This window comes from Melanostigma gelatinosum, assembly GCF_949748355.1.
Source record: "Melanostigma gelatinosum genome assembly, chromosome: 11".
Classification (NCBI taxonomy): domain Eukaryota; kingdom Metazoa; phylum Chordata; class Actinopteri; order Perciformes; family Zoarcidae; genus Melanostigma; species Melanostigma gelatinosum.
Window position 1 is genome coordinate 4,185,268 of NC_136644.1, and position 55,671 is coordinate 4,240,938.

The following is a 55,671-nucleotide window of genomic DNA, read 5'->3' on the forward strand; positions in this document are numbered from 1 at the left end:
AAGATGAACTGCGCCTCGCCTGGAAAGTAGAGGAGAGCAGGCGCAGCAACAGGGGGCGTTGACAAAAAACTGTGGTCAAGTCGGACAGTTTTCAGCCTCCATCAAAGAATGAACAGGAAGTCAAAGAAAAAGGTACTTCCTGTTAGATCCGATCTGTAGGCTACTTGTAGTTTACAGACCTCGTTTGGATTTAGTCACTGTTTGTTTGTCTGTCTTACCAGGATTTCTCAAAAAATAATTCGACTTCAATGACATTTGTCAGGCCGTGAACAAGTGATCTTTGATGGGATAGCACCACCATGTGGACATTTATAAAACACATTCGATTTTGGGTTTATAACTCCTTTGTTTTTCCATGAATGAGGTCTCGTTGTTAAAAAATCCCATTGCACACAGAGTCAATTTCATGAATTTAGAAACAATGTGACTTTAATTGTTTTCGTAGTGTCGAGTGATAACCACAATCAATTCATTGCAAAAAAGTACAGCGCTAAACTAAAACGGCTACCAGGGAAGGATCTATCTAAACTGCACATTAAAGTAGTTAAGATTAGCACAGACTGAAGCATCTACAGCAGTAGAATGCAAGATGTACATGAATGCAGCATTAATAATAATCCAAAAAACATCATCTGAAAGTAAAACACATATATCGGCAAAGCTTGCAGCTGCAAGGGAGCATGACGAATCCTGGAAATCCTCCATCATCAAATCTGCCTCGTATTTTTTAGCAATGTCTTCAACAGAAAGATGAATGTTTGACCACTTGCCATCTATAAAAAGGGTTGCAGGGTATCGATAATAAAATCAATTTATTCATCATAACTTCGACAACAACAAAAAACATTTACAACTGGAAAATGAATGTTACGGTAACATTCTAATTGCGCTAAAGGTAATTCGTTGTCGGCAGGATTCGAACCTGCGCGGGGAGACCCCAATGGATTTCTAGTCCATCGCCTTAACCACTCGGCCACGACAACTAACTATAAAACCTAAGTTATCAAAACTGCTCTACTAAAACGATGACCCACTACTTAAAGATCTTTAGAGAGATCATCTTGTATCCAAATGGATCATGAAACTGTTTGTTTTTATTTTCGTCTTTGTAAAAGCTATTACATGACACAAAAAGCACGTATATAAGTGTGAATATCCAGTATAAATCTTCTCTGTGACGTTATTACCAAATGCCCCATTCTACATGTAATGTAGATCAGTCTCTGTTCACACCTGAATCACGAACAGTGTTTGAAATAAATGTGCTTCATTACTTACCTTGAAATAGTTATTTTAAGATGCAACACTAATATTTCTGTTTGTAGAACATTCGGACAACCTCACTTTTACCAAGACTTTGACTTTATTTGACTTTTTTTCCCCCTCTACACATTAACACCGTTACAGACCAAAGTACTCAGAGTACTCTTAACACATTACTGCCAACAGTCACTTAGCAGTCAGGCCTGCAAATATGTATCTGTACTTTCCAACCACAAGCTTCATTAAGTAATGAATTAGCTCGTTATTCATGGTTGACGACTGCTAACATATCTCAGCCAAAGTTTACACTGGCGACAGTCTTCTGCATAATCTTATTCTTCACCGAGAACAGATCCTTCTCATTATAACAAGTTATACTGTATTTTTAGGATGATTCACTGTTGACTATTATTGTCCCAATCTGTACAATTTAAACAAACTATCATTTTTAAGTTCCAAACACCTTCTCGAAAGCCTGTTTGTCCACCACACACGTCCAAAATGAGTGGCGAAATAGAGCGTCTGTGGACTGCTGAATCTCTTAAATTTCACTATTGTCTCGTTTACGGAGTCGCCTGTGTCCCCAATGGTCATAACATCCGACACAGGCAGGTAGATATCATGGCGCCTGCCCCAGAAGGTGAGGTGGGACACTTTGAGGGTGGTCTGGGACGGGTCCAGGTACATCATCCCCACAATCCTCCTGAAGAAGTGACTGGCAGTGTACAGCATGACAGCAGCAAACAGAGCTAAACCCGTTGCATAGCTGACAAGAGAGAGGGGGACGTCTCCCTGGAGGTAGAGGATGTACACTGGGGGCAAGATGACCCCAGTGATTGCAGTTTGGAGCAGTTTCAGCCTGGACACAGCTCTGAGGAGCTTAATGTGCGGCAGGGTGTAAATCATCGTGTACTTGTTTGCGGAAGAGTCTGAGTATCCGACCAGGGCTGTGATTTTAGGTATAAGTGGTCCGCGGAAGCTCTGCTGGATGGGTGTCTGACCTGGTGAATGAAGCTGCACACCATGCGTTATCCGACCTGTAAGTCGACATGATCCTCTGGAACAGGACAGGATGTTTGAAGTAAACCTGCGCAGCAGCACTGACCTCATCTGTTGAAAAATAACAGATGCATTTGACACTTAAGAGCCAAAACGAGTCGTACATTAATTGATTCAAAAAATTGTATACATCTATATCATTTTTTAAGCAAAAATGCAACACATCACTGGTTTCAGAATGACAAATGTGAACAAAAACAATGCAAGCAATGATTGGCATTGTTTGTTTTTTTCATATATTCTGGCATATTTTATTGATCAAACAATTAATATTCAGCAGATTAATTGATAGTGAAAATAAGTTGCAACCTTGCACATAATTGTACAAAGTAATGCAACACAAATATAACTCACCAGCTAACAGTTGAGAGAACAAAATACAAACATTAGTAACAGGGCTATTTGATTGCATTTCATTATACAGGTGTTCCTGTTACTTTGGCCACCCTAATGAGCGTCATCATTGTGCTGCGGTTGCAGTTTTGTGCCGGTGTATCGCGACTTTCCAAATCCGGTATGCGAGTTTAACTTAATTTACAGTCATCTGTACGCGGTGTTTGAGCTCATATGTTGAACTCACAGGCTGTATGGATGCACAGACAGGTCTCAAATCGACTTGACATGAGATTAATAACGATATATGATGCAAATATAAGACGGACAACAGAGCGTTTATTAAAGGATTTATTGACGTAAGTATTTTTGAACAAGCATCGACACCTACCACCAACTTTGTCATTCATTTTCCTGATCTCTTGCAAAACAATGAAAGTAATATAAGACGTTATGAGAGAAAGAGGCTCACCATGACCGACGATGGGCTTAATGGAAGAGAAGGAAACATAGAAACGCGATTCTTCTTTTAAGACATTGGAGATATACCAAATGCAAACTGTAAGCTAACGTTACGGAAACACTCTGACCCGGATGTACTCAATAGGCGTTTTTGTGTTTTGTGTGCCCTCTTACGGGTAAATTGTAAACTATCACTTCAGAGTAAAATACATTTAATAGAGATCTTAAGAATCCGAAAACTGTCAATTCTGCTTTAATAGTAACGCAGTTTGCGGAAGAGACACGTAACTTGCGGCAGAGTTGTCATATCCGCTTTAACGTGAACGCGGTGTTCCCGTTTCTCGCGTATCGTTACTGACAGACCAGTTGCAGGGTTTCTCCCGGTGCTATCGTTACGTGTTTTATTCATCCGTTTGAGTAACCGACGTGTTCACTCTAGCAAGGCGGAGCATGACCTTATCTCACTGTGGTCAACTCAGCAGACACTTCAATTGTAGTGCACCTATGGAGTGGTCTCACCTACGTCACGATCTCCTTAGTTACGAGGTCGGTCGGCCATGTTGGAGTACATACAGATCCTACATGGCGGCGAGTAAACAAGGAAGTGCGGCGAAAATACAATACTTTGAATCACTGGATAGTGCATCAAAGGTTCGCTACCTGGCCAAATTGAAGGTTATTGGTAACTTGGATCCCTATACGATGAGTGCAGATCGTTTCAGTGCCGATCCTACTTATCTTCCATCGGTAAACTACGCCAACATCTACACGTATCTCGTGAACACCCCCAGTCCTTACACAAAAGACGAGTTGGAGTGCTATAAAGGGCTCGACGCTTATAATCAGTTTGTCAGTGGATGGGTCCGAGACGTCAAAGCAACGGTCGTCGACAATTCTCATCTCGTCATTGGGAGGGTAAATATATACAGATCTGGTCAGATATTTAGCAATATTCAATGTTTACTCAGCGCAAACAGACACGTGTGTTTGTTTACATTGTACATGCACGTAATTGTGTGCGTGTGTGTAGGAATTCACTTTAAACTAACCCCTAACTTCATCCCCCCCACACACATATATATATATATTTATATATATATGATCTGACGTTAAACTCATATCAAGCAATGCTGAGGCTGCATCTCTGTGTTTCGCCTGTTGTACACGCTCGACGCGTCTCTGGCACCGACTGCTGTCACGGGCCGATGAAGCTTCGGTAACCTTCTCATGCCCAAGTTTAATTTATATTTCCTTTATTAAATACTGTTCACAAACGAATTTGTAAATAAAATCACTGACCACTTATAAAGTGATCCGCACATACTCTAGTGTACGCCAAATTCCATTCCTTTATATCTCGAGATGCGTGACAGCCATTTCTCGCGACGTCGCTTGGATAGCTCCTTCGTGTCATTTCCTTGATGTGTAATGCCCGCTGGCAAACGAAAGAATGATTTCTTGTCTATCAGCTCTGCTGCCACAACCAAAGACAGCACAAAAGTTCACCATGATCGATAGGTTATGCGACTCAGCCGTGCATGCCAGTGGCTTTGTGTGTACTCCAACATGGCCGACAGCTAAACTGTGACGTCACACGAGACCACTGCTGAAATACACGGTAAACTCATTCAAAAGGCACAGATCGGGAGCGAGCGAAGGACTTTGCAAAGTTAGCGGAAAGATTAACGTGAGACAACTTCCGGTTTTCTACAGACTAACATCCGGTTTTCAGAATGAGATGCCAACAAAGTAGACCTATTGCATAATGAAATGAGATGAAATTAATGATATTCACATCAAGTATAAAACATGCTGCATCCTGCATTTCCTGAGTTAAAGGGAAAATACACCTAAATTGTGCGTAAAGTGTCTTTATTCTTTGATTTGAGGGTTGCTGGAAGTTAATAATACCTGACTGATGGGTCAATTAAGATATTTTACGATGCAACTGTGAACTGAATTTGTATCTTCAAATGGCACATTTTGTAAATGTTTAAGGTGCTACGCCAAACCCGTGAACCATTTCATGAATCAGTCACGTGGTATGGCTTCGAACGAGGCTTCGAACGAGGCTTCGAACGAGACTTCGAACGAGACTTCGAACCGCGCGTGGCAACAGTCGTCCTGGACTACTCAACACAAGCTACGAAGCCTCGACACGAAAGGTCGCATTACTACACTCGAGTCAGAAAGACGAAAGAGAACAACAATGCTGCAGCTAGGAAAATACGTAACCCTATACTTGGTCGCCTTCGTGCTGGTCCTGCTGGGGACCCTCAGCCCGGTGTGGGCAACTGCCCTCACCGCCTCGCTCTACCTCTTTATGACCATGTTCAGCTTCGCCCAGGTACCAACCAGCCGAGCCCTGCAGATGCTGCACCCGCTGGGCTCCGGCAATGTGTCGGTGGTCGCTCACCGGTGCGGTGGGCACGACGCCCCGGAGAACACAATCGTAGCCATCCAGGAGGTAAGAGAAGTGTGGAAGAGATTTGGGTGTCCTACCGTGTGTTTATTAGTGGTGACTAAAACATTTAAAAAGGAATAACTTGAATCGAATCATTCTATACACTGTAGCTTATTTACATTGTATAGAGAATGTAAATAAGTTACATTCTAATAGAATGTAAAGACGTCACATTCTAATATAATGTAAAGACGTCACATTCTAATATAATGTAAATAAGTTACATTCTAACAGAATTGTCTTTTGAACAGTTTCAAGTAATGACTGTTAATTAAATATCACTTTACATATCAACATGTTGAATTTGTGTTTACCCAGTTGTCCCCATTAAATTAGGAAAAGTCATTCAATATTAAACCAAAAATATGATTTCTCATTTATTTCGAGACCTTAAACGTCCTCTGGGGTCAAAAATGACCCCAGGACAACACCAGGGTTAAAAGAATAAACTTCATAATTCTCAAAATTCTGACCCCTTTGCTTTTACGTGTTCTTCTCTAGTCCAGTAAGAATGGGGCGACAGGCGTGGAGATGGACCTGGAGTTCTCGGCAGACGGTGTCCCAATGCTAATGCATGATGATACTGTGGACCGGACCACCAACGGGTCGGGAGCAATCAGCCAGATGAGACTGGCCGATTTGGTTAAACTGGACGCAGCGGCTAAACATCGACTCAGGTAAGACAGTTATCAGAAAAATATAGCTTGGGATTCACAGAACAAGCATGCAGACATTTAACTTTTCATGTCATTTTTGCAGCTGATGCTTTTAGATTTAAGATTATACCGTCACCGGTTTTTGCAGGCAGTCATGTTGTTTCGATAAGAAGCTGCATGCAATCTATTAATCATTGTTTTGTCGGGTGCATTGCATCATAATCCACGTCCAGAAAAGTTAAGTGTCGTGTTTCCCATGTAAACGGTGCATCTGTTTGAAAAGCACTGGCACATTTGGCGACTGTGGCTAAGTGGTTAGCAGGGCCGCCTTTCAATCAGCGGTTCAAACCCCGGCTCCGGCTCTGCTAGTCGCATGTCGATGTGTCCTTGAGCAAGACACTTAACCCCAAAATCGCTCCCGTAGCTGTGCCTACGGTGTAGAAATGTGATAGACTCTGAATTGTAAGTCGCTTTGGATAAAAGCGTCTGCTAAATGACTGTAATGTAATGTAATGTGTCCTCGTTCACCAGGGACAAGTTTGCTGGAGAGAAGATACCAACTCTGGAGCAGGCGGTGGAGGAGTGCATCAAACTGCAGCACACCATCTACTTTGATGTCAAAGGTCATCCAGATGAGGTACAGCCAACAAAACAAACAAACAAGAGTTTGTTTGTTTGTTTGCATTCCGTCTGTCGTACGAGTTGATGCAATTGATTTGTGCCTAGTCAGCATTGCATAATGACGAGAACAAGATTATCGTGTTCCAAAGATAGTTTTTAGCTCTAATACACAGTGATCTTTAAGCAAATATTGAATAAATGGGCTTTCATTACTCAGCACATTTTAGGGGATTAAGGAAGGCAGAGCTGCATTTGTCGAGGTCCACAGCTGCTAGTTACCACCAACACACACACACACACACACACACACACACACAATGTGCACAGGAACACACACACACACACACACACAATGATCTAAAGCCTCAGACACAACTCTAAACAGTCGACTGTCCTACAATAACCGTGTGTTTCTCTTCACCTCCCAGGCCGCTGCAGCCCTAAAAGAACTGTATAAAAAGTATCCAGTCCTCTACAACACCAGCATCGTCTGCTCCTTTGAGCCAAAAGTCATCTACAGGGTAAGAGAGCGAGTGTCTGCTCAGCAGTAAACTGTAGCTGTCATGTATTGCACTGCTGTTGTGTTTATCATATTGCTGACATTCGCCGTCTTCTTATCTCTTGCTCTGTTGCACTTCCGGCCCAGATGAGGCAGAGCGACCCAGACGTGGTCACGGCATTGACCCACCGGCCGTGGAGCCTGAGTCGGTTCGGAGACGGTGCCGCTCGTTTCTCATCCCCATGGAAGCACCTTTGGATGACGCTCCTGGACGTGGCGTTGGACTGGGCGCACCATCACGTGCTGTGGAAGCTCTGTGGCATCTCAGCCTTCCTGATAGAGAAAACCTTTGTCTCGCCGTAAGTTTCCGCAGCCGAGACCAACCGTCACATTAACATTGCATTCTGTCATCGTAACTAGAAGACTGAGACTTACTAGAATGAGAGTAACTGTGTGTGTCTGTGTGTCTGTTTCCTGTCTGCAGGGACTATGCTCTGTACTGGGCACAGAGGGGGGTGGAGGTGGTTGCCTGGACCGTCAATACAAAAGTGGAGAAAGACTATATCCACTACGTGCTCCACGGCAACTATATCACAGACAGCCTGGTTGAGGACTGTGGCCCCAGCACTTGATGTGATATCAAGTGCCGTACTTTTCGGACTATAAGCCGCACCGGTATATAGGCCGCACCCGCAAATTTTTAGAAGAAAACTGAATTTTTCCGTAATAGGGCTGATGACGCTCCAATAACAGCTGATTCCTCCGCAGACTTTTACAGTGCAGTAAAAGTCTGCATTTCTGTGGAGGAATCAGCTGTTATTCTCCACGGCAACTATATCACAGACAGCCTGGTTGAGGACTGTGGCCCCAGCACTTGATGTGATATCAAGTGCCGTACTTTTCGGACTATAAGCCGCACCGGTATATAGGCCGCACCCGCAAATTTTTAGAAGAAAACTGAATTTTTCCGTAATAGGGCTGATGACGCTCCAATAACAGCTGATTCCTCCGCAGACTTTTACAGTGCAGTAAAAGTCTGCATTTCTGTGGAGGAATCAGCTGTTATTCTCCACGGCAACTATATCACAGACAGCCTGGTTGAGGACTGTGGCCCCAGCACTTGATGTGATATCAAGTGCCGTACTTTTCGGACTATAAGCCGCACCGGTATATAGGCCGCACCCGGAAATTTTTAGAAGAAAACTGAATTTTTCCGTAATAGGGCTGATGACGCTCCAATAACAGCTGATTCCTCCGCAGACTTTTACAGTGCAGTAAAAGTCTGCATTTCTGTGGAGGAATCAGCTGTTATTGGAGTGCTAGCGCTGTGACCAGGTCTGTCAAGGCTACATGATGTGGCGTGTTCAAGGACCCAAATACAGACTCAGGACAGCAGATTTATATTGACTAGCAGAGTGTGTTGACTCACTAGCTTCTAAGCTAATTTTAACATGACCGCCAATGGGGAAATGCTAACCGCAATTAGCATGCGCGATCTTTTCATGCTACATACAGACATACAGTATGACATACAGACATTCTTACATTACAGACTACGGTCTCTCAAGGCTACCAAACGGAAGAAGTAAAACGAAGCAGCATGTATAGAATCTAAAAGCAACGAGGCAGTACCGGTAACTGTTGTTGCTCATAGCATTAGCATTCACGGCTACGGTACATTTACGGCGCATAGCATTTACGGCTCATAGCATTAGCATTTACGGCTACCGTAACTGGCTTGGCCGCTTACCGTAATAGGGCTGGTGACACTCCAATAACAGCTGATTCCTCCGCAGACTTTTACAGTGCAGTAAAAGTCTGCATTTCTGTGGAGGAATCAGCTGTTATTGGAGTGCTAGCGCTGTGACCAGGTCTGTCAAGGCTACATGATGTGGCGTGTTCAAGGACCCAAATACAGACTCAGGACAGCAGATTTATATTGACTAGCAGAGTGTGTTGACTCGCTAGCTTCTAAGCTAATTTTAACATGACCGCCAATGGGGAAATGCTAACCGCAATTAGCATGCGCGATCTTTTCATGCTACATACAGACATACAGTATGACATACAGACATTCTTACATTACAGACTACGGTCTCTCAAGGCTACCAAACGGAAGAAGTAAAACGAAGCAGCATGTATAGAATCTAAAAGCAACGAGGCAGTACCGGTAACTGTTGTTGCTCATAGCATTAGCATTCACGGCTACGGTACATTTACGGCTCTATAGCATTTACGGCTCATAGCATTAGCATTTACGGCTACCGTAACTGGCTTGGCCGCTTACCGTAATAGGGCTGATGACACTCCAATAACAGCTGATTCCTCCGCAGACTTTTACAGTGCAGTAAAAGTCTGCATTTCTGTGGAGGAATCAGCTGTTATTGGAGTGCTAGCGCTGTGACCAGGTCTGTCAAGGCTACATGATGTGGCGTGTTCAAGGACCCAAATACAGACTCGGGACAACAGAGTTATATTGACTAGCAGAGTGTGTTGACTCGCTAGCTTCTAAGCTAATTTTAACATTACCGCCAATGGGGAAATGCTAACCGCAATTAGCATTAGCGATCTTTTCATGCTTCATACAGACATACAGTATGATATACAGACATACTGCATGACATACAGACATTCTTACATTACAGACTAAGGTCTCTCAAGGCTACCAAACGGAAGAAGTAAAACGAAGCAGTTGCTGGCCAGTTGCTGCTAGCACGACTAGCTGTTAGCCAAGCCAGTTAGAAGCATGTTAAAATGTTAAAAGCATCTTGCCGTTCAACCTTTTTTGTTAACAGTCTTAGTGAGAGGTAGGTCAAACGTCAAAGGTACTTCATCCATATTTATGTTAAATGTGTTGGCGGCGCAAAGCTACGAAAAAATCCGCATATAAGCCGCACCGGCGTATAAGCCGCAGTCTCAAAGCGCGGGGGGGAAAGTAGCGGCTTATAGTCCGAAAAGTACAGCAGAATCGCACCATAACATCCCCTTGCTCTCCTCCACCTTGGCTGCCACTGTCTCTGCCTCTGCCCCGATCTCGACTGCCTCCCCCACTGCCCTGGTCAAGTACTATAATACCCTGGTACACTGACCGACTTCGCCTCCTCAAAGCACAGGGCCGTCAACTGGAACGTCGTGCCACTTACTGTTCACCTGGATGCCTTCAAACTCCAACAACAACAATATAAAGATGCCCTGAACACAGCTCGCTCCTCTCACTACTCCATCATCCAATCTGGCTCCAACAACCCCAAAATTCTTTTGGGGTTGTTCCTCAAGCCCATGGACACCATCTCCACCTCCTTCAGTTCAATCACGGAAATGGATCACCTCCGCGGGATCAGGGTGGATGATACTAAATACTATCATGTGGTGGCGGCGTTGGATTCCTCCACTACTCGCCGGATGATGGGATTGCTGAGAGATCCACCTGCATTGGGGAAAACGCTCTCAAAACACAGCTGTTGCGCTTGTTTCAGCTATCTGACGAGGAGCGCGCAGATCGCCTGCTGTCACTCAACGGATTGGGGGACAGCGAACCTACTGAACTAATGGAGAATATGTTGGCACTGCTCGGTTCAGGTGACACCGCCTTTCTTTTTGTCCAACTGTTCCTACGGCAGCTCCCGACGCCGGTGCGCACGGCGTTGGCCACCTCGCCGTTTGTGCGCACCAAGGATTACCGTGGGCTGGCAGAGGAGGCAGACAGGATACTGCTGGCCTCTCGTCAATATGTGGCTGCGGTGTCAGACCCCGAGCAAACTGTTGCTGCTGTGTCGGGCCGGTCGTCCGAGCGCAGGGATCAGGCGCAAAGAGAGGACAGCGGGCTGTGTTATTATCATCGCCGTTTTGGCTCCAAAGCAAAGCGCTGTATTCCACCCTGTTGTTATGGCAACCAGGGAAACGCCAGAGCCGGCGCTCGTTAGCGGCTATGAGCGCTGGCGTCATCAATGAGCTGCTGTTTATTGAGGACACGTCTTCTGGTCGGCGTCTGCTGGTGGATTCGGGGGCACAGAGGAGCATCCTACCTGCATCGGCCGTGGACGCTTTGGGAAATGCACATGGACCACCGCTGGATGCGGCTAATGGGACTTCCATTCGTACATTTTGCACCAGGTATGTCAAGGTGTGTTTCAATGGACATCAGTTTGAGTGGGAATTTATTATTGCTTCAGTGTCGGTGCCTATACTGGGCGCGGATTTTCTGTGTGCCCACAGACTGTTAGTGGACGTTGCGAATCGTCGGCTGATTGACTCTGTGTCCTTTGACACATATCCGTGCACACTGGGGGGTCCAGGGCCGCCTGCCCTGGCCAATATGCTTGCCACCGGGGATGCGTACCAGCGTCTCCTCTCTGATTTCCCTGCCCTGACTGTCCCCGCCTTCTCTGCCGCTGTCGCCAAGCATGGTGTGGAACACTACATCACAACTGTTGGGCCGCCAGTTTTTGCACGAGCACGCCGCCTGGACGCTGTTAAACTGGCAATAGCCAAGGAGGAGTTCTCCACAATAGAGCGGCTTGGCATTGTGCGCCGTTCTAATAGTCCCTGGGCATCTCCTCTCCACATGGTCCCCAAGGCGGACGGTAAGTGGCGCCCGTGTGGTGATTTCCGGCGCTTAAATAATATTACCACGCCTGACCGGTACCCGGTTCCACACATCCAGGATTTTTCTGTCCACCTGGCGGGAGCCACTATCTATTCTAAAAATAGATTTGGTGCGTGGCTACCACCAGGTGCCGGTCCACCCACTCGATATTCCCAAGACCGCCGTTATCACCCCGTTTGGGCTGTTTGAATTCCTGCGGATGCCATTTGGCCTTAAAGGGGCAGCACAGACTTTTCAGCGGCTTATGGATTCCGTTCTGCGGGGTATGTCGTTTTTGTTCGTTTATCTGGATGACATCCTCGTAGCCAGCACATCGGCAGAGGAGCATCGGAGACATCTCCAGCAATTATTCGAGCGGCTCAACGAGCATGGATTAATTGTGAACCCGGCCAAATGTCAGTTTGGCCTGCCGGCAATGGATTTCCTGGGACATCGTGTCTCCCCCCAGGGGGCTGTTCCTCTACCCGCCAAGGTGGAGGCTATTGTTGTTTTCCCCCGCCCCCTCACCGCTAAGCCTCTTCAGGAGTATCTAGGAATGGTTAACTTTTACAATCGTTTTCTACCCCATGCGGCTCACCTGATGGGTCCCCTGTACGAGGCGTTAAAGGGGAAGAAAGACAGCGAGGACGTGGACTGGTCCCCGGAGCGGGTCCTGGCATTCGAGAACTCCAAGGTGGCTCTGGCCAACGCTGCCATGCTGGCACACCCATCGCCGGCTGCTCCTATAGCTCTCACAACGGATGCCTCCGATTACGCAGTCGGGCGGTGTGTGAGCAGTGGGTGGCTGGCGCCTGGCAGCCCCTGGCCTTTTTCAGCAAGAAGTTGCGGGACAACGAGAGGAAGTATAGCACGTTTGACAGGGAGCTCCTGGCCCTCTTCCTCGCCATACGTCATTTCAGGTTCCTGCTGGAGGGCCGGGGGTTCACAGTGTTCGTTGATCACAAGCCCCTGACTTTTGCCATGGCCAAGATCACAGAGCCGTGGTCGGGGCGTCAACAGCGCCAACTTTCCGCCATATCGGAGTACACTACGGACATTCAACACGTGGCTGGTAAATACAACCAGGTGGCGGACTGCCTCTCCCGGGCACATGTCAGCCCTGTGCACCTGGGCATTGATTATGCAGCCATGGCCGCTGACCAGCTCACGGACATGGACCTTCAGGCTTTCAGGACAGCTGTGACGGGACTGCGACTGGAGGATGTGGCGTTTCAGGACAGCGGCGCCATGCTCCTCTGCGACGTTTCCACTGGCCGGCCTCGCCCCATGGTTCCGACTGACTGGCGACGACGGGTGTTCGACACCATGCATGGCCTTTCACACCCGGGGGTGAGGGCGTCGGTGAAGCTGGTGGGGGCCAAGTTCGTCTGGCCAGGCCTAAGAAGGGACATTAGGCAATGGGCAGCCTCCTGTGTGGCGTGTCAGCGGGCCAAGATACACCGTCACACTAAGGCCCCCCTGGAGCCGTTTCTCATTCCGGAGAGGCGGTTTGACCATGTCCACGTGGACCTGGTGGGCCCACTTCCCCCGTCTCAGGGTTTCACTCACCTCCTCACTATGGTGGACAGGACCACCAGGTGGCCGGAGGTTGTTCCTCTGTCATCCACAATGGCTGCAGAAGTGGCTCGGGCGTTCATCTCTGCTTGGGTGACCCGCTTTGGCACCCCATTAGACCTGACTTCTGACCGGGGTTCTCAGTTCACCTCTGAGCTGTGGAATGCAGTGGCAGAGAGACTGGGTGTGAAACTCCACCGCACCACGGCATATAACCCGAAGGCCAACGGAATGTGTGAACGTTTCCATCGCTCCATGAAGGCTGCTCTCCGGGCCACTCTCACAGACAGCAATTGGATCGACCGTCTGCCATGGGTGCCATGAGTTTTTCCTGTTCCGATGTGAGGGTCTCGGGACAAGAGGATGTCAAATGTGTACATGTTGTAAAGCCCTCTTTGTGATTTTGGGCTATACAAAAATAAATTGTATTGAATTGAATTTGTCTCTGCCTTGTAAAGAGTCTTTGAGTGTCATGAAAAGCGCTATATAAATAAAATGTATTATTATTATTATTGGTATATTATTATATTTGATTCTGTTCAGTGCCTACAAACATTCATAATAGATAAGTGTTGAACATAGTGATTGTCAAATAAATACTGTAAAAAAAAATGTGTGCATATGATTCAGACTTCACAGTAGCTCTGTCTGTGGGGATTTGGCTTGGAAACCAAAGGGTTGCTGGTCCAAATCCCCATTTGGATTAGGAAAGCACGAGACGACAAATTCTGAGGGTGACGTGAATGTTTCTACAGAAATTCATCCGATAGTTGAGAGATTTCACTGGAAACCACAAACTTCATGGTGTCATGTGATGATAAAAGTAACAAAGTGTTTTTGATGACAAGTTCCTAGACATTAAGTTGAATATTACAGGTAATGTATATTCCACACAGAGAGTGACCCATACCACACAGGCAGTAAAACATGCATGTACATATACAGAGACAGCTACTTGTTGAACTTTCACCTACTTTCCACCTCAAGCTATAATTCAGAGGAACACCTTAGACTCCACCGCGACACAGGATATATGCAATGCACAGAGATGAGGCCAAAATGTTCTTTTATCAGTTTTAATGCCCTAAAAGGCTTTAAGACTTATCTCATTCAGAACCTTCTTATCAATGCAGTTCAGTGTGACATGCACAAGGGGTTAAAGAGCAGTGGGTTCATATGCGGTTTACCTCATAGCTGTGGATTATTCTGACCTCATCAGTTATATATTAATGAGGCATGTACCTGTACCTGTAGATCCAGCGCCAATTGTGATTACAGAATTATTTAAAGATACATACCGTTGTGTATTTATGTCAAAGAGCAATTTAAGTTTGGAAAACAAAAGTGCTCTATTTAAAAAATGTTTCTTGTTCTTACTTTTAATTGAGAGCAGTCAATGTATTTCCACTGCAGACTTTATTTCGGTTCAGTCAATTTGTTACCAATTCATTTAAATCGAATTACTTTTACTTCACTTGATTCCTTTATTCATATAGAAATTAAGACTTTTCACTGAAATGTCCTGCTGAATAAACCCTTCAGTTTAAGCCTTTGTTACACAACCTTGCAGTGCAGGAAATGAGCGCATGCATGTGGAAAAAGTTCATTTTCTCATTTTGTGATGCATTCAGGAATAACTTCTTCCAGCAAGGGCACGATACGAAGAAACCCTAGTTAGAAACAATATAACAGGGCTGTAAAGGCAGCGAGAGACATGCATATCTCAAAGGAACCTCTTGTTGCCAGGACACACTTTAACTCGAGCTTTGGCCCTGGCACTCATTCTGCTATTTATTTGGCAGCTGTTTTCCTCCGCTATGCTGACATCTACTGGTCTCACTTTGTGCTAACAGTTATACATGCTAGGAAACAGATGCACATGTACATTCCTAGGGGTACTGTACATGTGCATTAAATGTCACTGTAAATGTCAAATGAAGGAATTTATATTGGAATTAGTTTAAATATAAATAATTACTCAACAACTTGAAAACTGACAAAACTGGAGGAGGGGAGTGTTTTTTCTTTATTTCCTTTCTTTAGCCACCTTTATCTGACACTATAAGGTCTCAAATTGGGTTGGATTGGGTGCTCTCCGTGGCGCAGATGAGAAACTGAGAGACGGAAACGCTGCGGGATGACAACAATACACAGACGCACATGCAAACAAACACACACAAGAGTAGGAGTTTTACGTGTCAGAGAAGTTATTTCACATGGCATTCTCCAAGAAGAGAAAAGTGATCAGTGAGACCACAGCCTTTATCCATGAATGGACAGACTCTTGCTTTGGGAGCATGTTACACCGTACTACTGTACTAAAGTTACAAATGAGTTCATCATAACTTTTGTTCTCTGTTGACCTTTAGAAGCAAATCACTTTGAGATGCCTTGCATCATAAAACACTTTGAATTTTTCCTAAATTCTCAATTACAATAACTAATCATAAATCACTATAAATATATATATATATTTTTCTTTTTTATTAGGCCACATCACTATTTTCTTAAAGCTGACACAGACAACTTTGGACTGTGGGACGAAACCAGAAAACGCCCAAAAGTGTATGTATTTTTATGAAAGAATGTAAATTAGTCTTAACATCTGAAGAAGGAATTCACTTCCCCTTTCAGTGATAGACCAATCAACATAACCTATTTATTTTTTGAGGGAAACTGGAGAACCCGGAGAAAACCTAAGGCTAAACTAATTCAGGGGATCAACAGAAAGTCATGGAAAAGAATGTCATGGCTCACCTGGTAGATCACATGTACACCAAGTACATGTGATCTACCAGGTGAGCCACGGCATTAAATTCAGATACAAAAGAATGTGATGGCTCAACTGGTAGATCACATGTACATCAAGTACATGTGATCCACCAGGTGAGCCATGTAAATTAGTCTTAACATCTGAAGAAGGAATTCACTTCCCCTTTCAGTGATAGACCAATCAACATAACCTATTTATTTTTTGAGGGAAACCGGAGAACCCGGAGAAAACCTAAGGCTAAACTAATTCAGGGGATCAACAGAAAGTCATGGAAAAGAATGTCATGGCTCACCTGGTAGATCACATGTACACCAAGTACATGTGATCTACCAGGTGAGCCACGGCATTAAATTCAGATACAAAAGAATGTGATGGCTCAACTGGTAGATCACATGTACATCAAGTACATGTGATCCACCAGGTGAGCCATGTAAATTAGTCTTAACATCTGAAGAAGGAATTCACTTCCCCTTTCAGTGATAGACCAATCAACATAACCTATTTATTTTTTGAGGGAAACCGGAGAACCCGGAGAAAACCTCAGGCTAAACTAATTCAGGGGATCAACTCATGGAAAATAATATCATGGCTCACCTGGTAGATCACATGTACACCAAGTACATGTGATCTACCAGGTAAGCCATGATGTGATACACTTGGCTCACAACAACAGTAAATATTAGAAAAATATTGGTCAATGAACAAATAATAGATAAAATGCAAAAAAACACACACACACACAAGTAAACAGAGTTTTTTCTGTCCCATAGAAGTGCTTTTCCACAGGCAGCACAGTAGATGGCACTGGAGTCCATCTTTTCCGCTGCTGCTGTCCAAGGAGGAGAGGATGAGTCACTCCAAAGGTTCAGACCGGCTGGTGACTTTGGAGAAAACGTGATTATGTGACAAACACTGGCAAACTCACTGGTTCACATGGAAAAACACACACGAAAACACATGAAAGATATTATGCACTCTTGCACTGTGACATTGTCCCATTATGGGCATCCAGAGGACAAAATGGCCCTGTGAGGCTGAAATGGCTCAGACGAACCAGACCAGACGAAGATACTGGGGCCACATTAGAGAGAGAGAGAGTGTTTTGCTATTTGTATATTATTAAATAAAAGCTGTGGGCATACAGCAAGGCTGTTCACACTGCAGGGTAGGGGGATGTTGTTGTTTTAGTTTAGGTTTGTAAAACAGATGGTGGTCCCTGCTAATGATGGCAGGCTTTATACGTGAGTTAGAGGCTTCTTTTCTTTCAGCAAAGATATCCAGACAGAGAAACGTGCCGAGCTATGGCCCTCTCACGCATGCAGGGACAAGCAGCTGAGAATAACATTCCTTCGAAGAAGTATCCGTGATTACCCGACACTTGCTGATTCACGTCGGGGCTCACAGCCAAACTAAGCCTGTGAATTACTCCGAATTTTCAGCCTCATTTCCTGTGAGGCTGGTTTCAAAATGACACATTGACCACTTCCTTAAAGCAAAGGCCCGCACAAAATAAGAGCTTGTAACTCGCTTTATTGCCAGAGAAACATGAGACGTTATAAGCAAATGTTTAATTTTCCCATCAACCTCTTTGCAAAATAATCTAGAAATGATCTTCATGATTATCAACCACACAAGATATGTTTTTAGATTAAACCTTTGTTGCAGAACATGAGACTAATAGCCAACAATCTATCTTTAAATATTACAATTACACAGAAAATAGGATAACCACTCTGCCCATATTCCTCACCTCTTAACTCCACAAGGAAGTAAAGAACGGTCATCAATGGCAGAAAGCGTGTGAACTGAATCACTGCTCTGTGCCCGCTTGGCGCTCAGTGGGAAATATCACATCTCATCATCGTGGTTAGCGAGACCAAACAATCTAGAAACACATTTCTCAAGTCAAAAACTATAGAAATGATCCCTGAAAGTATAGTCTTAACAATGTTACGGGTGAAAACAGTAAGTCATTCACAGGACGATAATTCCCTCTCGGGGTTCCTCTCTGCCATCAACAAGCTCCTCCTCATCTTGCATCTCATCCAGTCATGTGTGTTTGTGTAACTCGGCTCGTTCAAGATGAACTGCGCCTCGCCTGGAAAGTAGAGGAGAGCAGGCGGCAGCAACAGGGGGCGTTGACAAAAAACTGCGGTCAAGTCGGACATTTTTCAGCCGCCATCAAAGAATGAACAGGAAGTCAAAGAAAAAGGTACTTCCTGTTAGATCCGATCTGTAGGCTATTTGTAGTTTACAGACCTCGTTTGGATTTAGTCACGTGTTTGTAAATATATATTTATGTGGAAACTTGCATAATGTGTGTGTCAAACACTTTGATGCTTGTTTTGATATTTTCTCGATAAATAATCTTCATGATTATCAACCACACAATATATGTTTTTAGATTAAACCTTTGTTGCACAACATGAGACTCACGGCCGTTAAATATTACAATTACACAGAAAACAGGATAACCACTCTGCCCATATTCCTCACCTCTTAACTCCACAAGGAAGTAAAGAACGGTCATCAATGGCAGAAAGCGTGTGAACTGAATCACTGCTCTGTGCCCGCTTGGCGCTCCGTGGGAAATATCACATCTCATCATCGTGGTTAGCGAGACCAAATAATCTAGAAACACATTTCTCAAGTCAAAAACTATAGAAATGATCCCTGAAAGTACAGTCTTAACAATGTTACAGGTGAAAACAGTAAGTCATTCACAGGACGATAATTCCCTCTCGGGGTTCCTCTCTGCCATCAACAAGCTCCTCCTCATCTTGCATCTCATCCAGTCATGTGTGTTTGTGTAACTCGGCTCTTCAAGATGAACTGCGCCTCGCCTGGAAAGTAGAGGAGAGCAGGCGCAGCAACAGGGGGCGTTGACAAAAAACTGCGATCAAGTAGGACATTTTTCAGCCGCCATCAAAGAATGAACAGGAAGTCAAAGAAAAAGGTACTTCCTGTTAGATCCGATCTGTAGGCTACTTGTAGTTTACAGACCTCGTTTGGATTTAGTCATGTGTTTGTAAATATATATTTATGTGGAAACTTGCATAATGTGTGTGTCAAACACTTCGATGCTTGTTTTGATATTTTCTCGATAAATAATCTTCATGATCATCAACTACACAAGACATGTTTTTAGATTAAACCTTTGTTGCACAACATGAGACTAACAGCCAAGAATCTATCGTTAAATATTACAATTACACAGAAAATAGGATAACCACTCTGTCCATATTCCTCACCTCTTAACTCCACAAGGAAGTAAAGAACGGTCATCAACGGCAGAAAGCGTGTGAACTGAATCACTGCTCTGTGCCCGCTTGGTGCTCAGTGGGAAATATCACATCTCATCATCGTGGTTAGCGAGACCAAACGATCTAGAAACACATTTCTCAAGTCTAAAACTATAGAAATAATCCCTGAAAGTATAGTCTTAACAATGTTACGGGTGAAAACAGTAAGTCATTCACAGGACGATAATTCTCTCTCGGGGTTCCTCTCTGCCATCAACAAGCTCCTCCTCATCTTGCATCTCATCCAGTCATGTGTGTTTGTGTAACTCGGCTCGTTCAAGATGAACTGCGCCTCGCCTGGAAAGTAGAGGAGAGCAGGCGGCAGCAACAGGGGGCGTTAACCAAAAACTGCGATCAAGTTGGACATTTTTCAGCCGCCATCAAAGAATGAACAGGAAGTCAAAGAAAAAGGTACTTCCTGTTAGATCCGATCTGTAGGCTACTTGTAGTTTACAGACCTTGTTTGGATTTAGTCACTTGTTTGTAAATATATATTAATGTGGAAACTTGCATATTGTGTGTGTGTCAAACACTTTGATGCTTGTTTTGATATTTTATCGACAAATAATCTTCATGATTATCAACCACACAAGATATGTTTTTAGATTAAACCTTTGTTGCACAACATGAGACTAACAGCCAACAATCTAGAATTAAATATTACAATTACACAGAAAATACCATAGCCACTCTGCCCATATTCCCCACCTCTTAACTCCACAAGGAAGTAAAGAACGGTCATCAATGGCAGAAAGCGTGTGAACTGAATCACTGCTCTGTGCCCGCTTGGCGCCCAGTGGGAAATATCACATCTCATCATCGTGGTTAGCGAGACCAAACAATCTAGAAACACATTTCTCAAGTCTAAAACTATAGAAATGATCCCTGAAAGTATAGTCTTAACAATGTTACAGGTGAAAACAGTAAGTCATTCACAGGACGATAATTCCCTCTCGGGGTTCCTCTCTGCCATCAACAAGCTCCTCCTCATCTTGCATCTCATCCAGTCATGTGTGTTTGTGTAACTCGGCTCGTTCAAGATGAACTGCGCCTCGCCTGGAAAGTAGAGGAGAGCAGGCGCAGCAACAGGGGGCGTTGACAAAAAATGCGGTCAAGTCGGACATTTTCAGCCTCCATCAAAGAATGAACAGGAAGTCAAAGAAAAAGGTACTTCCTGTTAGATCCGATCTGTAGGCTACTTGTAGTTTACAGACCTCGTTTGGATTTAGTCACTGTTTGTTTGTCTGTCTTACCAGGATTTCTCAAAAAATAATTAGACTTCAATGACATTTGTCAGACCGTGAACAAGTGATCTTTGATGGGATAGCACCACCATGTGGACATTTATAAAACACATTCGATTTTGGGTTTATAACTCCTTTGTTTTTCCATGAATGTGGTCTGGTTGTTAAAAAACCCATTGCACACAGAGTCAATTTCATGAATTTAGAAACAATGTGACTTTAATTGTTTTCGTAGTGTCGAGTGATAACCACAATCAATTCATTGCAAAAAAGGACAGCGCTAAACTAAAACGGCTACCAGGGAAGGATCTATCTAAACTGCATATTAAAGTAGTTAAGATTAGCACAGACTGAAGCATCTACAGCAGTAGAATGCAAGATGTACATGAATGCAGCATTAATAATAATCCAAAAAACATCATCTGAAAGTAAAACACGTATATCGGCAAAGCTTGCAGCTGCATGACGAATCCTGGAAATCCTCCATCATCAAATCTGCCTCGTATTTTTTAGCAATGTCTTCAACAGAAAGATGAATGTTTGACCACTTGCCATCTATAAAAAGGGTTGCAGGGTATCGATAATAAAATCAATTTATTCATCATAACTTCGACAACAACAAAAAACATTTACAACTGGAAAATGAATGTTACGGTAACCTTCTAATTGCGCTAAAGGTAATTCGTTGTCGGCAGGATTCGAACCTGCGCGCGCGCGGCACCCGGGGATTCTTTAGCTAAAACTCCCTAAACCGTTTCCCATTCATTTTCAATGGTAGTCCTAAACCAGTACGGATGTAATATATCTTTGGCCACCAGCACCAGCAGCGCTGTGGTGCCGTTTTGCGAGAGAAAGATTTTCTCCGGTGTTTGTCAGTCACTCGGAGCCTGGAAAGAGCATCGACAGCCCGCATTTTCCGGATCTATTCGCTGGGTGGACACTACGTTGAACGGTAAGTCATTAAGATGAATAACAATGAATTAAAATGTCATGACAATTAGTCTGGGCTGTCTGACATTCACTTGAAAGCTTCAAAGATAAAGTTAGTTGTGTTTTTTTTGGTGTTATATTGTGTCGAAGTCGGACTTCTGACTGTATGAGTTCGTTACCTTACAACGTAACGTAATCTGGAGCCGTTAACGGTTCATATCGGTTAATTCATGTCCGACTTTGATGCGTTTTTGTGACCAAAAGTATCACAAGTTAACACGAACGTGCATTCAAATAAAATGAGTTTGCGTTTACTACGCATGTCAGTGAACACAGAGGCTGAGCAGCGGCCGGTTGAGGTTGTGGTGAACGTAAGATATACTCTGTTACTTTACGGACACGTAACAAAAGAACAACAAGCTGTGACCGGACCCGGTGGTTCATGTGAATCACGTTAACGTTAAATAAACATGCACGTCTCCGTTGTATCACGTCACGTATCGTCATTAATGCATGTAGTTCATAGTTATGTACATTAACTGCTCCACGTGTGTTTGACAGCATTAGTTACTAACGTTAGTTACTTGGCAGATTCAGGATATCAGACGAAATATACTCAACTAATAAATGATGTGTTATTACAGATTAAACTACCAGCAGTATATAAAGTCATTAAAGTGATGAACACATGCTTTTTTGTACTTTTACTGAAGTCAGACTTTGAGTAAGTAAGATTTGAATGCAGGACTTTCACTTAAAGAGTATTTACACCATGTGGTGGTATTAATACATATTTTTTTACTGAAGTACAAGATGTGTAGACTTTCTCCATCACTGTTAAAATAATGTTTATGTACAAGAAGTGCAAGAAGATATTAATTTAATGAAGTTCTAATTCTCGTCTGTTTGCATCTCAGTGATGGATGAAGATGAAGAGCTGGAGAGAGGGATGCTGAGTATCTCCTTCAAAGCCACACGTGCAGAGCTGAGAGTAAACATTTGATGTCTTTCATTTCTACCACCTGAAGATTTAAAATCAGTTACAGTTCAGCCGCTTTGCTATTAATCGTGTATTCTATTCAGTGTATATGATATGTTTTTTGTTTGTTTACCAGCTGTTTCTGCATCATCAAACAGCCAGACAACAACAGGCTCCGGGAACAGAAAGAGGTTTTTCACCAAAAACGTTCTGCCATCAACAGACAAGCATGGGACCATGACTTCTTATCCCACATGAAGCATTGAACCGTTCTGTCTCATGTTTATGTGTTCTGCTTGTTGTCCTTGTGACTATGAATTGATACCAGTCATGATGAGGGTACGTATCACTCTTTGTTTTCTTATATGGATAAAAGGAAACAATATGTATGTATGAAACTGCTGTGTTACTAACACCTGAATGCATGTGTTTGAAGTGTGCCATGTTGCTTCACCTGCCTAGGTTACATCACAATGACTGGCCACTGAATATTAACCCATTGAAAGACAAACACACGTGTATGAATGAAGTATATTCTTTATATATTAATGTGAGAAACAGTCTGTCATTGGATACGGCTGAGAAAGGTGAAGTAACGATACTAACAGTTGTGTTTGTATATTGTCAAAATATAAATTACTGACAAGGTGTTTTCCATTGTAGAACCATCTGCTACACTGGCTGCACCAACTCATCTGAAGGGTTCACAAGTAGATGGTAAATACATCCAACATTTAAACACATCTGTCATATTCACTGTGCTCATATCTGTTATAAACCGTCGATTATGTTTTGTGATCCTTCTCACCTTGCAGCCGCCGCTGTAACTGTAAGGAGACCAGTGCCTGTTCCTCAGGAGCTCACGTGTCTGCTGCCAGAAGGAGCGGGTCGTCCAGCAACAGAGGCGACTGTCACAGTCCCTGGTGTGTGTTATTTGACCTGTATTTGCATCTTAAAAATATACTACATGTAGTGTTCATCAAAACTGTTGTTAATTCTATACAGTTGCTGCTGCACTGTATTCAGACAATAGGTAGGCAGCACTCCAGTGTCCAGCTTGCTGAGTTTCACAGACTACAGTGTAGATGTCATGTTACATCCTTGCTTCATCTTACTGTCAATAATAATGACAACATGTTTAATATTCTCTGTAGTGTCAGAGGCCCCCCTGATTTCTCCTGAGACGCTCAACTGTCACCAGCACAGAGAGATAAAAGTTAGTGTGAGAATGTTTTTCATGTCAAAAGATTAAATCAAGACGCAACCAGAATCGTACTCATTTGCTCCGTTTATTCTTGTCTGACTAGGTGAGCCATCACCCAGGCCGTTAGCTGTCCCCACCGTCCTCCTCCACAGCTCCCTGGCTACGAGCATGAAGTCAGCCAGTGGACCTGTTCACAGCAGCAGAGGATCTGGATGAAGACAGAGCTGGAATCCACGGGTCTCTGGCCAGGCTCCTTTCCTGTGCGCAACCTCATGAAGATGGTGTCATTGTGGCGTCTCCCTCCCCAGCCAGAATGAATCCACAGCATCTCTGATCTTCCTCCTCCAACGTTCTTTCAGCTGGAACTGGATGCTACAAGGAAAAGGGTGGAGGGCAGAAGACAGCCGAAGAGGAAGAGGACTGAATCCCAGCCCACAGGTCGCAAGTGTCGATTCTGTCAGATGGATCTGAAGCAGGATCCAAACAGTCCTCACATTCACACGGTGTTCCCTGGACTAACAGGGAAATACATTTACTGCCCTGGTAAAGTATTTTCCTTTTACAAAGACCAGGGCATGAGAAGCAGACAACCTGCTTTTTATGAGACAGAAAAAAAGAGATGGGAGGTTGAAAAGGGAAAGTAAGAGAAAAGGGGAGTGTTTTGTCATTATTATATTTGTTTAACATATTTGTGTTGTGTATTTGTGACCTTGCATTATTGGCTCTGTGTTCAATATTCACTGTCCCTGTTGTGTTTAATAAATATATTTCATTCACTAATGTTCACATGTCTCATTAATACGTGAATCATTATAGTCAACAGTAAAAACTACAATATAATAGGTTTATAGCCAAAAATAAGTCAAGTACTTGATAATCTATCTGCCACTACAATCTAGTGACAATCAGTAAAAGGTAAAGCTGGATAAACATTTCTTGATTTATGAATAGCTCTTTGTCATTGATGAGTGGCTTTGCCCCAGTTAGACTCGAACCTGCGTCCAGGAGCTGAAACCAGCGATATGAAATGCTGCAATTTCATTGGCTGTCAGCGTATGCCAACTATACACGGCTTGCCGCGGGGAGACCCCAATGGATTTCTAGTCCATCGCCTTAACCACTCGGCCACGACAACTAACTATAAAACCTATGTCATCAAAACTACTCTACTAAAACGATGACCCACTACTTAAAGATCTTTAGAGAGATCATCTTGTATCCAAATGGATCATGAAACTGTTTGTTTTTATTTTCGTCTTTGTAAAAGCTATTACATGACACAAAAAGCACGTATATAAGTATATAAGTGTGAATATCCAGTATAAATCTTCTCTGTGACGTTATTACCAAATGCCCCATTCTACATGTAATGTAGATCAGTCTCTGTTCACACCTGAATCACGAACAGTGTTTGAAATAAATGTGCTTCATTACTTACCTTGAAATAGTTATTTTAAGATGCAACACTAATATTTCTGTTTGTAGAACATTCGGACAACCTCACTTTTACCAAGACTTTGACTTTATTTGACTTTTTTTCCCCCTCTACACATTAACACCGTTACAGACCAAAGTACTCAGAGTACTCTTAACACATTACTGCCAACAGTCACTTAGCAGTCAGGCCTGCAAATATGTATCTGTACTTTCCAACCACAAGCTTCATTAAGTAATGAATTAGCTCGTTATTCATGGTTGACGACTGCTAACATATCTCAGCCAAAGTTTACACTGGCGACAGTCTTCTGCATAATCTTATTCTTCACCGAGAACAGATCCTTCTCATTATAACAAGTTATACTGTATTTTTAGGATGATTCACTGTTGACTATTATTGTCCCAATCTGTACAATTTAAACAAACTATCATTTTTAAGTTCCAAACACCTTCTCGAAAGCCTGTTTGTCCACCACACACGTCCAAAATGAGTGGCGAAATAGAGCGTCTGTGGACTGCTGAATCTCTTAAATTTCACTATTGTCTCGTTTACGGAGTCGCCTGTGTCCCCAATGGTCATAACATCCGACACAGGCAGGTAGATATCATGGCGCCTGCCCCAGAAGGTGAGGTGGGACACTTTGAGGGTGGTCTGGGACGGGTCCAGGTACATCATCCCCACAATCCTCCTGAAGAAGTGACTGGCAGTGTACAGCATGACAGCAGCAAACAGAGCTAAACCCGTTGCGTAGCTGACAAGAGAGAGGGGGACGTCTCCCTGGAGGTAGAGGATGTACACTGGGGGCAAGATGACCCCGGTGATTGCAGTTTGGAGCAGTTTCAGCCTGGACACAGCTCTGAGGAGCTTAATGTGCGGCAGGGTGTAAATCATCGTGTACTTGTTTGCGGAAGAGTCTGAGTATCCGACCAGGGCTGTGATTTTAGGTATAAGTGGTCCGCGGAAGCTCTGCTGGATGGGTGTCTGACCTGGTGAATGAGGCTGCACACCATGCGTTATCCGACCTGTAAGTCGACATGATCCTCTGGAACAGGACAGGATGTTTGAAGTAAACCTGCGCAGCAGCACTGACCTCATCTGTTGAAAAATAACAGATGCATTTGACACTTAAGAGCCAAAACGAGTCGTACATTAATTGATTCAAAAAATTGTATACATCTATATCATTTTTTAAGCAAAAATGCAACACATCACTGGTTTCAGAATGACAAATGTGAACAAAAACAATGCAAGCAATGATTGGCATTGTTTTTTTTTTTCATATATTCTGGCATATTTTATTGATCAAACAATTAATATTCAGCAGATTAATTGATAGTGAAAATAAGTTGCAACCTTGCACATAATTGTACAAAGTAATGCAACACAAATATAACTCACCAGCTAACAGTTGAGAGAACAAAATACAAACATTAGTAACAGGGCTATTTGATTGCATTTCATTATACAGGTGTTCCTGTTACTTTGGCCACCCTAATGAGCGTCATCATTGTGCTGCGGTTGCAGTTTTGTGCCGGTGTATCGCGACTTTCCAATTCCGGTATGCGAGTTTAACTTAATTTACAGTCATCTGTACGCGGTGTTTGAGCTCATATGTTGAACTCACAGGCTGTATGGATGCACAGACAGGTCTCAAATCGACTTGACATGAGATTAATAACGATATATGATGCAAATATAAGACGGACAACAGAGCGTTTATTAAAGGATTTATTGACGTAAGTATTTTTTAACAAGCATCGACACCTACCACCAACTTTGTCATTCATTTTCCTGATCTCTTGCAAAACAATGAAAGTAATATAAGACGTTATGAGAGAAAGAGGCTCACCATGACCGACGATGGGCTTAATGGAAGAGAAGGAAACATAGAAACGCGATTCTTCTTTTAAGACATTGGAGATATACCAAATGCAAACTGTAAGCTAACGTTACGGAAACACTCTGACCCGGATGTACTCAATGGAGTGGTCTCGTGTGACGTCACAGTTTAGCTGTCGGCCATGTTGGAGTACACACAAAGCCACTGGCATGCACGGCTGAGTCGCATAACCTATCGGTGGTGAACTTTTGTGCTGTCTTTGGTTGTGGCAGCAGAGCTGATAGACAATAAATCATTCGTTCGTTTGCCAGCGGTCATTACACATCAAGGAAATGACACGAAGGAGCTATCCAAGCGACGTCGCCAGAAATGGCTGTCACGCATCTCTCGAGATATAAAGGAATGGAATTTGGCGTACACTAGAGTATGTGCGGATCACTTTATAAGTGGTACGTGATTTTATATACAAATTCGTTTGTGAACAGTATTTAATAAAGGAAATATAAATTAAACTTTGACATGAGAAGGTTACCGAAGCTTCATCGGCCCGTGACAGCAGTCGGTACCAGAGACGTGTGGAGCGTGTACAACAGGCGAAACACAGAGATGCAGCCTCAGCATTGCTTGATACGAGTTTAACGTCAGATCATATATATATATATATATATGTATATATATATATATATGTGTGGGGGGGGATGAAGTTAGGAGTTAGTTGAAAGTGAATTCCTACACACACGCACACAATGACGTGCACGTACAATGTAAACAAACACACGTGTCTGTTTGCGCTGAGTAAACATTGAATATTGCTAAATATCGGACCAGATCTGTATATATTTACTCTTCCAATGACGAGATGAGAATTGTCGACGACTGTTGCTTTGACGTCTCGGACCCATCCACTGACAAACTGATTATAAGCGTCGAGCCCTTTGTAGCACTCCAGCTCGTCTTTTGTGTAAGGACTGGGGGTGTTCACGAGATACGTGTAGATGTTGGCGTAGTTTACCGATGGAAGATAAGTAGGATCGGCACTGAAACGATCTGCACTCATCGTATAGGGATCCAAGTTACCAATAACCTTCAATTTGGCCAGGTAGCGAACCTTTGATGCACTATCCAGTGATTCAAAGTATTGTATTTTCGCCGCACTTCCTTGTTTACGCGCCGCCATGTAGGATCTGTATGTACTCCAACATGGCCGACCGACCTCGTAACTAAGGAGATCGTGACGTCGGTGAGACCACTCCATAGGCGTTTTTGTGTTTTGTGTGCCCTCTTACGGGTAAATTGTAAACTATCACTTCAGAGTAAAATACATTTAATAGAGATCTTAAGAATCCGAAAACTGTCAATTCTGCTTTAATAGTAACGCAGTTTGCGGAAGAGACACGTAACTTGCGGCAGAGTTGTCATATCCGCTTTAACGTGAACGCGGTGTTCCCGTTTCTCGCGTATCGTTACTGACAGACCAGTTGCAGGGTTTCTCCCGGTGCTATCGTTACGTGTTTTATTCATCCGTTTGAGTAACCGACGTGTTCACTCTAGCAAGGCGGAGCATGACCTTATCTCACTGTGGTCAACTCAGCAGACACTTCAATTGTAGTGCACCTATATGCTGAAATACACGGTAAACTCATTCAAAAGGCACAGATCGGGAGCGAGCGAAGGACTATTGCAAAGTTAGCGGAAAGATTAACGTGAGACAACTTCCGGTTTTCTACAGACTAACATCCGGTTTTCAGAATGAGATGCCAACAAAGTAGACCTATTGCATAATGAAATGAGATGAAATTAATGATATTCACATCAAGTATAAAACATGCTGCATCCTGCATTTCCTGAGTTAAAGGGAAAATACACCTAAATTGTGCGTAAAGTGTCTTTATTCTTTGATTTGAGGGTTGCTGGAAGTTAATAATACCTGACTGATGGGTCAATTAAGATATTTTACGATGCAACTGTGAACTGAATTTGTATCTTCAAATGGCACATTTTGTAAATGTTTAAGGTGCTACGCCAAACCCGTGAACCATTTCATGAATCAGTCACGTGGTATGGCTTCGAACGAGGCTTCGAACGAGGCTTCGAACGAGACTTCGAACGAGACTTCGAACCGCGCGTGGCAACAGTCGTCCTGGACTACTCAACACAAGCTACGAAGCCTCGACACGAAAGGTCGCATTACTACACTCGAGTCAGAAAGACGAAAGAGAACAACAATGCTGCAGCTAGGAAAATACGTAACCCTATACTTGGTCGCCTTCGTGCTGGTCCTGCTGGGGACCCTCAGCCCGGTGTGGGCAACTGCCCTCACCGCCTCGCTCTACCTCTTTATGACCATGTTCAGCTTCGCCCAGGTACCAACCAGCCGAGCCCTGCAGATGCTGCACCCGCTGGGCTCCGGCAATGTGTCGGTGGTCGCTCACCGGTGCGGTGGGCACGACGCCCCGGAGAACACAATCGTAGCCATCCAGGAGGTAAGAGAAGTGTGGAAGAGATTTGGGTGTCCTACCGTGTGTTTATTAGTGGTGACTAAAACATTTAAAAAGGAATAACTTGAATCGAATCATTCTATACACTGTAGCTTATTTACATTGTATAGAGAATGTAAATAAGTTACATTCTAATAGAATGTAAAGACGTCACATTCTAATATAATGTAAAGACGTCACATTCTAATATAATGTAAATAAGTTACATTCTAACAGAATTGTCTTTTGAACAGTTTCAAGTAATGACTGTTAATTAAATATCACTTTACATATCAACATGTTGAATTTGTGTTTACCCAGTTGTCCCCATTAAATTAGGAAAAGTCATTCAATATTAAACCAAAAATATGATTTCTCATTTATTTCGAGACCTTAAACGTCCTCTGGGGTCAAAAATGACCCCAGGACAACACCAGGGTTAAAAGAATAAACTTCATAATTCTCAAAATTCTGACCCCTTTGCTTTTACGTGTTCTTCTCTAGTCCAGTAAGAATGGGGCGACAGGCGTGGAGATGGACCTGGAGTTCTCGGCAGACGGTGTCCCAATGCTAATGCATGATGATACTGTGGACCGGACCACCAACGGGTCGGGAGCAATCAGCCAGATGAGACTGGCCGATTTGGTTAAACTGGACGCAGCGGCTAAACATCGACTCAGGTAAGACAGTTATCAGAAAAATATAGCTTGGGATTCACAGAACAAGCATGCAGACATTTAACTTTTCATGTCATTTTTGCAGCTGATGCTTTTAGATTTAAGATTATACCGTCACCGGTTTTTGCAGGCAGTCATGTTGTTTCGATAAGAAGCTGCATGCAATCTATTAATCATTGTTTTGTCGGGTGCATTGCATCATAATCCACGTCCAGAAAAGTTAAGTGTCGTGTTTCCCATGTAAACGGTGCATCTGTTTGAAAAGCACTGGCACATTTGGCGACTGTGGCTAAGTGGTTAGCAGGGCCGCCTTTCAATCAGAGGTTCAAACCCCGGCTCCGGCTCTGCTAGTCGCATGTCGATGTGTCCTTGAGCAAGACACTTAACCCCAAAATCGCTCCCGTAGCTGTGCCTACGGTGTAGAAATGTGATAGACTCTGAATTGTAAGTCGCTTTGGATAAAAGCGTCTGCTAAATGACTGTAATGTAATGTAATGTGTCCTCGTTCACCAGGGACAAGTTTGCTGGAGAGAAGATACCAACTCTGGAGCAGGCGGTGGAGGAGTGCATCAAACTGCAGCACACCATCTACTTTGATGTCAAAGGTCATCCAGATGAGGTACAGCCAACAAAACAAACAAACAAGAGTTTGTTTGTTTGTTTGCATTCCGTCTGTCGTACGAGTTGATGCAATTGATTTGTGCCTAGTCAGCATTGCATAATGACGAGAACAAGATTATCGTGTTCCAAAGATAGTTTTTAGCTCTAATACACAGTGATCTTTAAGCAAATATTGAATAAATGGGCTTTCATTACTCAGCACATTTTAGGGGATTAAGGAAGGCAGAGCTGCATTTGTCGAGGTCCACAGCTGCTAGTTACCACCAACACACACACACACACACACACACACACAATGTGCACAGGAACACACACACACACACACACACAATGATCTAAAGCCTCAGACACAACTCTAAACAGTCGACTGTCCTACAATAACCGTGTGTTTCTCTTCACCTCCCAGGCCGCTGCAGCCCTAAAAGAAATGTATAAAAAGTATCCAGTCCTCTACAACACCAGCATCGTCTGCTCCTTTGAGCCAAAAGTCATCTACAGGGTAAGAGAGCGAGTGTCTGCTCAGCAGTAAACTGTAGCTGTCATGTATTGCACTGCTGTTGTGTTTATCATATTGCTGACATTCGCCGTCTTCTTATCTCTTGCTCTGTTGCACTTCCGGCCCAGATGAGGCAGAGCGACCCAGACGTGGTCACGGCATTGACCCACCGGCCGTGGAGCCTGAGTCGGTTCGGAGACGGTGCCGCTCGTTTCTCATCCCCATGGAAGCACCTTTGGATGACGCTCCTGGACGTGGCGTTGGACTGGGCGCACCATCACGTGCTGTGGAAGCTCTGTGGCATCTCAGCCTTCCTGATAGAGAAAACCTTTGTCTCGCCGTAAGTTTCCGCAGCCGAGACCAACCGTCACATTAACATTGCATTCTGTCATCGTAACTAGAAGACTGAGACTTACTAGAATGAGAGTAACTGTGTGTGTCTGTGTGTCTGTTTCCTGTCTGCAGGGACTATGCTCTGTACTGGGCACAGAGGGGGGTGGAGGTGGTTGCCTGGACCGTCAATACAAAAGTGGAGAAAGACTATATCCACTACGTGCTCCACGGCAACTATATCACAGACAGCCTGGTTGAGGACTGTGGCCCCAGCACTTGATGTGATATCAAGTGCCGTACTTTTCGGACTATAAGCCGCACCGGTATATAGGCCGCACCCGCAAATTTTTAGAAGAAAACTGAATTTTTCCGTAATAGGGCTGATGACGCTCCAATAACAGCTGATTCCTCCGCAGACTTTTACAGTGCAGTAAAAGTCTGCATTTCTGTGGAGGAATCAGCTGTTATTCTCCACAGCAACTATATCACAGACAGCCTGGTTGAGGACTGTGGCCCCAGCACTTGATGTGATATCAAGTGCCGTACTTTTCGGACTATAAGCCGCACCGGTATATAGGCCGCACCCGCAAATTTTTAGAAGAAAACTGAATTTTTCCGTAATAGGGCTGATGACGCTCCAATAACAGCTGATTCCTCCGCAGACTTTTACAGTGCAGTAAAAGTCTGCATTTCTGTGGAGGAATCAGCTGTTATTCTCCACGGCAACTATATCACAGACAGCCTGGTTGAGGACTGTGGCCCCAGCACTTGATGTGATATCAAGTGCCGTACTTTTCGGACTATAAGCCGCACCGGTATATAGGCCGCACCCGGAAATTTTTAGAAGAAAACTGAATTTTTCTGTAATAGGGCTGATGACGCTCCAATAACAGCTGATTCCTCCGCAGACTTTTACAGTGCAGTAAAAGTCTGCATTTCTGTGGAGGAATCAGCTGTTATTGGAGTGCTAGCGCTGTGACCAGGTCTGTCAAGGCTACATGATGTGGCGTGTTCAAGGACCCAAATACAGACTCAGGACAGCAGATTTATATTGACTAGCAGAGTGTGTTGACTCACTAGCTTCTAAGCTAATTTTAACATGACCGCCAATGGGGAAATGCTAACCGCAATTAGCATGCGCGATCTTTTCATGCTACATACAGACATACAGTATGACATACAGACATTCTTACATTACAGACTACGGTCTCTCAAGGCTACCAAACGGAAGAAGTAAAACGAAGCAGCATGTATAGAATCTAAAAGCAACGAGGCAGTACCGGTAACTGTTGTTGCTCATAGCATTAGCATTCACGGCTACGGTACATTTACGGCGCATAGCATTTACGGCTCATAGCATTAGCATTTACGGCTACCGTAACTGGCTTGGCCGCTTACCGTAATAGGGCTGGTGACACTCCAATAACAGCTGATTCCTCCGCAGACTTTTACAGTGCAGTAAAAGTCTGCATTTCTGTGGAGGAATCAGCTGTTATTGGAGTGCTAGCGCTGTGACCAGGTCTGTCAAGGCTACATGATGTGGCGTGTTCAAGGACCCAAATACAGACTCAGGACAGCAGATTTATATTGACTAGCAGAGTGTGTTGACTCGCTAGCTTCTAAGCTAATTTTAACATGACCGCCAATGGGGAAATGCTAACCGCAATTAGCATGCGCGATCTTTTCATGCTACATACAGACATACAGTATGACATACAGACATTCTTACATTACAGACTACGGTCTCTCAAGGCTACCAAACGGAAGAAGTAAAACGAAGCAGCATGTATAGAATCTAAAAGCAACGAGGCAGTACCGGTAACTGTTGTTGCTCATAGCATTAGCATTCACGGCTACGGTACATTTACGGCTCTATAGCATTTACGGCTCATAGCATTAGCATTTACGGCTACCGTAACTGGCTTGGCCGCTTACCGTAATAGGGCTGATGACACTCCAATAACAGCTGATTCCTCCGCAGACTTTTACAGTGCAGTAAAAGTCTGCATTTCTGTGGAGGAATCAGCTGTTATTGGAGTGCTAGCGCTGTGACCAGGTCTGTCAAGGCTACATGATGTGGCGTGTTCAAGGACCCAAATACAGACTCGGGACAACAGAGTTATATTGACTAGCAGAGTGTGTTGACTCGCTAGCTTCTAAGCTAATTTTAACATTACCGCCAATGGGGAAATGCTAACCGCAATTAGCATTAGCGATCTTTTCATGCTTCATACAGACATACAGTATGATATACAGACATACTGCATGACATACAGACATTCTTACATTACAGACTAAGGTCTCTCAAGGCTACCAAACGGAAGAAGTAAAACGAAGCAGTTGCTGGCCAGTTGCTGCTAGCACGACTAGCTGTTAGCCAAGCCAGTTAGAAGCATGTTAAAATGTTAAAAGCATCTTGCCGTTCAACCTTTTTTGTTAACAGTCTTAGTGAGAGGTAGGTCAAACGTCAAAGGTACTTCATCCATATTTATGTTAAATGTGTTGGCGGCGCAAAGCTACGAAAAAATCCGCATATAAGCCGCACCGGCGTATAAGCCGCAGTCTCAAAGCGCGGGGGGGAAAGTAGCGGCTTATAGTCCGAAAAGTACAGCAGAATCGCACCATAACATCCCCTTGCTCTCCTCCACCTTGGCTGCCACTGTCTCTGCCTCTGCCCCGATCTCGACTGCCTCCCCCACTGCCCTGGTCAAGTACTATAATACCCTGGTACACTGACCGACTTCGCCTCCTCAAAGCACAGGGCCGTCAACTGGAACGTCGTGCCACAAAAACTGGACTTACTGTTCACCTGGATGCCTTCAAACTCCAACAACAACAATATAAAGATGCCCTGAACACAGCTCGCTCCTCTCACTACTCCATCATCCAATCTGGCTCCAACAACCCCAAAATTCTTTTGGGGTTGTTCCTCAAGCCCATGGACACCATCTCCACCTCCTTCAGTTCAATCACGGAAATGGATCACCTCCGCGGGATCAGGGTGGATGATACTAAATACTATCATGTGGTGGCGGCGTTGGATTCCTCCACTACTCGCCGGATGATGGGATTGCTGAGAGATCCACCTGCATTGGGGAAAACGCTCTCAAAACACAGCTGTTGCGCTTGTTTCAGCTATCTGACGAGGAGCGCGCAGATCGCCTGCTGTCACTCAACGGATTGGGGGACAGCGAACCTACTGAACTAATGGAGAATATGTTGGCACTGCTCGGTTCAGGTGACACCGCCTTTCTTTTTGTCCAACTGTTCCTACGGCAGCTCCCGACGCCGGTGCGCACGGCGTTGGCCACCTCGCCGTTTGTGCGCACCAAGGATTACCGTGGGCTGGCAGAGGAGGCAGACAGGATACTGCTGGCCTCTCGTCAATATGTGGCTGCGGTGTCAGACCCCGAGCAAACTGTTGCTGCTGTGTCGGGCCGGTCGTCCGAGCGCAGGGATCAGGCGCAAAGAGAGGACAGCGGGCTGTGTTATTATCATCGCCGTTTTGGCTCCAAAGCAAAGCGCTGTATTCCACCCTGTTGTTATGGCAACCAGGGAAACGCCAGAGCCGGCGCTCGTTAGCGGCTATGAGCGCTGGCGTCATCAATGAGCTGCTGTTTATTGAGGACACGTCTTCTGGTCGGCGTCTGCTGGTGGATTCGGGGGCACAGAGGAGCATCCTACCTGCATCGGCCGTGGACGCTTTGGGAAATGCACATGGACCACCGCTGGATGCGGCTAATGGGACTTCCATTCGTACATTTTGCACCAGGTATGTCAAGGTGTGTTTCAATGGACATCAGTTTGAGTGGGAATTTATTATTGCTTCAGTGTCGGTGCCTATACTGGGCGCGGATTTTCTGTGTGCCCACAGACTGTTAGTGGACGTTGCGAATCGTCGGCTGATTGACTCTGTGTCCTTTGACACATATCCGTGCACACTGGGGGGTCCAGGGCCGCCTGCCCTGGCCAATATGCTTGCCACCGGGGATGCGTACCAGCGTCTCCTCTCTGATTTCCCTGCCCTGACTGTCCCCGCCTTCTCTGCCGCTGTCGCCAAGCATGGTGTGGAACACTACATCACAACTGTTGGGCCGCCAGTTTTTGCACGAGCACGCCGCCTGGACGCTGTTAAACTGGCAATAGCCAAGGAGGAGTTCTCCACAATAGAGCGGCTTGGCATTGTGCGCCGTTCTAATAGTCCCTGGGCATCTCCTCTCCACATGGTCCCCAAGGCGGACGGTAAGTGGCGCCCGTGTGGTGATTTCCGGCGCTTAAATAATATTACCACGCCTGACCGGTGTTGGGATCTAAAGGAGCGTGTTTGGGTTATCAGCATTTAAGAAACTGAATTCTTGACATCAATAGAATTATTGATGTATGTAACAATTATTAATGATTATTAATATAAACGGGGCACCACCCTGCGAACAGGGACCAATAACCAAACGATAAAACTAAGTCTCATAATTAGTAGTCACTCATAATGTCAATAGTCTGCGTATGACTATACATTCAGTGACAGTGAAGGGTTTTAAGTTCGAGCACAGGCCACTACATACAGTCTTATCAAATACATATGCACAAGTAATCACAGACGACTGCTCCTTAAAGTATAACAGAGTTTATTAAATCAAAATAATAGATGATCAGAATCAATTAATATTGCAACCAACAAACGTTATCATACAATTTTATATGCCTAAACTAAAGAATGAATAAAATGGATGAGAGTGTATGTCTGTGTGTGTGTGTGTGTGTGTGTGGGTCTGTGGGTGAAAAGGAGGGAGTCTTACAGCTACGCTAAAGACTACAAAGATGGCGGCATCGAGTGACGCTGGCCAAAGGGGAGGGGCCTTAAGAACTACAGCTAAAAACTACAAAGATGGCGGAGTCGAGGGACCCGGACAAAATGGCTGCTGTATGTACTCACGTGTGCCTGGGCAGCACGTGATGTGAGGCGCTCGTTTGAACGAGGTTCCCCAGGAGTAGAACTAGGAGCTATGTGTATGTGCGTGTTTCGTGAAAGGAGGAAAGAGAAAAAAGGAGCGAGAACTCGAAGTGAATCACGCTTCGGCGTGCGATGTGGTAGGGAGCCTGATTGCTGGCTCTATCATGCATAAATATACCGCTGTCGTCTTGGAACTGCCGGTAACTTATGCCGTGATAAGCCACGCACCTCAGCTCACTCACCGAGTCGAGTTAATGAAAAGAGAACTTCCACCCGGAGTGGAAGACAATGAATGAAAAGAAATCAAATAAATCCCAAGCAAACAGTCATAGTTGATACACAAATACAGCGGAGCTTCTCTGCTCCGTAATGATTGCGTAATACCTCAATATCACGCGACAGTCTTAAACACACAAAAACACGGGAATATCAACATATAAATGAATGGCCTGAATTAAACTTAAGTTAATTTAAGCTAAGCTATGCCCAGATGCCAAGAATCTTACTTGTAGATGCTTCGTTGCAACGTGGAAGTGTCCGTGGCAAAGCTGTCCTTTTTCTTCGAGGGGAAGGGGGGGGGCGGCTTCTCAGCGCGGCGTTTGAGCTGGCGCTGTTTCGGCCCGTCGTGGCGTGAGCTCGTTCTGGAGCGAAACGCAGACGTGGTCAATCCTCGCTTCAGGGAGGATGACCTAACTTCGGTTGACGGCGTGGTCCGTGCGTCTTACCGGGAATCGTCGGTGAAGGAGGGAGGCGTTGTCGTCTTTCCTTCGCCGGAATGTGTGCACCAAAAGAAAAAGGAGCAAAAAGCGCTGAACTGATCGCTGAAGCAGATTCGTTATCGCGGGCTGTTTCATCCAGCGAAATGGCTTGTCAGGGTTTGATGAGGGGAGAAGGGCAGTTGTTTCCTCGTGGCCAGCGTTGTGCTGGCGGGGAAAGTTGGTTCTTCTGTGGCCTGGACGGGGGGTGTCCGAGCGAAGAGCCTTGTGTGCCTCCTGTTACCCCGGAGGGAGAGTTGGAAAAAGCTATGCGGTGGGGGCAGCAGAGAGTTTTATAGAACAGTGGCCGAACCACAGGGGTCCTGGGGTCTCTTGGCTCTCGGCCAATGAGATTGCCGCGGTTACCATGGTTATTTGGGGGGGGGGAATTCACACCTGAGTGTGAAATCCCTTTGCTCTCCTCAAACTACAAATCAGGATGAGACCTTTGCTTGACAAAGTGAAGGCCTGATTGTCTTTGTCCACAGCACATGTTGAAGCCATTTATCAGACCCCAACACCGGTACCCGGTTCCACACATCCAGGATTTTTCTGTCCACCTGGCGGGAGCCACTATCTATTCTAAAATAGATTTGGTGCGTGGCTACCACCAGGTGCCGGTCCACCCACTCGATATTCCCAAGACCGCCGTTATCACCCCGTTTGGGCTGTTTGAATTCCTGCGGATGCCATTTGGCCTTAAAGGGGCAGCACAGACTTTTCAGCGGCTTATGGATTCCGTTCTGCGGGGTATGTCGTTTTTGTTCGTTTATCTGGATGACATCCTCGTAGCCAGCACATCGGCAGAGGAGCATCGGAGACATCTCCAGCAATTATTCGAGCGGCTCAACGAGCATGGATTAATTGTGAACCCGGCCAAATGTCAGTTTGGCCTGCCGGCAATGGATTTCCTGGGACATCGTGTCTCCCCCCAGGGGGCTGTTCCTCTACCCGCCAAGGTGGAGGCTATTGTTGTTTTCCACCGCCCCCTCACCGCTAAGCCTCTTCAGGAGTATCTAGGAATGGTTAACTTTTACAATCGTTTTCTACCCCATGCGGCTCACCTGATGGGTCCCCTGTACGAGGCGTTAAAGGGGAAGAAAGACAGCGAGGACGTGGACTGGTCCCCGGAGCGGGTCCTGGCATTCGAGAACTCCAAGGTGGCTCTGGCCAACGCTGCCATGCTGGCACACCCATCGCCGGCTGCTCCTATAGCTCTCACAACGGATGCCTCCGATTACGCAGTCGGGGCGGTGTGTGAGCAGTGGGTGGCTGGCGCCTGGCAGCCCCTGGCCTTTTTCAGCAAGAAGTTGCGGGACAACGAGAGGAAGTATAGCACGTTTGACAGGGAGCTCCTGGCCCTCTTCCTCGCCATACGTCATTTCAGGTTCCTGCTGGAGGGCCGGGGGTTCACAGTGTTCGTTGATCACAAGCCCCTGACTTTTGCCATGGCCAAGATCACAGAGCCGTGGTCGGGGCGTCAACAGCGCCAACTTTCCGCCATATCGGAGTACACTACGGACATTCAACACGTGGCTGGTAAATACAACCAGGTGGCGGACTGCCTCTCCCGGGCACATGTCAGCCCTGTGCACCTGGGCATTGATTATGCAGCCATGGCCGCTGACCAGCTCACGGACATGGACCTTCAGGCTTTCAGGACAGCTGTGACGGGACTGCGACTGGAGGATGTGGCGTTTCAGGACAGCGGCGCCATGCTCCTCTGCGACGTTTCCACTGGCCGGCCTCGCCCCATGGTTCCGACTGACTGGCGACGACGGGTGTTCGACACCATGCATGGCCTTTCACACCCGGGGGTGAGGGCGTCGGTGAAGCTGGTGGGGGCCAAGTTCGTCTGGCCAGGCCTAAGAAGGGACATTAGGCAATGGGCAGCCTCCTGTGTGGCGTGTCAGCGGGCCAAGATACACCGTCACACTAAGGCCCCCCTGGAGCCGTTTCTCATTCCGGAGAGGCGGTTTGACCATGTCCACGTGGACCTGGTGGGCCCACTTCCCCGTCTCAGGGTTTCACTCACCTCCTCACTATGGTGGACAGGACCACCAGGTGGCCGGAGGTTGTTCCTCTGTCATCCACAATGGCTGCAGAAGTGGCCCGGGCGTTCATCTCTGCTTGGGTGACCCGCTTTGGCACCCCATTAGACCTGACTTCTGACCGGGGTTCTCAGTTCACCTCTGAGCTGTGGAATGCAGTGGCAGAGAGACTGGGTGTGAAACTCCACCGCACCACAGCATATAACCCGAAGGCCAACGGAATGTGTGAACGTTTCCATCGCTCCATGAAGGCTGCTCTCCGGGCCACTCTCACAGACAGCAATTGGATCGACCGTCTGCCATGGGTGCCATGAGTTTTTCCTGTTCCGATGTGAGGGTCTCGGGACAAGAGGATGTCAAATGTGTACATGTTGTAAAGCCCTCTTTGTGATTTTGGGCTATACAAAAATAAATTGTATTGAATTGAATTTGTCTCTGCCTTGTAAAGAGTCTTTGAGTGTCATGAAAAGCGCTATATAAATAAAATGTATTATTATTATTATTGGTATATTATTATATTTGATTCTGTTCAGTGCCTACAAACATTCATAATAGATAAGTGTTGAACATAGTGATTGTCAAATAAATGCTGTAAAAAAAAATGTGTGCATATGATTCAGACTTCACAGTAGCTCTGTCTGTGGGGATTTGGCTTGGAAACCAAAGGGTTGCTGGTCCAAATCCCCATTTGGATTAGGAAAGCACGAGACGACAAATTCTGAGGGTGACGTGAATGTTTCTACAGAAATTCATCCGATAGTTGAGAGATTTCACTGGAAACCACAAACTTCATGGTGTCATGTGATGACAAAAGTAACAAAGTGTTTTTGATGACAAGTTCCTAGACATTAAGTTGAATATTACAGGTAATGTATATTCCACACAGAGAGTGACCCATACCACACAGGCAGTAAAACATGCATGTACATATACAGAGACAGCTGCTTGTTGAACTTTCACCTACTTTCCACCTCAAGCTATAATTCAGAGGAACACCTTAGACTCCACCGCGACACAGGATATATGCAATGCACAGAGATGAGGCCAAAATGTTCTTTTATCAGTTTTAATGCCCTAAAAGGCTTTAAGACTTATCTCATTCAGAACCTTCTTATCAATGCAGTTCAGTGTGACATGCACAAGGGGTTAAAGAGCAGTGGGTTCATATGCGGTTTACCTCATAGCTGTGGATTATTCTGACCTCATCAGTTATATATTAATGAGGCATGTACCTGTACCTGTAGATCCAGCGCCAATTGTGATTACAGAATTATTTAAAGATACATACCGTTGTGTATTTATGTCAAAGAGCAATTTAAGTTTGGAAAACAAAAGTGCTCTATTTAAAAAATGTTTCTTGTTCTTACTTTTAATTGAGAGCAGTCAATTTATTTCCACTGCAGACTTTATTTCGGTTCAGTCAATTTGTTACCAATTCATTTAAATCGAATTACTTTTACTTCACTTGATTCCTTTATTCATATAGAAATTAAGACTTTTCACTGAAATGTCCTGCTGAATAAACCCTTCAGTTTAAGCCTTTGTTACACAACCTTGCAGTGCAGGAAATGAGCGCATGCATGTGGAAAAAGTTCATTTTCTCATTTTGTGATGCATTCAGGAATAACTTCTTCCAGCAAGGGCACGATACGAAGAAACCCTAGTTAGAAACAATATAACAGGGCTGTAAAGGAAGCGAGAGACATGCATATCTCAAAGGAACCTTTTGTTGCCAGGACACACTTTAACTCGAGCTTTGGCCCTGGCACTCATTCTGCTATTTATTTGGCAGCTGTTTTCCTCCGCTATGCTGACATCTACTGGTCTCACTTTGTGCTAACAGTTATACATGCTAGGAAACAGATGCACATGTACATTTCTAGGGGTACTGTACATGTGCATTAAATGTCACTGTAAATGTCAAATGAAGGAATTTATATTGGAATTAGTTTAAATATAAATAATTACTCAACAACTTGAAAACTGACAAAACTGTAGGAGGGGAGTGTTTTTTCTTTATTTCCTTTCTTTAGCCACCTTTATCTGACACTATAAGGTCTCAAATTGGGTTGGATTGGGTGCTCTCCGTGGCGCAGATGAGAAACTGAGAGACGGAAACGCTGCGGGATGACAACAATACACAGACGCACATGCAAACAAACACACACAAGAGTAGGAGTTTTACGTGTCAGAGAAGTTATTTCACATGGCATTCTCCAAGAAGAGAAAAGTGATCAGTGAGACCACAGCCTTTATCCATGAATGGACAGACTCTTGCTTTGGGAGCATGTTACACCGTACTACTGTACTAAAGTTACAAATGAGTTCATCATAACTTTTGTTCTCTGTTGACCTTTAGAAGCAAATCACTTTGAGATGCCTTGCATCATAAAACACTTTGAATTTTTCCTAAATTCTCAATTACAATAACTAATCATAAATCACTATAAATATATATATATTTTTTTCTTTTTTATTAGGCCACATCACTATTTTCTTAAAGCTGACACAGACAACTTTGGACTGTGGGACGAAACCAGAAAACGCCCAAAAGTGTATGTATTTTTATGAAAGAATGTAAATTAGTCTTAACATCTGAAGAAGGAATTCACTTCCCCTTTCAGTGATAGACCAATTAACATCACCTATTTATTTTTTGAGGGAAACTGGAGAACCCGGAGAAAACCTCAGGCTAAACTAATTCAGGGGATCAACAGAAAGTCATGGAAAAGAATGTCATGGCTCACCTGGTAGATCACATGTACACCAAGTACATGTGATCTACCAGGTGAGCCATGGCATTACATTCAGATACAAAAGAATGTGATTGCTCAACTGGTAGATCACATGTACATCAAGTACATGTGATCCACCAGGTGAGCCATGTAAATTAGTCTTAACATCTGAAGAAGGAATTCACTTCCCCTTTCAGTGATAGACCAATCAACATAACCTATTTATTTTTTGAGGGAAACCGGAGAACCCGGAGAAAACCTCAGGCTAAACTAATTCAGGGGATCAACTCATGGAAAAGAATATCATGGCTCACCTGGTAGATCACATGTACACCAGGTACATGTGATCTACCAGGTGAGCCACGATGTGATACACTTGGCTCACAACAACAGTAAATATTAGAAAAATATTGGTCAATGAACAAATAATAGATAAAATGCAAAAAAACACACACACACACAAGTAAACAGAGTTTTTTCTGTCCCATAGAAGTGCTTTTCCACAGGCAGCACAGTAGATGGCACTGGAGTCCATCTTTTCCGCTGCTGCTGTCCAAGGAGGAGAGGATGAGTCACTCCAAAGGTTCAGACCGGCTGGTGACTTTGGAGAAAACGTGATTATGTGACAAACACTGGCAAACTCATGAACACACACATATTGGGGTACATCCACAAATAAAAGAAAAGACACAGAACACTGGTTCACATGGAAAAACACACACGAAAACACATGAAAGATATTATGCACTCTTGCACTGTGACATTGTCCCATTATGGGCATCCAGAGGACAAAATGGCCCTGTGAGGCTGAAATGGCTCAGACGAACCAGACCAGACGAAGATACTGGGGCCACATTAGAGAGAGAGAGAGAGAGAGAGAGAGAGAGAGAGAGAGAGAGAGAGAATTAAGATTGTCCTGTATTCAAATAAGACTGAGTCATAGTTGAGTTGCAATGAAGTTTCACTTGTGTCAAGCAGTGAGTCAATTTCTTAAATGAATATCCTACAGAATAGACAAATTATATCAAGACAATTCATTATCACATGCATTCGACACGCTGGCTGAATTCCATTTAGCTGCTGCAGTGTCAGACTCCTGGTATCGTTCCTGACGTCACGCTGTCATGTTTACAGGGACAATTGAATAGAACAGGGCCATAGTTAATGTAACTAGTAGCACCTGTGCTCCAACATGTGTGCCGTGAACAAGGCCAGTCAGTTGCAATTAAAAATGGGTTTTGCTATTTGTATATTATTAAATAAAAGCTGTGGGCATACAGCAAGGCTGTTCACACTGCAGGGTAGGGGGATGTTGTTGTTTTAGTTTAGGTTTGTAAAACAGATGGTGGTCCCTGCTAATGATGGCAGGCTTTATACGTGAGTTAGAGGCTTCTTTTCTTTCAGCAAAGATATCCAGACAGAGAAACGTGCCGAGCTATGGCCCTCTCACGCATGCAGGGACAAGCAGCTGAGAATAACATTCCTTCGAAGAAGTATCCGTGATTACCCGACACTTGCTGATTCACGTCGGGGCTCACAGCCAAACTAAGCCTGTGAATTACTCCGAATTTTCAGCCTCATTTCCTGTGAGGCTGGTTTCAAAATGACACATTGACCACTTCCTTAAAGCAAAGGCCCGCACAAAATAAGAGCTTGTAACTCGCTTTATTGCCAGAGAAACATGAATGCACAAGGATGAGTTTTCCCTAGAGTTTTTTTTTTTAGGCCGAACATGGCTGGCTAAATGATGACGGAGTACTGAAGTCAATTTCCCCATTCCCCCCACCAAAAGACAGTTATTTCTATCCCCAACTCATCAAACCAGAAAATCACCAAACCAGCATACTCTGAGTCCAAGCACTTGTGTTTGTGTGCATGTTCATGTGTACATCTGCAACCGTCTTCACTGTGACATCCGCTGCACAAATCTCCTAAATATTTAATCATGTTCACTTATATTCTTTGGAGGCAAAGTATATTTCAAGAAGCAACTTTCTCAATACTGGTGGAAGTTTAAATTTGATGAAAGACCATTTTGAGTCTACATTTCTTGACGGTATTGTTGTCTTTCATTTTCTCTTGTCTTATTAAAAGTTTTTGTGTGTATTATACTCTCAAAGCCAATCAGCTGCAGGCTGAAGATACACATGAGTAAACAGACATGAGTGGTATTAATTTTCCCATCAACCTCTTTGCAAAATAAATGAATCAACATATTTCTGGAGATGTTAAGCTATTCCTTTAAAATTCAGATTTGACTTGCCATGTCATCGTGCCAATGAGCATACCAGCAATAATCCTGACTCCTTCAGTCGAGAGAGGATCGCCTGTTATTCAATCCCGTCTATAAACTCTCACTGAGTATTAAGTCCTCCACACTGCCGAAAATAGTCGTGGGATCTCATTTGGAACCTACAGCAGAGCTTTGCTGTAAGTATCAGTGTGTGTGTGTGTGTGTGTGTGTGTGTGTGTGTGTGTGTGTGTGTGTGTGTGTGTGTGTGTGTGTGTGTGTGTGTGTGTGTGTGTGTGTGTGTGTGTGTGTGTGTTAGCAGTACTCTGTTGTTTCTGGTCAAATCTCTCAACATCAATATATCACAGTGGTATTGTTAGTAAAACAGCGTCGGAGCTTCGACGCATTGAACAAACTCAACTTTAGATCTTGTGTATGACAGTACTTTCACACAGATACTCTACTTTGAAGTACTTGTACTCGAGAGAAGAAAAAGCATTTAGATATTGTACGCAGCAATACCGCACTGGAAAACAACTCTGTGACAAATAAAAGTCCTGCATCCAAAATGTCACTTCATTATTAAAGTACTAGCAACGAAAACTACTCAAAACATCAAAAGTAAAAGTACTTTTTAGGCAGCAGAATGACCCCCCACTGTAATTCTACCGTGTTATTCATTACATTATTTGATTCGTATTACTATAACATTAGTATGAGTAATGTTGTAGCCAGTCAAAGGGGAGTTAAACACGTATTTTAACTACTGTTAATGTTGTGGTTATTTTGGTCAAATATCATTTTCATAGTTGTAACAGCTGCTCTCCCTATTCCACTGGGTTCAAATATCATTTTCAAACTACTTTAAGTGGCTAAAATGTTTGTTGTAAGATGAAGGTGAACCCATCTCCATCTCACTCCTCTCTGTTAACCTGATTTTCTAAAAAAAAATTTAAGCTAATTGTTTACAAATTCGACGACTCGTTTTCTGTATTTGTCAGACAGTTTTCCAAATGTTTTCAAAATATTGTTTTTGTTAATTATTCAAAAAGAAATTCTAACATTCATCAAATTTTTTTTTACTAATTTCTTCTACTAATTTCTTACAAAATAATTGACATTTTCTGATATTTTGTGGAAGCTTTTTACATAATTTAGAGCCGAGTAACTCAATTATAATAGAGATTTCCTAAATACTCACAGGTAACTCTGAGCATGGCATGTCCACTCGTTTGGTGTGTCTGCCTGTGCCTGTGCGTGTGCGTGTGTGTGTGTGTGTGTGCGTGCGTGCATGCGTGTGTGTGTTTACAGGAATAACTTGCATCGGGCAAGACATTTTTTTGCTTAATCAGCAGAGTGAGATAGAGGCAGGAACTGGAGAAAACAACCACCGCAGCAGAAAGAGAGAGAGAAAAATATGGGACAACTATTCCAGATGGTGGGCCGAAAAGGCAGAAAAGGGAGAGAGAGAGGGTAAATGTACAAACACAACAACACAGTGTTACACTCTCTCCAAACACAGACCCTATTCCTCAAACGGCTAAAAGTGCACACGCAGATTGCAGATTAATTATGCGAGAGACAGATGCAAAGTACGGGAGAGACACAAATACAGAGGAACAGACGGAGAGTAAAAGCAACAAATGACCTGAGAGAGCGAGATGAAGACACTCATCACTGAACTTCTAAAACATTGGACTCTCGTGGTTTGTTTACACCAATTTACACCAAATTGTTTACACCAAATTTTTTTGGGGGATCAGATTTGTTCCAAAATGAATGCAGCAATAACAGTGTACGGTTCAAATGTAAAGCTGTTTAAACTAAGACCTTGTATGCACACACACACACACACACACACACACACACACACACACACACACACACACACACACACACACACACACACACACACACATTGTATTGCAATGTAATGACCCCTCTTTCTCTCCCTGCAGAATTTGGTTCACCTGCTACATTATATGAGCTGGTGTCAGTCAGCCGGTCTCTTCGACTCTCCCAATAACATTTGGGTTGGTTTGTTGTTTGGGTTAGTTTCAATTTATTGTTTTGTTGCACCATGAAACATTTCCACATCATCCTCACCCTCATTCTTGCTTCAAGGACACCACCGATGTAGCAAACATTCATCGCTTCAGTGCTTCCCTTTGGTGTTGTGCAGCTTCTCTAGCAAAAACTACCAGTAGCTGTAACTTTCATGCCAACAAATAAAGTATGTCATTCTTTGAACCCGAGATGTTTTTGGAGAAAGCGCTTTTAAGGTTTTGGACCCTCAACTTGGTGTGAGCAACAGAAACATTATGAACTAGATCCTTTCACAAGCATGCACGATTTTAACAACAGGATTCAGGACTATTTGAACACTTCATGTACATGTATACATGTTACCAAACAACACCGGGAATTATATTTTGTTTCAAGTCTGTTACTTGTTTATTTTATGTGATATCTCTTATGCTGTTTTTAACCTTTTGCTGTTTTGTTTTTAGTTCTGTTATTTGGGCTTTTGTGTAAAAGTATGTTATTTGAACATCATTAGGTCATGACTCCTTCGTAAAAGACATTTTAAATCTCAATGGGAAAATCCTGGATAAATAAAGGTTAAAAATGTTTTTAAGTGTGAGTTTCTCTCAGAAATGGTCACTACTGACCTGTAAACATAATGAATTTCAGTGAATCAGCAACATGATAGATTTACAGTTAGACTGAAAGCCATGATATTCTCTGAAATCCCCAAAATAATCTATCATCTGCAAAACACTTTATTAGATGTCTGTGATAGTCCAGGGATTCCACACGCAGTGGGAGCCCTGACTACTCAGACTGAGAACGGAACAGCAGACAGACAGATCGAGAGAGAATAGACAGGGGTCAGTGTGGCCACCAGCTGTTTGGGATGAATAGACCACTATACAGAACAGAGGGCGGCAGATGCCGAGTCAGCACACTGATACACACACACACACACACACACGGTACAGTTTAGAAAGGCCCGAGAAAACACTCACATGACCAAAAAAGTGAAACAATCTCAAGGTTGTTTTTTTAGATTTGTATCCGTGTGTACACCACTGGACCCTGAACATTTGACCCTCCAAAAAAAAAAAAGCCCTCATCAGCAAAGACAGATGAGAAGGATATTGAAAAAGAAAGCATGCTTGCTTCACCTCTAAACACACAGCTGATTTAATCAGATACTCTGAAACTCCAACTCACACGTACAAACAAAGATCAAAGTGAGTTGATGCAAACGCACTCGACCTTAAATTGCACTCTGACACAAACACCAACAGATGCCCTGTATACACACACACACACACACACACACACACACACACACACACACACACACGCACACACACACACACACACGCACACACAGAGTGGTCGGGCGAGTTGTAAGTTGCTGATAGTCGCCCACTGACAGCACGATACGAATGCATTATGCAACACACTGTATTCAACAAACAACTTTCACCGACACTAAACTCTGCATCATATGCAACACTTACACGCTTCCCTTGAGTCTCTTTATGTCTCCTATTAAATGGGGTTTTCAAACTAAAACATCTTGAGGTAAACTTTTGTCCTTAATATTCCTAATTGTCAGTTGCATTACATTGAATTAAACACCATCTATTCTTATCCTAAATCCAAATTGCTTTGCACTGTAATGCGTTGGCATTCAGTGACCCCGTAATCCCAGCAGGGATTAACAACCTTTCACACAGCAGATTATCTTCACATGTCAGAGCAGGAAAAGTTCAATAAAAATGATTAACATTAACAAGGGCTGCATACCATTCAGTCTTTCCAGTTTCAGGACTCTGCTAGTGTGCATGATGACTCACTGTCAGGCTTAATTGGGGCACAAAAGGAACGGAGCCTTTGTTGATGACATTAGTTCCACCTGGGCTTTTTTCCTGACAATTCAAAAATGTCTGCTTTTAAAATGGTCTATTAAGGTTTTAACTAATCCAGTAACCTACAGTTATACATGTTCGATAATTGTACCTTGAAACTAAAAGGCCAGTTTGTAGGTTTTGGCGAAATGTAGCGATGAAGTTAGTTTGCAACCAACTGAAACTTCTCCTTTGTGCCAAGGGTGTAGGAGAGCTAGGGTGGCCAACGGTAGAAACACCTCATTTTCAGGTGATTACTCACCAAATCCAACACACTTATTTAATAATATATTCCATTTCTGCCAATAGATCGCCCTAAATGCCACACACTGTTACATCAAAGGATCATCCTCTGAGTTCATACTAAGGAAATCTATGAAGGCACAAGTGATGCACTGTAGATACTGAAATGAAAATGTCTATTCCTTTAAGAAAACATTTTTTCTAACTGTTGAAGCCCTGTGCTTACTCAGGTATTTTAACATTAACCCTCACCAAATGACTGTCAGGAGACTTTGCACTTTGACACATATCGTTGGAAGACAGAGGATGTTTGCTGATGTCAACACAGCCCGCGGTCAACACCTTGGAGACTCTCTAAACCAGCACAAAATGCAAACACACACACTCATGAGTCACCTGCCGGATGAAGCCAAGCAAAAGAGAGACTTGCGAGTGTGTGTTTGAGGAAAAGAGTGTTAATATATTGCTCTGCGTCAACATAAATCTAAAATAAATTGCTGAACAAAACACAGCAACATCTCTTCGAAGTGCTCAAAGGTCACACTGAACTGCTGCTCCGGGGTGACGATGTCATCGGTGGACATAGAGCGCTTTGGGAAGCTGGTGGGTGGCAAGGAACGGCACAGCAGTTAAATATTCTCGATGGTTCTTTGTGTCCTTTGGGCATTCACCTTGTTAGGGATGACAATCAACTAAATGTACCCAGAGAAATGTTTAGGGCACAATATGTAACATCAAAACAGATTCAGGAACAGAACTGATGCATTCATTGAATTGAATCAAATGTCAGGTTCAGGGTGACTATAAAAAAATTGAAGACGTTTTCCCTGAAGACGTGCTGAAACGAGCTTGTTTTACATGTGGAGGCCTGTGAAATGTGATCTGCTTTAGGTATTATCTTCAAAGAAACCTGTGAAATGAAGAATGCATGAAAAAGGGAAAGTCCTGGAGAGAAGTGCTCAGGAATTAGACTCAGCCAAAGCACAAAGACCAACAATTTGTCCCATTAAATGTTTGTTCTTTAATCCTACAGAATTTTGTAAAGCTAGACTGATGATGTTTGAATTGTTCTTGTCAGTTTACACCTACAGTATACCCCCTGTAATACACATACACATATATATACATACACATGTCTGTCTACTTATAATGATCGTTAAGATACCGTATATAGAGATGGATCTGTAAAACAAATCCTTTTCATTGTAGTCATAGGCAATTCTCAGTGTTTGAAATGTGATGTTACGGGAGATTTATATGCTGTTACTTTAAAACTGGTACAATGCACCCTTTAACGTCGTTGAAGATCAACAGACATGCTGTTCCAGATACATAAATCATTCCTATCGGGAATAAACACACGATAATCAGCTTCTTCGCTGCTCTATTTTTGCCCAGTAACCACTTCCAGCAGCTCCGGAGACTTCATTGTTCTCCTCAGTCAGCCTCAGTCGGGCAGTGACATCATTCCCCTTTCACCCAGTTCTCTGACGGCTGCAGCACGAGGTAACCGGCGGTCAAACCACGATGCATTCATGGTCCCTTCCAAAGCTCGTACATTCAAGATGTCTGGGGTGGGAGGAGGGATTCTTTCAAAGGGAATTGGATTGCTTGCGGTCGGAATAGGAATAAAAACAGCTAGCACGTTACACGTGACAACTTATTAGTGGATGGCGGTTTATTGCACAAAATAAAAGTCACACAGTGGGAGGTCTTTGGTGAGTTGGGCTGTGATGAATCAGTGAATACACTGTCTTACATGAGCAACTACAAAAGCTATTAACAAATAGTTAATCTCGAGAGAAAGCCTGTATTTCTTATCTCTCAATTCGTGCATGTGAATGAGCAGAAAAGAGTAGGCTAGTTTATGATGACTCTACAAAAATAAAAAAGGAAAATCCTCAATGATGATCATCAGAATCAGAATCAGCTTTATTGGCCATGTATGCTTCCGCAGATGTGTAATTTGTCTCCGGTTTCCACTCCGCTCTCAATGTACAAACACAAATGTACAATAAACAAGAAAACATATGTATAAATAATAAAAAGGGCAGCATCATGTAACACAACACACTCAACACAAAAAGTGAGCCAATGAGCTCCCCTTAAGTATTACATGATGCTATTGTGATGAGGACCTGTGTATGGTGAAACCATAGACTGTATATCGGTGAAACCCGGTGAATACATGGCTCATTCATTTACAGTTGTGTTGATCAATGGTCGTTCATTTTCAACTTGAATATTTCCTACAGCACGTGAAGGCCACATAAGTGCCGACGTTGCAAGCAGGAGAAACCCAAAACAATGTTTGTGTAACACAGTATTCCGACAGCGGAGGTATTTTTTTCTGCGCGCATCGTGTATCAATGTGTGGCTGTTTCGAGAAATGTTTCCCACCGTTTATTCACTTCATTCGATGCGGTAATGCTGCAACATTAATCAACGATTTTTTTATTAAATCGTGTGTATTGCATGGTTCTTTCCACATACGACTTCGGCTGAAAAGCGGATGTTGCATTGAAACAGATGCATTCTGAGGACAATTAGTAATTTTCCCCAGTAGAACAAGCAGATGTGACACATTTGTGCAGTGCAGAGACATAGGCAGTCAGTTCACCATCCCCCTCCTGTACCACTTCCTCATGCTGGGGTTACTATCGGACAAACCTCCCCTGCTCCTTCATTCTCTGTGCCGGGGTTACTGTCGGTCAAACCATCCATCCTCCTCCTCCTCCTCCTCCTCCTCCTCCTCTTCTTCTCATCATTCTGGTCTGCACCCCTATCATGCAGGCATGCCTGTTTCTTTTTGTTTTATTTATGTAGAGCGTGGTGATATAGCAATGCAGCACACAGTTTTCTGTCTGTTTTCGCCTCGACAATGGAATTACAAGGCAGGAAAGGAGACATGTTGCATTTTAATTCATTCCGTCAAAGAACACCGGTATATTTTCACAGCTGCAGGTCTATCTCGGGTTACTATCGTTCAAAGTGAAAATGAGGAAGCTGACATACGTTTTCCGGTTGTGCTCCCATTTAGATTAAAATGGGGGAAAGAATTCAAGTCGCAGTAAATGCTTCACCCACAAATAAAGGATGGAGTGATCATTATACCTTTTTTTCAACTGAATAAGTCACGTGAATCAAAAATGCTGGAGCATTTCAGTGCAAAACAGGTGTGTTTACTCTGAGCCCAAATATTTTAACCCAAAATATACACTGTGTTGCCCATAAAGATCCGGTCATCTTAAAATAGAAGCCCAGTGTCTTAGAAAGTGATTACAGCTCCTTCACCTTACCTCTCTGCTCAAACCGTGACATATAGGAGTCCCTCTGGGCCCCAGTCTCTCAGTTTAAAAAGCATGAGTCAGTGATTCACAAGGGTTCCTGGAACTGATTCTAATGGATCCTCCAGCAAAAGGAATGTGCATCCGTTACCTTTATTTTTACCGCTTTCATGAAAAGGTCAGGATAATGTAGTTCGGTTCAATCTAAAATCTGATGGTCAACTGACTCTTTCAGGTTTATCCGACTTGTCACTTGTAATTGTCCCTTTGTTGTAGGGACAATCTTTCTTGTCCCAACAGTCCATCTTTGGCTCACAAGAACACAATATTCAAGCTCTCAAAATAACAGCATCATCACATGGCAACAATGATTAGATTTTGTTTTTTCTTGTGATAAAGTTAAAATATGCACAGCACAATTGTAATTTCTTATCTGAAGATTGTGACGCTGTTTGATGGTTGAAGATGTCTTGATGCACACATTCTATCAGGGATCTACGTATATTTACACATCAAAGTAGTTTCTTTTTAACCGTTAAATGTGATTACAATTGAGTTGATCCTTCTATAAGTCTCGTGAACTTATTCTTAGACTGATGCATGAGATGAATGGACTGTTTTGTTGGTGAAGGACAATAATGGCTCATAACACTATGTACTGAACAAATCCTCCTGAAGGCAGCCACAATCTAACTTTTCTACATTTTTCATGGTGCCTCTATGTGTACAAACACTTTTTTGTCTCTCTGTGAGACACTCAGTTGCCCACTTCATTGAACATTTTCTAACTCTGTGTGCGGATACAAAAGTCAAGATTTTTTCTTGCACTACATTATTTTAGCTGACGCTTTTAACCAAAAGCGGCTTACAATAATGAACTGATTGTCATACCTTTGCGGCCATAACTCCAAGACTTCCAGAGAGCGTTTCAACATCCTAAGTTGGTTACAGTCCAGTGATGCCATCGGTCCTGAGTGTGGAAGCTACCTCCCGCTGTGCCAGCCATAACAAACCATTGTTCTCAAGCCAGTGGGAATAACTGCCGTTTTCTACACATAATCACAAGGAAAGAGAACGACTGAACTCACGATACAAAAGATGCTTTTTTGTCTATAGCCACACGTTTTTCTCACTCCCTCCGGTATAATTTGATGAAACTCGACTGTTGTTACCTTCATTCTCCCTCTCCAACTACTGGTCTGGGCAGCAGGGAACACCTTGTACTTGTGCACGATATTTGGAATCCGTCATGTTGGTAGCCATACTTTACTTGGTGAGTCTATAATTCATTTGGAAGTCACCCTCTGTAATATGCAGCCACTTTATACATCACTAATCTATTGAAACTTGTTATTTTCAGTGGGTAATGAGTACGACTCGCGCTTTGAAAATGACAACGGCTTCAACTTTCCTCAATTACCCTGAATCCTTCAGATAACAAAATGAGCTATCGTCATTGTGAAAGATCACCATCCGTCTCCATCCATGCAGACAGTTCTGGAGCTTCTTTGATGGATTAGATGACTAATCACTCTGATTGAGGATCCTGTTTTAATGGGACCCCCTACTGGGAGACCTCGCTGTACCCCATCCACAAGTGGAGGGGAAATGGTCTCTAAAATGACCCGAGCCTATACCTTTTTCCTACACTTTGTTTCATCTTGTTTCAGCTGCCGGAGTCAGGCAGAGCTCACTATAGGCCAGATAATCACTGCCAGATAATCACTGCCAGCTGGTCACCATGTTCTTTGTACATTAGCCTTGACTGTACATCCTACTCCTACACATTAACAACAGCTAAGCAGCAAACAAATAGGATTAGTGTTCAAGGAAAATACTGCTTTATTCTGAGGATTCGTCAACTTGGGGAGTCAGAAAGTGTAAGATGGTGGTGGTGTGAGTTCAGTTTTTGCTTTTTAATTGTGTTTCTCCTTTATAATGCAGGATCATAGTGAACTGTGCGGAGAGATGAGCAGTACATCCTGTTTCATGCAATACTGAGTTGTTTTGTCCTGAAGCATGTGTGATGAACATCAACAGACATTGTTAATGTGTAACACGAGAAATGACAGTTGAGCAGTTCTTCCTTCCTCTCTCCCACCCATGAGATGTGTTTTAATCTGGTGTGGCTGGCGGGCGGCCACGCAGTCCCACTAACATAAACCAGCCCGACACTGGTGGCTGATGACATGTGAGGTGTTTACAGTTGCCCCTGAACAGAATGCTGTTGGACCATAGAGCGGTCCAGTTACCCAGTGGCCGTGTCCTGTCTGTCATTGTTTAGCCACACTCACTGAACAGTGGAGAACAAAGTGCATTTTTACTTGATTTAGGAAAATACACTAGCGCTGTGTCGCAATGCTGGTTGCATAAATTATTCTTGATGAATGGAAATGTTGCTGTGAATATTCGTGTTTCACATAAACACAATCATTCAAACACCAGAGGCTACACTTAGTACACTCTGTGTGCATTTGTGTTTGCATGTCTTTACATCCGTGCACGTCTTAATGTAAAATAGCAATGAGAATATATACATTAATAGAAAATAAAAAAGGCCATATGTCTTCTGTCGGCTCAAAACCAGTCACAGCTCTCTGCAATTTACTGACTTTCTCATTGGTTTCTGAGAAAATAAGAGCTACTTTTATTTGACTTTAATTGGTTTCAAAAAGTTTTTTAGAATTATTTGAAGGATGGTCAATGTTCCCAATGGGAAATTAATTATTTAATCAATCAGTCAATCAACAGGGAGTAATACAGTCACGAGCAGCAAAGACAAGGTGCAACATGAAGCAATGAGAGTTAGAGTTCAAATGAATCTGCTACACATTTCAGTGTTACTCTCACACTGCTTTTTACCCGTAAAGACAGTTTTACAGTACAAATATTGTGGAAAACTAAGATCAAAAAACCTAGATTTGTATAAATCACTTTTTAAACTAGAAAACTTGAGCGATGTGAAGTGGGACATTTTATCTCCTTTTGCAGAGAACAGAAACAACATCATAAAATCATAAAAAGTGTTGTATTGCAGAAACTTAAAAAAATAGAAATAAAATACTGCTGGTATATTTTGCTTTGCTGCATCAGTGTCCGGCTGTTCTTGCCAAGCTGTGATCTGAGTCCAGGTTTGAAGCAGCAAGTGCAAATGAAGCAATGGCAAGTTAACATCCACGTCCATTTTCTAAGCCGCTTAGCCTGTTCGGGGTCAGGCAGGGCTGGAGCGTGTCCCAGCAGACACTGGGTGAGAGGCACGGTGCACCGAGGTTGTCAGTCTGTCAAAGAACTAACACACACATACACACAGACAACCACATTCACGCTGGCCTAGGGGAATGCTTTTTAGGAAGAAGAAAGAGAAGGATGTCAGTAAGGTCTCATTTTATTCCAGGGAGGTTTACATGGAGGCCGGAGCCAATAAGCCCTCTGCTATAAGACTCTATAATAAATCACCTCTGGCCAGATCATCCTTCAAATGACTACAACACCGCTACACGGTTGCTGCTGCTGTTGGCAATCTTTTGCACTACTGCTGAATTTAGTTTTCCTATAGTTAATTTAAGTTAATACCATTCTATTTTATTGTATGTACTGCGCATTTTTCTGCATTTTTTGTTACAAATTTTTGGAACAAAATTTAACTTTTGTTTAGCAATATCCAT

The 55,671-nt window shown here is 43.6% G+C and overlaps 2 protein-coding genes, 1 long non-coding RNA gene and 2 pseudogenes across 5 annotated transcripts; 3 read left to right on the forward strand and 2 right to left on the reverse strand.

Annotated features, from left to right (window-relative positions):
* Positions 1-1,591: 1,591 nt before the first annotated feature.
* LOC306784377 (transmembrane protein 186-like) lies at positions 1,592-3,232 on the reverse strand (annotated as a pseudogene). Its single transcript has 2 exons — positions 3,128-3,232; positions 1,592-2,373 (listed from the first exon to the last, which is right to left on the reverse strand). The product of its transcript is annotated as a transmembrane protein 186-like (transcript).
* A 2,039-nt stretch (positions 3,233-5,271) lies between these two features.
* Positions 5,272-8,223, forward strand: LOC306784908 (glycerophosphodiester phosphodiesterase 1-like). Its single transcript, XM_079279102.1, has 6 exons — positions 5,272-5,584; positions 6,083-6,258; positions 6,769-6,874; positions 7,287-7,379; positions 7,505-7,716; positions 7,842-8,223. The coding sequence occupies exons 1-6, from the start codon at positions 5,327-5,329 to the stop codon at positions 7,987-7,989; spliced, it is 993 nt and encodes a 330-aa protein (XP_079135228.1). The 5' UTR covers positions 5,272-5,326; the 3' UTR covers positions 7,990-8,223.
* A 14,411-nt stretch (positions 8,224-22,634) lies between these two features.
* On the forward strand, positions 22,635-24,652 carry LOC306784576. Its single transcript, XR_013772366.1, has 5 exons — positions 22,635-22,757; positions 22,882-23,462; positions 23,561-23,668; positions 23,900-23,961; positions 24,053-24,652. It is a non-coding gene; the product is annotated as an uncharacterized lncRNA (long non-coding RNA).
* Positions 24,653-25,700: 1,048 nt separating this feature from the next.
* LOC306784176 (transmembrane protein 186-like) lies at positions 25,701-27,341 on the reverse strand (annotated as a pseudogene). The gene is made up of 2 exons: positions 27,237-27,341; positions 25,701-26,482 (listed from the first exon to the last, which is right to left on the reverse strand). The product of its transcript is annotated as a transmembrane protein 186-like (transcript).
* A 2,106-nt stretch (positions 27,342-29,447) lies between these two features.
* Positions 29,448-32,198, forward strand: LOC306784231 (glycerophosphodiester phosphodiesterase 1-like). The gene is made up of 6 exons (XM_079278112.1): positions 29,448-29,710; positions 30,209-30,384; positions 30,895-31,000; positions 31,409-31,501; positions 31,627-31,838; positions 31,964-32,198. Exons 1-6 carry the CDS (start codon positions 29,453-29,455, stop codon positions 32,109-32,111), a joined length of 993 nt encoding a protein of 330 aa, XP_079134238.1. The 5' UTR covers positions 29,448-29,452; the 3' UTR covers positions 32,112-32,198.
* The last annotated feature ends 23,473 nt before the right edge of the window (positions 32,199-55,671 follow it).

What these genes read in the sequence shown, in the direction of transcription:
- LOC306784908 (XM_079279102.1), top strand. Translation starts at nt 5,327, where the DNA reads ATGCTGCAGCTAGGAAAATACGTAACCCTATACTTGGTCGCCTTCGTG. An exon ending in GCGGCTAAACATCGACTCAG is followed by an intron (nt 6,259 to 6,768) that starts GTAAGACAGTTA and finishes CTCGTTCACCAG; the next exon opens with GGACAAGTTTGCTGGAGAGA. An exon ending in AGCCAAAAGTCATCTACAGG is followed by an intron (nt 7,380 to 7,504) that starts GTAAGAGAGCGA and finishes CTTCCGGCCCAG; the next exon opens with ATGAGGCAGAGCGACCCAGA.
- LOC306784231 (XM_079278112.1), top strand. Translation starts at nt 29,453, where the DNA reads ATGCTGCAGCTAGGAAAATACGTAACCCTATACTTGGTCGCCTTCGTG. An exon ending in AGCCAAAAGTCATCTACAGG is followed by an intron (nt 31,502 to 31,626) that starts GTAAGAGAGCGA and finishes CTTCCGGCCCAG; the next exon opens with ATGAGGCAGAGCGACCCAGA. An exon ending in GAGAAAACCTTTGTCTCGCC is followed by an intron (nt 31,839 to 31,963) that starts GTAAGTTTCCGC and finishes TCCTGTCTGCAG; the next exon opens with GGACTATGCTCTGTACTGGG.